Source organism: Aegilops tauschii, chromosome 5, assembly GCF_002575655.3.
Source record: "Aegilops tauschii subsp. strangulata cultivar AL8/78 chromosome 5, Aet v6.0, whole genome shotgun sequence".
Classification (NCBI taxonomy): Eukaryota; Viridiplantae; Streptophyta; class Magnoliopsida; order Poales; family Poaceae; genus Aegilops; species Aegilops tauschii.
This window is the reverse complement of record NC_053039.3, coordinates 545,898,030-545,970,118: the sequence shown is the minus strand read 5'-3', so window position 1 is coordinate 545,970,118 and position 72,089 is coordinate 545,898,030. Positions and strand designations below refer to the sequence as shown.

Here is a 72,089-nt window from a genome sequence, read left to right as displayed (position 1 = left end):
CGAGGTCGTGAACTGGGTAGTTCTCTTCGTGAGGGCGCAATTGCCGAGAGGCATAAGCAATCACTTTGCGGTCTTGCATTAGGACACAGCCTAATCCTTGACGGGAAGCGTCGCAGTAAATGACAAAGTCCTTCTTAGTATCAGGTGGAGCTAGAAATGGAGCAGAAGTCAACTTGTCTTTGAGTGCCTGGAAACTTTCCTGACATTTGTCTGTCCATTGGAACTTGACGCCCTTATGCAACAGGTTAGTCAGAGGCCTGGCGATCTTGGAGAAGTTCTCGACGAATCGACGGCAATAGCTGGCGAGGCCGAGAAAACTTCTGACTTGCTTAACGTTATTGGGAGGAGTCCAATCAAGAATAGCCTGAACTCGTTCAGGGTTGACGGCAATACCATCCTTAGAGATGACATGCCCGAGATAGGTTACTTCGGGTAGCCAGAATTCACATTTGGAGAACTTGGCATATAGTTGATGCTCTCGTAGCTTTTCCAGCACAAGTCGAAGATGTTCAGCATGTTCTTCTTCGTTCTTGGAAAATACCATGATATCATCCAGATAAACCACGACGAACTTGTCGAGGTAATCCATGAATATATAGTTCATCAGACGAGAGAAGGTGGCTGGAGCATTGGTTAAACCGAAAGACATGACGGTGTACTCGTAAGAACCATAGCGAGTCACGAAGGCGGTCTTTGGGATATCCTCTTCGCGAACACGGATCTGGTGGTAGCCCAACCTCAAGTCGAGCTTAGAGAACACTGACGAACCCGCCAGTTGATCATACAGATCATTGATCCGAGGAAGAGGGTATTTATTCTGGATGGTAGCTTGGTTTATAGGATGGTAGTCTTGAACTAACCGGTTTGTCCCATCCTTCTTCTTGACAAAGAGAGAAGGTGCTCCCCAAGGAGGGCAACTTGGGCGAATGAATCCTTTGCGAAGAGATTTGTCGATTTCCTCCTTAAGCTCAAGGAGTTCATGCGGCGGCATCTTGTAGGGTCGCTTGGCTATAGGAGTGGTGCCTGGTTTCAAGTCGATGATGAATTCGACAGCTCTAGCAGGGGGAATCCCTAGAAGTTCTTCAGGGAAGACGTCGAGGAATTCACGCACGACGGGAATGTTTTCAATGCCCTCGAGTGGTGCAGCATTCAATGCATTCAATGCATAGAGCCTTGCCTCGGCATTTTGCACCAGATGGGCTTGGTAAGCAACTATCTCATCTGAAGGGTGTAGCAGATGGACGGTCTTAGTGGCGCAAACTATAGAAGAAGTATGCGCTTTCAACCAATCCATACCCAAAATGAGGTCGATGTTAGACGACTTCAGGATAATGGGAGAGGCATAGAATTCCAGCCCTTCGATTTCCACGGGGACATCGATGCCAACCAAGGAGGTTTGACACTGTCCCACGGGGGTTTTGACCAATACAGAGGTGTTCATCTCCTCACATTTAACGTCGTGCTTGTATGCAAAATCTTCTGACATGAATGAATGCGATGCACCTGTATCAAATAAAACGGATGCTGGTACTGAATTTACGAGGAGGGTACCCATCACAGTAGCAGGCTGGTCTTGAGCTTCGTTGAGATCAACGTGGTTGGCATGAGCACGACCATAAGGCTTAGCATTGTTGTTGCGGGGCTGGTTGTTACCACGGCCCGTTGCTGGAAGGGCAAGTTGATTCTGATTCTGATTGCAGTCCCTGGCACGGTGACCTGGTTGTCCACACTTGTAGCACAGACCATTATTGGGAGTGGGAACAGGAGCTTGGGATGGTGGAGCTGGAAGTCTTGACTGCCTAGATGGTGGTGGAGGCAGACGAGGTGCAGCATAGGTCTGCCTTGGGGCAGATGCATTTGGACGGTACATGCTGTTCGGGATCCATATCTTACGCTTCTGTGCGGGCGAGCCCGAAGATGAGCCCGTGTCACGGTTGCGCCTGTGAGAGCTCTGGTATTCCTGCAGACCAGTTTCGACATTGATGGCCTTGTTCACCAAGGTGGCGAAATCAGCAAAGTCATGCACTAGAAGTGCGAGCTTGATGTCAGCTTGAAGGCCATCACGGAACTTCTCCTGTCTGCGTGCATCAGTTGCAATGTCCTCTTCAGCATAGCGAGACAAGTCCAGAAACTCCCGCTGATAAGCTTCAACAGTTTTGTTGCCTTGGGTGAGGTTGCGGAACTCACGCTTCTTCCGGTCCATGACTCCTTGAGGAATGAAGCGGGCACGGAAAGCAGCTTGGAAGTCTAGCCATGTGATGATTGTTCCAGCTGGCAGAGTACGCCTGTGGCTGTCCCACCATTGAGCCGCGGGTCCCTTCAAGAAGAAGGAAGCAAAGGTGACATAGCTGGCAGGGGCTACATCAGCAGACTCCATCTCATAGGTGATGTCATGGAGCCAGTCATCAGCATCCAGAGGCTGAGTTGAGCTGCGGTAGATGGTTGGGTTGAGGCGTATGAAATCTTGAAGAGTCACTTGGGTTGGCTGCTGGTTCATATTGGGGCGAGGAAACTGAGCCATCATATTTTCCATGAATTGGCGGTTCAGTTCGAACTGTTGGATCATACCAGCCATGTACTCAGGTGGTGGTGGGGCATCGCCACCACGACCACGACCACCTGGTCTAACCATCCTGCTAATATATAACAGGGGTAGTTCAGCATTGAGAAATTTTTGCAAAGACAAGAATCATTCATGATGAAACATGCATAATGAAAGGAGCACGATAGCTACTACATAGTAGTCGGCATATCTTACAAAAGGGGGCATGCATAGAGTTCAGTACACAGAGTTCAGTACATGGACTAAAACATCATAGGCGGCACACAGGCTCGCGGCGAATGCATCTAACACTACAAGCAAGCCTACATCAGTCCCAAGAGGTACTGTGGAGGTAATCGTAGCCCGACAGCTGGTAGTGAGGCAACGGATAGCCCTCCACGTCAGCAGACTGGGGGCCGCGGATACTCAGGTGTAGAGCCCGACGCTCAGGTGGCAGAAGAGGACCAAGTGCGGGAGAGTAGCCTCCCACCTCTGGCCAACCGACACCGTGGGGCATCACGGTCCTGGCTGGGTAGATCGCAGTACGCGGTACCTGTCCAGATCGGACAAAGGGGTGCAGCAGCGTCAGAGCACGGTAAAGGTGCTGACGGGTGGTGTACATCTCGTGGCGAAGAGCTCGGTTAGCTCGATCCAGCCCATCAGCATGCAGAACCAGGTTCTGATGGTAGAAGGGCTCTCGGGTGACAGTGGAGTAGGCAGCAGTATAGTATCCCTCCGCACCAACATCGGATGCGATAGCAATGTGCCTGAAAAGGGAGGTGTCCAACTCCCGATACTCTCCACGAAGACGTGTCAGAGCAGCATAGGCAGCATCGTGGACAGCCATATCGATGGTCACACCAACACCATGTGCGGTGTGCAGCACAGTAGTGGAGTCATACTCCCGAGAGTAGAGGTGGACGATGGCACGGTACTGCTCCTGGTGAAAGTCCTGGTACTCCTCGTAGACGGTGTACTCAGGGTGCCAGCGATAACCCAGATAGGTCATCATCTCAGCTAGCACCGCAGGTGATCCCGAGGCACCAATGGCCATCGTGTGGCGAACGACCTTCCTCGTGGGTTCCATCTGAAAGCAAAGACGTTTCAAAGGAGTCAAATGACAGTGTGTGAATTGTTCAAAATACTATTCTAAGAAACAACTATGGCTTATCCAACTTTGGGGTGAACGCGGTCACGGGATCCTAGTGTTAGAGTTAGTAAATTCGTTTAACCCGAGTAGAAGAGGGTTCAGAGTCCCAGAGTAAAGGTCGAGGAGTAAAAGATCCTAGTACCACCCAATGGCGACGTGGGCCCGTAAGACACACAGCCATGTTAGTAAAAGTTTTGTAATGCCTAGACTCGACTTCGGCCAAGGAGTGTGGAAAGGGGGATTCCTATAGGCAGTCGGCTCTGATACCAACTTGTGACGCCCCCGATTTGACCGTACACTAATCATGCACGCAAATGTGTACGATCAAGATCAGGGACTCACGGGAAGATATCACAACACAACTCTACAACATAAATAAGTCATACAAGCATCATAATACAAGCCAGGGGCCTCGAGGGCTCGAATACAAGTGCTCGATCATAGACGAGTCAGCGGAAGCAACAATATCTGAGTACAGACATAAGTTAAACAAGTTTGCCTTAAGAAGGCTAGCACAAACTGGGATACAGATCGAACGAGGCGCAGGCCTCCTGCCTGGGATCCTCCTAACTACTCCTGGTCGTCGTCAGCGGCCTGCACGTAGTAGTAGGCACCTCCAGCGTCGTAGGTGTCGTCGTCGAGGGTGGCGTCTGGCTCCTGGACTCCAACATCTGGTTGCGACAACCAGATAGAAAGGGAAGGGGGAAAAGAGGGAGAGAAGCAACCGTGAGTACTCATCCAAAGTACTCGCAAGCAAGGAGCTACACTACATATGCATGGGTATAAGTGTAAAGGGGCATATCAGTGGACTGAACTGCAGAATGCCAGAATAAAAGGGGGATAGCTAGTCCTATCGAAGACTATGCTTCTGGCCATCTCCATCTTGCAGCACGTAGAAGAGAGTAGATTGAAGTCCTCCAAGTAGCATCGCATAGCATAATCCTACCCGGCGATCCCCTCCTCGTCGCCCTGTTAGAGAGCGATCACCGGGTTGTATCTGGCACTTGGAAGGGTGTATTTTATTCAGTATCCATTTCTAGTTGTCATAAGGTCAAGGTACAACTCCGGGTCGTCCTTTTACCGAGGGACACGGCTATTCGAATAGATAAACTTCCCTGCAGGGGTGCACCACATAACCCAACACGCTCGATCCCATTTGGCCGGACACACTTTTCTGGGTCATGCCCGGCCTCGTAAGATCAACACGTCGCAGCCCCACCTAGGCTCAACAGAGAGGTCAGCACGCCGGTCTAAACCTATGCACGCAGGGGTCTGGGCCCATCGCCCTATGCACACCTGCACGTTGCGTACGCGGCCGGAAGCAGACCTAGCCCCCTTAATACAAGCGCGAGCTTACGGTCCAATGCGGTGCGCGCCACTCAGTTGCTGACGTCAAAAGAGCTTCGGCTGATACCACGACGTCGGGATACCCATAACTACTCCCACGTAGATGGTTAGTGCGTATAGACTAAATGGCCAGACTCAGATCAAATACCAAGATCTCGTTAAGCGTGTTAAGTAACCGCGAACGCCGACCAGGGCCAGGCCCACCTCTCACCTAGGCGGTCTCAACCTGCCCTGTCGCTCCGCCACAAAGATCCACTCGCGGGTACTCCTACGAGCCGACCCGACTTTAGTCATCACATGTGTCATGTATATAGTATGTAAGTATATACCCGTGATCACCGCCCAGGTGATCACGGCCCGTTAGTATAGCACAGCAGACGGACAAGGATGTAGGGCCACTGATGGAAAACTAGCATCCTAAACTAAGCATGTAGGATTGCAGGTACAGGTAACAACAGTAGTAGCAAGGATAGGCTATGCATCAGGATAGGATATCGAAAAGCAGTAACAAGCTACACTACTCTAATGCAAGCAGTATACAGAAGAATAGGCGATATCTGGTGATCAAGGGGGGGCTTGCCTGGTTGTTCTGGCAAGTAGGAGGGGTCGTCAACTCCGTAGTCGAACTGGGCAGCAGCAGTGTCGGTCTCGTAGTCTACCGGAGAGAAGAGGGGGAAGAAACAGTAAATACAATGCAAACATAAGCATGATGATGCGTGACATGACAATGAGCGGTGCTAGGTGTGTCCTAACGCGACAGTAGGTGGTACCGGCGAAGGGGGGGAACATCCGGGAAGTATTCCCGATGTTTCGCGTTTTCGGACAGACGGACCGGAGGGGGAAAGTTGCTAGTTCGACAGGTTAGGGAGGTGTGGTGGACGAACGGACTGCGTATTTGGATTCGTCTCGTCGTTCTGAGCAACTTTCATGTTGAAAATATTTTAATCCGAGTTACGGATTAAAAGATATGATTTTCTAAAGATTTTATTAATTTTTGGAATTTAATTAATTATTTAATTTAATTCGAAATTTGGATTTATGACATCAGCATGATGTCATGCTGGCGTCAGCAGTCAACAGGGGTTGACTAAGTCAAACTGACATGTGGGTCTAGTGGGACCCACCTGTCATTCACTATTTAGGTTAATTAATGTTTAGCTAAATAATTACTGTTTAATTAATTTAAACAGGATTAATTAACTTAATTAATTTAGTTAATTAATTAATTAATTAAAATTATTTTTATTTTTATTTTCTTTATTTATCTATTTATTAATTTTTATTAATTAATTTATTATTATTATTATTATTATTATTAATTTAATTTATTTTTATTTTTATTTTATTTATTAATTAATTTATTCTTATTATTATTATTATTAATTTATTTTATTTATATATTTTTTTATAAAAACCGTTCTGGGGCGCTGGGCCCCGTTTGTCATTGGGCCAGGGGGTCGGGCCCAGTGGGCAGTGGCTCAGGTGGGGCGAGGCCCACCTGGCAGTGGCCCAGAGGGGGGGCGCGGGTGCGGGTTATCGGGCACGGCCCGAACGGGAAACGGGGCGGGGCGCTGGGCGCGCACGCCGGCGCCGACGGCCAGGGCCAGGGGAGGCGGGGCTCCGACGAGCCACCGGAGCGGCGGCGGAGCAGCGCGGGCAGAGCAGAGGCGAACGGCGGAGGCAAGGCTGCGGGCGTGCGGGCGGGGTCGCCGAAGGAGGGAAGGGCGTCGGGGCCGGAGTGGCTGGAGCGGGACGGCGGCGGCACAGCCCGCGGCCAGAGCGGCACGGAGAGGAGCGCGGCGGACGCGAGCCCGTCCGGAGCTCGGGCACGGGGCGCGCGGGGGAAAGGGGGGCGCGCGGCGTGAGGTCGACGCGGGCGCGCGGGCGAGCGCGTCTGGGCGCGCCGGAGCGCGAGCGGGGCGGCGGTGACCGAGAGGAGAGGGGGCGGGCGACGGAGGCCGGTGGCCTCACCGTGGGTATGCAGGGTCACGGCAGTGGGGGTCGAGGGGGAGACGGGGACGACGGCGATGCGGTGACGAGGCGCAGTCCGGCGAGGAGGAGGACGCAGGCCGGCGAGGCAGCGCTCCGGCGAGGCGAGGGCGAGGCCGGCGGGGGCGGTCGGCGGCGGTGGCCTCCTCTCGATCCCGTTCTGGATCGGAGGGAGGGAGGAGGAGGAGATATTTCGGGGGGTGAGTGGGGGTGGCTGTCGGTGGGGGGGCGAGGGGATAAGGTGAGAGGGGAGCGCGGGGTGGGCCGGCCCACTCGGGCGGCTTGAGGTTGGCCCAGTTGGGCCAGGTCCAGTGGGGGGGCTTTTGTTTTTTTTGTTTTTGTTCTGTTTTCTTCTCTGTTGCATTTTCTTTTCTTTTTATTTATTTTCTTTTCTGTTTTATTTCATTTAAAAGTATTTAGGCATTTTATAAAAATGTGTTTTCTCCACAATAATTATTAGTGCAATTTCTGGCATGGCCCAAACATTTTTGTTTAAATTTCTGAAAACTTTTATTTTCCACTTTACATTTAATTGAAGTTTGAATTAGGAGTTTGAAAAGAAATGTGATTCAAATGTGATCAAGCCCTGTTTAGCAACATGATTAGCTTAATCACAGAGAGTTACTGTAGCATGATTCTCGGGGTGTTACACCCCAACAGTGGCATCATGAGCTAGGTCTATGCGTAGTTTCTATGCACGAGTAGAACACAAAGTAGTTGTGGGCGTCGATGTTGTCAATTTACTTGTCGTTACTAGTCTTATCTTGTTTCGGCGGCATTGTGGGATGAAGCGGCCCGGACCGACCTTACACGTACGCTTACGTGAGACAGGTTCCACCAACTGACATGCACTAGTTGCATAAGGTGGCTAGCGGGTGTCTGTCTCTCCCACTTTAGTCGGAACGGATTCGATGAAAAGGGTCCTTATGAAGGGTAAATAGAAATTGGCATATCACGTTGTGGTTTTACGTAGGTAAGAAACGTTCTTGCTAGAAACCTATACAAGCCACGTAAAAACTTGCAACAACAATTAGAGGACGTCTAACTTGTTTTTGCAGCATGTGCTATGTGATGTGATATGGCCAGAAGATGTGATGAATGATATATGTGATGTATGAGATTGATCATATTCTTGTAATAGGAATCACGACTTGCATGTCGATGAGTATGACAACTGGCAGGAGCCATAGGAGTTGTCTTTATTTTTTGTATGACCTGTGTGTCATTGAATAACGCCATGTAAATTACTTTACTTTATTGCTAAGCGCGTTAGCCATAGAAGTAGAAGTAATCGTTGGCGTGACAACTTCATGAAGACACAATGATGGAGATCATGATGATGGAGATCATGGTGTCATGCCGGTGACAAAGATGATCATGGTGCCCCGAAGATGGAGATCAAAGGAGCAAAATGATATTGGCCATATCATGTCACTATTTGATTGCATGTGATGTTTATCATGTTATGCATCTTATTTGCTTAGAACGACGGTAGCATAAATAAGATGATCCCTCACTAAAATTTCAAGAGACGTGTTCCCCCTAACTGTGCACCGTTGCGAAGGTTCGTTGTTTCGAAGCACCACGTGATGATCGGGTGTGATAGATTCTAACGTTCGAATACAACGGGTGTTGACGAGCCTAGCATGTACAGACATGGCCTCGGAACACATGCGAAACACTTAGGTTGACTTGACGAGCCTAGCATGTACAGACATGGCCTCGGAACACAAGAGACCGAAAGGTCGAACATGAGTCGTATAGCAGATACGATCAACATGGAGATGTTCACCGATGATGACTAGTCCGTCTCACGTGATGATCGGACACGGCCTAGTTTGACTCGGATCATGTATCACTTAGATGACTAGAGGGATGTCTATCTGAGTGGGAGTTCATTAAATAATCAGATGAACTTCATTATCATGAACATAGTCAAAAGGTCTTTGCAAATTATGTCATAGCTTGCACTTTAGTTCTACTGTTTAAGATACGTTCCTAGAGAAAATTTAGTTGAAAGTTGGTAGTAGCAATTATGCGGACTAGGTCCGTAAACTGAGGATTGTCCTCATTGCTGCACAGAAGGCTTATGTCCTTAATGCACCGCTCGGTGTGCTGAACCTCAGCGTCGTCTGTAGATGTTGCGAAAACATCTGACATACACGTTTTGATGACTACATGATAGTTTAGTGCGTATTGCTAACGGTTTAGAATTGTGGCACCAAAGACGGTTTTGAAACGTCACAGAACATATGAGATGTTCCGAAGACTGAAATTGGGATTTCAGACTAGTGCCCACGTCAAGAGGTATGAGACCTCTGACAAGTTTCTTAAGCCTGCAAACTAAGGGAGAAAAGCTCAATCGTTGAGCATGTGCTCAGATTGTCTGAGTACCACAATCGCTTGAATCGAGTGGGAGTTAATCTCCCAGATGAGATAGTGATGGTTCTCCATAGTCACTGCCACCAAGCTAGTAGAGCTTCGTGATGAACTATAACATATCAGGGATAGTTATGATGATCCTTGAGCTATTCGCGATGTTTGACACCGCGAAAGTAGAAATCAATAAGGAGCATCAATTGTTGATGGTTAGTAAAACCACTAGTTTAAGAAGGGCAAGGGCAAAAGGGATACTTCATGAAACAGCAAGTCATTTGCTCTAGTGAAGAATCCCAAGGTTGAACCCAAACCCGAGACTAAGTGCTTCTGTAATGAGGGGAACGGTCACTGAAGCGGAACTACCCTAGATACTTGGTAGATGAGAAGGCAGGCAAGGTCGACAAAAGTATATTGATTATACATTATATGAATGTGTACTTTACTAGTACTCCTAGCAGCACCAGGGTATTAGATACCGGTTCGGTTGCTAAGTATTAGTAACTCGAAATAAAAGCTGCGGAATAAATGGAGACTGGCTAAAGGTGAGATGACGATGTGTGTTGGAAGTGTTTCCAAGGTTGATGTGATCAAGCATCGCATGCTCCCTCTACCATCCGAGATTTGGTGTTTGCGTTAAGCATGATTGGATTATGTTTATCACAATACGGTTATTCATTTAAGGAGAATAATGGTTACTCTGTTTATTTGAATAATACCTTCAATGGTCTTGCACCTAGAATGAATCTCGATCGTAGTGATACACATGTTCATGCCAAAGGTAATGATAGTACCACATACTTGTGGCACTGCTATTTGAGTCATATTGGGATAAAACGCATGAAGAAGCTCCATGTAGATGGATCTTTGGACTCACTCGTTTTGAAAGGATTGAGACATGCGAACCATGTCTATTGGTATATGTGCATGAAGAAACTCCATGCAGATGGATCATTTGGACTCACTTGATTTTGAATCACTTGAGACATGCAAACTATACCACATGGGCAAGATGACTGAAAGGCCTCGTTTTCAGTAAGATGGAACAAGAGAGCAACTTATTGGAAGTAATACATTTTGATGTATGCAGTCCAATGAGTGCTGAGGCATGCAGTGGATATCGTTATGTTCTTACTTCACAGATGATTTGAGTAGATGCTGAGTGTATTTACTTGATGAAACACAAGTCTGAATTATTGAAAGGTTCAAGTAATTTCAGAGTGAAGTTGAAGATCGTCGTGACAAGAGGATAAAATGTCTGTGATATGATCATAGAGATGAGTATCTGAGTTACGAGTTTGGCACACAATTAAGACATTGTGGAAAGTATTTCACAACTAATACCGCCTGGAACACCATAGTGTGATGGTGTGTCCGAACATCATAACTACACCCTATTGGATATGGTGCATACCATGATGTCTCTTATCAAATTACCACTATCGTTTATGGGTTAGGCATTAGAGACAACCGCATTCACTTTAAAAGGGGCACCACGCAATTCCGTTGAGACGACACCGTTTAGAGAAACCTAAGTTGTCGTTTCTTAAAAGTTTGGGGCTGCGAAGCTTATGTGAAAAAGTTTCAGGCTGATAAGCTCGAACCCAAAGCGGATAAACGCGCCTTCATAGAATACTCAAAAACAGTTGGGTATACCTCCTATTTCAGATCTGGAAGCAAAAGTAATTGCTTCTAGGAACGAGTCCTTTCTCGAGGAAAAGTTTCTCTCGAAAGAATTGAGTGGGAGGATGGTGGAGACTTAATAAGGTTATTGAACCGTCACTTCAACTAGTGTGTAGCAGGGCACAAGAAGTTGTTCCTGTGGCACCTACACCAATTGAAGTGGAAGCTTATGATAGTGATCATGAAACTTCGGATCAAGTCACTACCAAACCTCGTAGGACGACAAGGATGCGTACTACTTCAGAGTGGTACGTGATCCTGTCTTGGAAGTCATGTTGCTAGAAAACAATGAACCTACGAGCTATGGAGAAGCGATGGTGGGCCCATATTCCGACGAATGGCTCGAGGCCATAAAATCCGAGAGAGGATCCATGTACTTGATGGTCGTAAGGCTGTTGGGTGCAGATGGATTTTAAAAGGAAGACAGACAATAATGGTAAGTGTCACCATTAAGAAAGCTCGGCTAGTCGTTAAGATGTTGTCCGACAAGTTCAAGGAGTTGACTACGATGAGACTTTCTCACTCGTAGCGATGCTAAGAGTCTGTTGGAATTGTATTAGCAGTCTTGCAGATAGGATGTCAAAACAATGTTTCCTCGAAGATTTTCTTGAGGAAAGGTTGTATGTGATACAACGAGAAGGTTTTTGTCGATCCTAAGGATGCTAAAAGGTATGCTAGCTCCAGCGATCCTTCTAAGGACTGGAATAAGCATCTCGGAGTTGGAATGTACGCTTTGATGAGATGATCAAAGATTTTGGGTTTATACAAAGTTTATGAGAAACTTGTATTTCCAATAAAGTGAGTGGGAGCGCTACAACATTTCTGATAAGTATATGTGAATGACATATTGTTGATCCGAAATGATGTAAAATTTCTGGAAAGCATAAAGGGTTGTTTGAAAGGAGTTTTTCAAAGGAAGACCTGGATAAAGCTGCTTATGTATTGGGCATCAAGATCTATAGAGATAGATCAAGACGCCTGATGATACTTTCAAAGAACGCACACCTTGACATGATTTTGAAAGAGTTCAAAATAGATCAGCAAAGAAGGAGTTCTTGGCTGTGTTACAAGTTGTGAGTATTGAGTAAGACTCAAGACCTGACCACAGCAGAAGAGAGAGAAAGGACGAAGGTCGTCCCCTATGCTTCAGACGTAGGCTCTACAGTATGCTATGCTGTGTACCGCACATGAAGTGTGCCTTGCCATGATTTGGTCAAGGGGTACAATAGTGATCCGGGAATGGATCACATGATAGAGGTCGAACTTATCCTTAGTATCTAGTGGACTAAGGAATTTTCTCGATTATGGAGGTGAATAGAAGTTCGTCGTAAAGGGTTACGTCGATGCGAACTTTGACACTAATCCGGATGACTCTGAGTAGTAAACCGGATTCGTATAGTAGAGCAATTACTTGAAATGGCTCCAAGTAGCGCGTGGTAGCATCCACAAGATGACATAGATATTCGTAAAGCACACGGATCTGAAAGGTTCAGACCCGTTGACTAATAACCTCTCTCACAAGCATAACATGATCAAACCAGAACTCATTGAGTGTTAATCACATAGTGATGTGAACTAGATTGTTGACTCTAGTAAACTCTTTAGATGTTGGTCACATGGTGATGTGACCTGTGAATGTTAATCACATGGTGATGTGAACTAGATTATTGACTCTAGTGCAAGTGGGAGACTGTTGGAAATATGCCCTAGAGGCAATAATAAATAGGTTATTATTATATTTCCTTGTTCATGATAATCGTTTATTATCCATGCTAGAATTGTATTGATAGGAAACTCAGATACATGTGTGGATACATAGACAACACCATGTCCCTAGTAAGCCTCTAGTTGACTAGCTCGTTGATCAATAGATGGTTACGGTTTCCTGACCATGGACATTGGATGTCGTTGATAACGGGATCACATCATTAGGAGAATGATGTGATGGACAAGACCCAATCCTAAGCCTAGCACAAGATCGTGTAGCTCGTTTGCTCAGAGCTTTTCTAATGTCAAGTATCATTTCCTTAGACCATGAGATTGTGCAACTCCCGGATACCATAGGAATGCCTTGGGTGTACCAAACGTCATAACGTAACTGGGTGGCTATAAAGGTGCACTACAGGTATCTCCGAAAGTGTCTGTTGGGTTGGCACGAATCGAGACTGGGATTTGTCACTCCGTGTAAACGGAGAGGTATCTCTGGGCCCACTCGGTAGGACATCATCATAATGTGCACAATGTGACCAAGGAGTTGATCACCGGATGATGTGAGTTACGGAACGAGTAAAGAGACTTGCCGGTAACGAGATTGAACAAGGTATCGGGATACCGACGATCGAATCTCGGGCAAGTAACATACCGGTAGACAAAGGGAATTGAATACGGGATTGATTGAATCCCCGACATCGTGGTTCATCCGATGAGATCATCGTGGAACATGTGGGAGCCAACATGGGTATCCAGATCCCGCTGTTGGTTATTGACCGGAGAACGTCTCGGTCATGTCTGCATGGTTCCCGAACCCGTAGGGTCTACACACTTAAGGTTCGATGACGCTAGGGTTATAGGGAAAGTATGTACATGGTTACTGAATGTTGTTCGGAGTCCCGGATGAGATCCCGGACGTCACGAGGAGTTCCGGAATGGTCCGGAGGTAAAGATTTATATATGGGAAGTCCTGTTTTGGTCACCGGAAAAGTTTCGGGTGATATCAGTAATGTACCGGGACCACCGGGAGGGTCCCGGGGGTCCACCAAGTGGGGCCACCAGCCCCAGATGGCTGCGTGGGCCAAGTGTGGGAGGGGACCAGCCCCAGGTGGGCTGGTGCGCCCCCCCACCAAGGCCCAAGCGCATGGGAGAGTGGGAGGGGGCAAACCCTAGGTCCAGATGGGCCTTAAGGCCCACCCTAGTGGCGCCCCCCCCCTCTCCTCCCCTTGGCCGCCCCCCTTAGATGGGATCTAGGGCTGGCCGCCTCCCCTTGGGGTGGGAACCCTAGAGGGGGCGCAGCCCCCTCCCCCCCTATATATAGTTGAGGTTTGGGGCTGCCCAAGACATGAGAACGTCTCCTTTTCGGCGCAGCCCTACCCCTCTCCCTCCTCCTCCTCTCTCGCGGTGCTTGGCGAAGCCCTGCGGGATTGCCACGCTCCTCCACCACCACCATGCCGTCGTGCTGCTTCTGGACGGAGTCTTACCCAACCTCTCCCTCTCTCCTTGCTGGATCAAGGCGTGGGAGACGTCACCGGGCTGCACGTGTGTTGAACGCGGAGGCACCGTTCTTCGGTGCTTAGATCGGAATCAACCGCGATCTGAATCGCTACGAGTACGACTCCTTCATCCGCGTTCTTGCAACGCTTCCGCATCGCGATCTACAATGGTATGTAGATGCACTCCCCTTCCCCTCGTTGCTAGATTACTCCATAGATTGATCTTGGTGATGCGTAGAAAATTTTGAATTTCTGCTACGTTCCCCAACAATTGCTACGCTAGATCATTGCACATCCCGGTACACCGCCGGAGGCATTCATATAGAGTCATATCTTTGTTCTAGTATCGAGTTGTAATATTGAGTTGTAAGTAAATAAAAGTGTGATGATCATCATTATTAGAGCATTGCCCCAGTGAGGAAAGGATGATGGAGACTATGATTCCCCCACAAGTCGGGATGAGACTCCGGACGAAAAAAATAAAAATAAAAAAAAAGGAGAAAGGACAAAAAAAGAGAAGGCCCAAAAAAAATAAAAAAAAATGAGAGAAGAAGAGAGAAGGGGCAATGTTACTATCCTTTTACCACACTTGTGCTTCAAAGTAGCACCATGTTCTTCATATAGAGAGTCTCTTGAGTTATCACTTTCATATACTAGTGGGAATTTTCATTATAGAACTTGGCTTGTATATTCCAACGATGGGCTTCCTCAAATGCCCTAGGTCTTCATGAGCAAGCAAGTTGGATGCACACCCACTTAGTTTCAGTCTGAGCTTTCATACACTTATAGCTCTAGTGCATCCGTTGCATGGCAATCCCTACTCCTCACATTTACATCAATTGATGGGCATCTCCATAGCCCGTTGATTAGCCGCGTCAATGTGAGACTTTCTATTTTTTTGTCTTCTCCACATAACCCCCATCATCATATTCTATTCCACCTATAGTGCTATGTCCATGGCTCACGCTCATGTATTGCGTGAAAGTTGAAAAGGTTTGAGAAACGTCAAAAGTATGAAACAATTGCTTGGCTTGTCATCGAGGTTGTGCATGATGTGAATATTTTGTGTGGTGAAGATGGAGCATAGCCAGACTATATGATTTTGTAGGGATGAGCTTTCTTTGGCTATGTTATTTCAATAAGACATAATTGCTTGGTTGGTATGCTTGAAGTATTATTGTTTTTATGTCAAAGGATAGACTATTGCTTTGAATCACTCGTGTCTTAATATTCATGCCATGATTAGACATATGATCAAGATTATGCTAGGTAGCATTCCACATAAAAAATTATCTTTTTTATCATTTACCTACTCGAGGACGAGCAGGAATTAAGCTTGGGGATGCTGATACGTCTCGGTCGTATCTATAATTTTTGATTGTTCCATGCCAATATTATTCAACTTTCATATACTTCCTGGCAACTTTTTATACTATTTTTGGGACTAACACATTGATCCAGTGCCCAGTGCCAGTTCCTGTTTGTTGCATGTTTTATGTTTCGCAGAATATCCATATCAAACGGAATCCAAACGGGATAAAAACGAACGGAGCTTATTTTTGGAATATTTGGAAAATTCCGGAAGAAACATCCACGCGAGACAGTGCACGGGGTGGCCACGAGGCAGGGGGGCGCCCCTGCCCCCCTGGGCGCGCCCCTGACCCTCGTGGGCCACCCGTAAGGCGGTTGATGCCCTTCTTCGGCCACAAGACAGCTAATTTTTGGTAAAAAAAAATCAGGCGAAGGTTTCAGTCCAATCGGAGTTACGGATCTCCATATATATACGAAACGGTGAAAGGGCAGCAGAACGGAACGCAGAAACAGAGAGAGACAGAGAGACAGATCCAATCTCGGAGGGGCTCTCGCCCCTCCCACGCCATGGAGGCCAAGGACCAGAGGGGAAACCCTTCTCCCATCTAAGGAGGAGGTCAAGGAAGAAGAAGACGAAGGGGACCCCTCTCCCCTTCTCTTCCGGTGGCGCCGGAACGCCGCCATGGCCATCATCATCACCGCAATCTTCACCAACAACTTCACCGCCATCATCACCAACTCTTCCCCCCTCTATGCAGCGGTGTAACCTCTCTCTTACCCGCTGTAATCTCTACTTAAACATGGTGCTCAACGCTATATATTATTTCCCAATGATGTATGGCTATCCCATGATGTTTGACTAGATTCGTTTTGTCCTATGGGCTATTTGATGATCAAGATTGGTTTGAGTTGCATGTTTTATTATTGGTGCTGTCCTATGGTGCTCTCCGTGTCGTGCAAGCGTGAGGGATCCCCGTTGTAGGGTTTGCAATATGTTCATGATTTGCTTATGGTGGGTGGCGTGAGTGACAGAAGCACAGACCCGAGTAAGTAGGTTGTTTGCGTACGGGATAAAGGGGGCTTGATGCTTTAATGCTATGGTTGGGTTTTACCTTAATGATCTTTAGTAGTTGCGGATGCTTGCTAGAGTTCCAATCATAAGTGCATATGATCCAAGTAGAGAAAGTATGTTAGCTTATGCCTCTCCCTCAAATAAAATTGCAATAATGATTACCGGTCTAGTTATCGATTGCCTAGGGACAAATAATTTTCTCGTAACAAAAAGCTCTTTACTAAAACTAATTTAGTTGTGTCTTTATCTAAACAGCCCCTGGCTTTTATTTACGCTCTCTTTACTTTCTTGCAAACCTATCCAAAAACATCTACAAAGTACTTTTAGTTTCATACTTGTTTCCGGTAAAGCGAACGTCAAGTGTGTGTAGAGTTGTATCGGTGGTCGATTGAACTTGAGGGAATATTTGTTCTACCTTTAGCTCCTCGTTGGGTTCGACACTCTTACTTATCGAAAGAGGCTACAATTGATCCCCTATACTTGTGGGTTATCTAGCAACATGGGGCCCACGAGGGTGGAGGGCGCGCCCAGGGGGGTAGGCGCGCCCCCTACCTCGTGGCTTCCTTGTAGCTTTCTTGACGTAGGGTCCAAGTCCTCTGGATCACGTTCGTTCCGAAAATCACGTTCCTGAAGGTTTCATTCCGTTTAGACTCCGTTTGATATTCTTTTTCTGCGAAACTCTGAAATAGGCAAAAACAACAATTCTGGGCTGGGCCTCCGGTTAATAGGTTAGTCCCAAAAATAATATATAAGTGTATAATAAAGCCCAATAATGTCCAAAACAGAAGATAATATAGCATGGAGCAATCAAAAATTATAGATACGTTGGAGACGTATCAGTACTGCGTTAAAACGAGCGAAGGCCGTTCTTCCGAGTAGTGCTTGATAGCCGCTTCGGAATGGAGCGATGTCGAAGGTTAACCTTTCACTTCGGAAGTTGTCGGGAGAACCGAATACAACCTCTAGTACTAGAGAGCCCGTGCAGCGGGCCTCTGGGCGTGGTATTACTCCTTTAAAGGTAGTATTGCTTTGGTTAATTCTTGTCGGGTCTATCCCCATTTTGCGGACTGTGTCCTGATATATCAGATTGAGACTACTGTCGCCGTCCATAAGGACTCGGGTGAGATGGTATCCATTAATTATTGGGTCTAGCACCAAGGCAGCAGATCCTCCGTGTCGGATACTAGTCGGGTAATCCCTGCGATCGAAAGTGATCGGGCAGGCCGACCAAGGGTTGAACTTGGGGGTGACGGGCTCCACGGCGCATACGTCTCGGAGTGCGCGTTTGCTCCTCCTCTTCGTTACGTGAATCATGTTCACTGTTTTGACCTCTGGTGGGAATTTTTTCTGTCCCTAGTGTTTTGCCGGCGAGGCTCATCCTCGTCTTCACTTGGTGCCTCCCTCCCCTTGTGCTCGGCGTTTAGCTTGCCGGCTTGCTTGAAGACCCAGCATTCTCTGTTGGTGTGATTTGCAGGTTTGTCGGAGGTGCCATGAATCTGACATAATCTGTCTAGAATCTTGTTTAGGCTGGACGGTCCATCTCGGCTGCCTTTAAATGGCTTTTTCCGTTGACTGGGTTGAGAGCCCCTGAATCCGGCGTTTACCGCCGTGTTGTCTGGGCTGTCTTCATTGCTTCGATGCTTGCTTTTATGGCGTCACGGTTTCCCATTACCATCCCTGACTTCGGATGTGCCTGGGTCGCTGGTGCCGCTACGGGCCAGCTTACTATCTTCGCCCGCGCAAAAGCGGGTCATAAGGCTTGTTAAGGCTGCCATTGTCCTCGGTTTTTCCTGGTCGAGGTGTCTGGCGAGCCATTCGTCCCGGACACTGTGTTTGAAAGCCGCTAAGGCTTCGGCGTCCGGGCAGTCGACAATTTGATTCTTCTTAGTGAGGAATCTGTTCCAAAGCTTTCGGGCTGACTCTCCGGGCTATTGAATTATATGACTTAAATGGTCTGCATCCGGAGGTCGGACATAGGTCCCTTGAAAATTAGCCCTAAAAGCATCCTCAAGCTCTTCCCAACTTCCAATTGAGTTTTCGGGGAGGCTCTTCAGCCAATGTCGAGCTCGTCCTTTCAACTTGAGGGGCAAGTATTTGATGGCGTGGAGATCATCTCCCCGAGCCATATGGATATGAAGGATAAAGTCCTCGATCCGGACCCCAGGGTCTGTCGTTCCGTCGTACGCCTCTATGTTCACGGGTTTGAATCCCTCTGGAAAATCATGATCCAGCATCTCATCGGTGAAGCATAGGGGGTGCGCGGCACCCCTGTACTTGGATGTGTCATGACGTTCTGACGGTTGTAGTGTTCGGTTTTGATTCTGTGCCGGAGCGTGCTTCCTAGATCCGTAGATGGACCTGGTCATACCGACATCATTAGCCGCCCTATCGCGGCCACGGGGTGGTCGATCCGGCTGATCGGCCGTTTTATTTTTCAGCTGTATAGGCTCTAAAGCCTCGTCATCGAATTCAGGCAGCAGCTTGCGCTTTGGATAGCTCTTTGTGTGGCGACTGCCACCGTACTTTTCTGCAGTGTCGAGCACTTTGTTCCATCTACTGTTGAGTGTATTTTGCGCGGCCTTGAGCCTTTGCTTCTGCTTCATTAGACTCCTCGTGGTGGCAAGAAGCCTTCTATGGAGGTTCTCTTGCTCCAAGTGCCTTTCTGGGATGATGTGTGCATCGTCGTCCGGACTGTTCTCCTCTCCGGAGACAGGTTGATTAGCTTTACCCTCGGCGTCACCGTTGTCGGACAGCGGCTCCGTACTATGTTCACCGTCCGCTGGCTCATCCTGCTCTGTCGCTGGGTCCATGTGGTCGTCGTTTCCCTTGGAGTCGACCGGGGTATTATTCTTTCTTTCGCTGTTATCGCTGTTTTTGCCGAGGCGGGGTTTGGAGCGGCGCCTACGTCGTCGCTTTGGTTGCTTCTCTGCATCCTTCTGTTCCTCATCATTGTTTTCTTTGGGTGTATCCACCATGTATATATCGTGTGATGAAGTGGCTGTCCAGCGCCCTGTGGGCGGTAGTTCCTGTTCCTCTCCTGCATCGTCGTTCATACCGTCGATGTCTTCGGAGTCGAAATCGAGCATGTCGGTTAGATCGTCGACAGTGGCTATTAAGTGGGTGGTGGGTGGGGACCGAATTTCTTCGTCGTCCGCCTCCCACTCGAGCCGGACATAGTTCGGCCGAGGGTCTCCTGACAAGGAGAGAGACTTTAAAGAATCTAGCATGTCGCCCAAGGGTGAGTGCTGGAAAATATCCGCGGAGGTAAACTCCATGATCGGTGCCCAATCAGATTTGATACGCACGGACGCAGGCGGTTCAGAGCCCGCGGCCGGGGACGAATCCAAGGATCCGGCAACACAAGTCTCGTAGGAGGTGAAGTCAGTATTCGGCTCTATCGCCGCTGAGTGTGTGGCCTCCGCGGCGGGGTCCATCCACCCGTCCTCGGACGGTGCAATCTGCTCCGGATTGGAGGCCGGAGTAGCCGCAGGTGTGATCTCCCGAACACCGTCCGACAACAGAGCTAAGTCATGCCCATCGTGACTGTGCGGCGCACCTGACATAGGCTCGAATCCGTCAAAGATCAAGTCTCCGCGGATGTTGGCAGTATAGTTTAAATTTCCAAACCTGACCTGACGGCCAGGGGCGTAGCTCTCGATCTGCTCTAGATGGCCAAGCGAGTTGGCCCGCAGTACGAAGCCGCCGAATACGAAGATTTGTCCGGGGAGAAAAACCTCACCCTGGATCACATCGTTGTCGATGATCGAAGGAGCCATCAAGCCTTATGGTGACGACACGATGGAACTCTCAATGAAAGCACCAATGTCGGTGTCAAAACCGGCGGATCTCGGGTAGGGGGTCCCGAACTGTGCGTCTAAGGCGGATGGTAACAGGAGGCGGGGGACACAATGTTTACCCAGGTTCGGGCCCTCTCGATGGAGGTAATACCCTACCTCCTACTTGATTGATCTTGATGATATGAGTATTACAAGAGTTGATCTACCACGAGATCGTAGAGGCTAAACCCTAGAAGCTAGCCTATGATTATGATTGTTGTTGTCCTACGGACTAAACCCTCCGGTTTATATAGACACCGGAGGGGGCTAGGGTTACACAGAGTCGGTTACAAGGGAGGAGATCTACATGTCCGTATTGCCAAGCTTGCCTTCCACGCAAAGGAGAGTCCCACCCGGACACGGGACAAAGTCTTGAATCTTGTATCTTCATAGTCCAACAGTCCGGCTGAAGTATATAGTCCGGCTGTCCGAGGACCCCTTAATCCAGGACTCCCTCAATGACTATTATGTGTTGTTGATTTGGTTTAAAACTGCCCGCACTATGTTAAACTTGTTCTTATGTTGGTTATGTGTGTCTCTGGTTTGTTCTGTCTACTCTAGTTTCTTCTTATGCTATCTATGTGTGTCTCTGATAACCTCACCGACTCGTCGATGAGGTTACCAGACAATTGTGTTGCATGTAACCAAACAACCGGACTTATGTTTCCCCCCAAAGCAAGCATGTAACCAAACAACTTCCCTTCCATTCCGTCACATGCAGGCTAGAGGGGATGCAGGCAACCAATCAACATGTAGATGTTGGTTATTTGCCTGCATTAGCTCAACCAGGCAGACCTGAAGACAAATATGCAAAGGGGCAAAAATGGTGCAGACAACCAAATGTGTCATATATGTACATGGTCCCAAAATGCATTAGCTATGAAAAAAATGCACCAACGTGCACACCTAAACTGCCAAGAACCACCACTGACAGCTAAAAAGGTAAAAGAAATCTTCCTCGCAAAGAAGGGAGGGCAATTTTTTTCAAAAAGATGGGGGAATAGGGAAATTGTTTTAGGTTGTATGTCGGAGCGGCGGCTTCGCGTCGTGTTATGGGGTGTCATCTCTGGCTGCTTGGGCGGCAGAGTTGTCGACTCGTTCGGTATGCGGCCTCGAGGCCGGTGTGCGTGCGCCGAAGCAGCGGCTCCAGATCGTGTGGTGGAGTGCTGACTCTGGTTGCTTGGGCGACAGAGTCCCGGTCTCACATGGATTGCAGGCTCGGGGCCGGCGCAATTGGCTATGTATCGGTTTTTGGCTAATTTTCTGGATAAACTGGTCAATTCTCTTATTCTATATGAAAAGGTAGAGCTCATGCCATTTTCTCGGAAAAAAAATTGGCATGAGTTCGACAGACCATCATAGCTAGTTTTACTGGCATCAAACCATAATTATATGGTCCATGAGAGTTTGCAGCATAAGGACATCTTCAACACGGACTCCTAAATAGGACAATGTATTCGTCCATGGACAGTGATATGGGAGTCGGCCATCCAACCATGTCTGGATATATTTCAAACGGAATCTGAACAAATTAATCGGCTGATTTTCATTTAAACCAAAACACATTCATTACATTTTCGACACAATCCATTAAACAAAAGTGCCCGAAAGTTAACCTAGTCTAAATCTTCAGTGACCGACTGTCCAAGTCCTTGTTGTTTCCATGTCTGGCATCCTCGACGGCCGTGACCACCGAGAAGTGAAGTTGTGGGTCGCCGGCGAGGAAGAGTAAGACATGGGACACGGTGGGACACATGTATTTCATGGCTCAAGTTATTCTTTTTTCTAGGTGGTTAAAATTAGGCCCAAGAAGATACTTTCTAAGTAAATAGAAATTTCTTAACCCTTTTTAGGGCAACATTTTGTTCATTGTCGACTGAGAAACCAAATATAGCATCGAGTCTTCTTATGGAAGGGCATGTAACATGAAAATCATACTCTAGCAAGCGCCAAACAACCTCATTTGGTGTAATATAGTGACATTCTAGATCATTATCTATTTGACTAATTATTTCACTTTATTATCATATGTTCCGGCATTAGACTACATTCAAGATCTGACACAATTATTGGGAATCGTTGCATGGAAAACAAAAAAAATTCTACGCACACGCAATGATCTATCCATGGAGATGCATAGCAATGAGGGGGAGAGTGTGTCTACGTATCCTCGTAGACCGTAAGCGGAAGCGTTTCACAACGCGGTTGATGTAGTCGAACTTCTTCGTGCTTCAACCGATCAAGTACCGAACGCACGGCACCTCCGCGTTCTTCACACGTTCAGCTCGGTGACGTACCTCGCCTTCTTGATCCAGCAAGACGTAGAGGTAGTAGATGAGTTTCGTCAGCACAATGGCGTGGTGACGGTGATGGTGAAGTGATCCTCGCAGGGCTTCGCCTAAGCACTATGAAAATATGACCGGGGCGTAAACGGTGGAGGGGGGCGCCGCACACGGCTGAGACAATGTTGTGTCATTGTGTGGCGCCCCCTCCCCATGTATATATAGGTGGGAGGAGAGGAGGCATCCCCTAGGGCGCCCCAAGAGACCTGGTGGCAGCCCTAGGGCTGCTGCCTTGCCTTGCCCCCCCCCCTTTCCTTATATGAAGAAGGGGAAGGAAAGAGGGGGAGGAAGGGGAAGACCTACTCCACACTTTCCGTTCCCTCCCCTCTTTCCTTCTCCTCCTCATAGGGTCGGCCTCTATAGGGGCGCACCAGCCCCTTGTGGGCTGGTGTGTTCCTTCTCTTTGCCGGGGGTGCCCAAAACTCCTTTCCGGTGACCCGATAAGTACCCGGTACCCTCCGAAACAGTTCCGGTGCCCGAATACCATCGTTCTATATATCAATCTTTACCTCTCGACCATTTCGAGACTCCTCGTCATGTCCGTGATCTCATCCGGGACTCTGAACAACATTCGGTCACCAAATCACATAACTCATATAACACTATATCGTCAACGAACGTTAAGCGTGCGGACCCTACGGGTTCGAGAACTATGTAGACATGACCAAGACACCTCTCCGGTCAATAACCAATAGCAGAACCTGGATGCCCATATTGGCTCCTACATATTCTACGAAGATCTTTTATCGGTCGAACCGTTATGACAACATACGTAATTCCCTTTGTCCATCGGAATGTTGCTTGCCCGAGATTCGATCGTCGGTATCTCTATACCTAGTTCAATCTCGTTACCGGCAAGTCTCTTTACTCGTTCCGTAATACATCACCTCATGAATAACTCCTTAGTCACTTGCTTGCAAGCTTATGATGTGTATTACCGAGAGGGCCCAGAGATACCTCTCTGATACTCGGAGTGTCAAATCCTAATCTCGATCTATGCCAACTCAACAAACACCTTCAAAGATACCTGTAGAGCATCTTCATGATCACCCAGTTACATTGTGACGTTTGATAGCACACAAGGTATTCCTCCGGTATCCGGGATTTGCATAATCTCATAGTCGAAGGAATATATATTTGACATGAAGAAAGCAATAGCAATAAAACTGAACGATCATTATGCTAAGCTAACGGATGGGTCTTGTTCATCACATCATTCTCCTAATGATGTGATCTTGTTATCAAATGACAACACATGTCTATGGTTAGGAAACCTTAACCATCTTTGATCAACGAGCTAGTCTAGTAGAGGCTCACTAGCGACACGGTATTTGTTTATGTATCCACACATGTATTTAAGTTTCCGGTCAATACAATTCTAGCATGAATAATAAACCTTTATCATGATTTAGTAAATATAATAATAACCATTTTATTATTGCCTCTAGGGCATATTTCAATCAGCAATCACATCTTTTTTCTTTTCTTTTTGTGCGAATAGAAACTTGTATTACTCAAACTCCAACAGTGTTACAATCTGAAGCAGCGAGTTCCAAAAATCTGGGAGGTCTAGAACCTAACCAAGTCATGGTTCTACCTTCCTCTCTAGAAAGATAGCTAAACAATCACTAACTTTATTTTGGGGTTGATGACCCACAAGTATAGGGGATATATCGTAGTCCTTTCGATAAGTAAGAGTGTCGAACCCAACGAGGAGCAGAAGGAAATGACAAGCGGTTTTCAGTAAGGTATTCTCTGCAAGCACTGAAATTATCGGTAACAGATAGTTTTGTGATAAGGTAATTTGTAACGGGTGACAAGTAATGAAAGTAAATAAGGTGTAGCAAGATGGCCCAATCCTTTTTGTAGCAAAGGACAAGCCTGGACAAACTCTTATATGAAGGAAAACGATCCCGAGGACAAATGGGAATTATCGTCAAGCTAGTTTTCATCGCGCTCATATGATTCGAGTTCGTTACTTTGATAATTTGATATGTGGGTGGACCGGTGCTTGGGTACTGCCCTTCCTTGGACAAGCATCCCACTTATGATTAACCCCTATTGCAAGCATCCGCAACTACAAAAGAAGTATTAAGGTAAACCTAACCATAACATGAAACATATGGATCCAAATCAGCCCCTTACGAAGCAACGCATAAACTAGGGTTTAAGCTTCTGTCACTCTAGCAACCCATCATCTACTTATTATTTCCCAATGCCTTCCTCTAGGCCAAATAATGGTGAAGTGTCATGTAGTCGACGTTCACATAACACCACTAGAGGAGAGACAACATACATCTCATCAAAATATCGAACGAATACCAAATTCACATGACTACTTATAGCAAGACTTCTCCCATGTCCTTAGGAACAAACATAACCACTCACAAATCATATTCATGTTCATAATCAGAGGGGTATTAATATGCATAAAGGATCTGAACATATGATCTTCCACCAAATAAACCAACTAGCATCAACTACAAGGAGTAATCAACACTACTAGCAACCCACAGGTACCAATCTGAGGTTTTGAGACAAAGATTGGATACAAGAGATGAACTAGGGTTTGGGAGGAGATGGTGCTGGTGAAGATGTTGATGGAGATTGACCCCCTCCCGATGAGAGGATCGATGGTGATGATTTCCCCCTCTCGGAGGGGTGTTTCCCCGACAGAACAGCTCCGCCGGAGCCCTAGATTGGTTCCGCCTCGTGGCGGCGGTGTTTCGTCCCGAAAGCTTCCTTCTGATTTTTTCTCGGACGAAAGACTTCATATAGCAGAAGATGGGCACCGAAGGCCTGCCAGGGGGCCCACGAGACAGGGGGCGTGCCCAGGGGGTAGGGCGCGCCCCCACCCTCGTGGCCAGGGTGTGGGCCCCCTCTGGTTAATTCTTTCTCCAGTATTTTTTATTAATTCCAAAACGTGCCTCTGTGAAGTTTCAGGACTTTTGGAGTTGTGCAGAATAGGTCTCTAATATTTGCTCCTTTTCCAGCCCAGAATTCCAGCTGCCGGCATTCTCCCTCTTCATGTAAACCTTGTAAAACAAGAGAGAATAGGCATAAGTATTGTGACATAATGTGTAATAACAACCCATAATGCAATAAATATCGATATAAAAGCATGATGCAAAATGGACGTATAGACCTCGCTTGTCCTCAAGCGGAAACCGATAACGAAAAAATATGTCCACATGTTTAGAGATAGAGGTGTCGATAAAATAAAATACGGACATGAGGGCATCATGATCATTCTTATAACAGCAACATATTTATATATTGTCATATGATTTCTTATGCTAAAGTAACAATCTATTCACAATGTCAAGTATGAATCAGAAACTTCATTGAAAACTAACAAACTGTGATCTCGGTCATTGAAGCAATTGCAATTTATCATAACATCGGAAAGAGTCAATATAAGAGCTTTTCAGCAAGTCCACATACTCAACTATCATTTAGTCTTTCACAATTGCTAATACTCACGCAATACTTATGGTTATGGAGTTTTAATCGGACACAGATAATGATAGGGGCTTATAGTGTTGCCTCCCAACCTTTTACCTCAAGGGTAATGTCAACAATAATAGTTTATGATAACTTACATCCAATTGGATATATATATATCAGGATCTTTCCAACACAATGTGCTTGCCAAAGGATAAAATGTAAAAAGGAAAGGTGAAGATCACCATGACTCTTGCATAATGTATAAGGCAAGAATAAAAGATAGGCCCTTCGCAGAGGGAAGCAGAGGTTGTCATGTGCTTTTATGGTTGGATGCACGAAATCTTAATGCAAAAGAACGTCGCTTTATATTGCCACTTGTGATATGGACCTTTATTATGCAGTCCGTCGCTTTTATTTCTTCCACATCACAAGATTGTATAAAGCTTATTTTCTCCACATTAATAAATCATACATATTTAGAGACCAATTTTTATTGCATGCAACAATGAAAACTTACTTGAAGGATCTTACTCAATCCATAGGTAGATATGGTGGACTCTCATGGCAAAACTGGGTTTACGGATATTCGGAAGCACAAGTAGTATCTCTACTTGGTGCAAAGAATTTGGCTAGCATGAGGGGGAAAGGCAAGCTCAACATGTTGGATGATCCATGACAATATACTTTATTTCAGATATAAGAAAACATAACCCATTACGTTGTCTTCCTTGTCCAACATCAACTTTTTAGCATGTCATATTTTAATGAGTGCTCACAATCATAAAAGATGTCCAAGATAGTATATTTATATGTGAAAACCTCTCTTTCTTTATTACTTCCTATTAATTGCAACGATGACCAAAGCTATGTTTGTCAACTCTCAACAACTTTTATTCATCATATACTCTTTTATATGTGAAGTCATTACTCCCCATAAGATCAATATGATCTCTTTAATTCTTTTTATTCTTTCTCTTCTCTTTTATTTTTATTCCCTCAAGATCATAGTAAGATAACCAAGCCCTTGACTCAAAACTAATCTTTATTATATATAGCTCATGGACTCGATTACATAGAAGGATCATAAAGCAAAATGCAAAACTAAATCATACTAAAACTTTATTCTACTAGATCAAGATATTACCAAAAGGATCAAACTAAGAAAAAGGTAAAGATAGAGGTGTGATGGTGATACGATACCGGGGCACCTCCCCCAAGCTTGGCAGTTGCCAAGGGGAGTGCCCATACCCATGTATTTATGTCTCCTTTGCTGGTGAAGAAGATGGTGGTGATGATGGATAGTCGCACATCGAGCGTAGGAGGTCCTCCAATTTGCGGGTAATGCCCTTGAGTGCGGTGATATGCTCCTTCAACAAAATATTTTCACGTGTGAGATACTTATTTTGTATGCAAGCTAACTCAATCATCTTGAAAGCTTCAATCTCTGTTGGGGTAAGGAGATTGTAATGAGGCTGGAGGATGTCTTCGTCTTCTGATGCCGGAGCTTGATCCTCCATGGCCTTCTTGATCCCATCATCCTTGTTGATCTCCCCGGGTTCTTCTCTCTTCAGCTCTATCTTCATTAGCCAAGCATCGTTGCCCTCATTGTTGGAGGAGGGGGACGACATAATGCCTGGCCTTTGACAAACTCTGGCAGAAAACAGCTCGAAACAAAAACAGAGGATATTTGCGTGGTACGGTGGTCAAAACCTTCGGGAGATTATATAATGAATTTTTACCGACCAAAAGAAGTATCGTGCAAGAAAACGGAGTCGGGAGGGCACACGAGGTGCCCACGAGGCAGGGGGCGCGCCCAGGGGGTAGGGCGCGCCCTCCACCCTCGTGGACGCCTCGTGTCCTTCCCGGACTGCTTCTTATTTTCCTATTTTCTTAAATATTCCAAAACGGAGAAAAATTGCTATTAGAACTGCTTTGGAGTCGGTTTACTTACCGTACCACATACCTATTCCTTTTCGGAGTCTGAAACATTCTGGAAAGTGTCCCTTATATATTCCTCCGGAGTTACGGTTTCAATAACATTGGTTTCAACATTTATTGGATTACCTGAGATATAATGTTTGATTCTTTGACCGTTCACCACCTTCGGATTTGTGCCTTCGAAGTTGTTGATTTTTATGGCACCGGAACGATAGACCTCCTCATAACATAAGGACCTTCCCATTTAGAGAGGAGTTTTCCTGCAAAAAATCTTAAATGAGAGTCGTATAGCAAAACATAATCACCTACGTTAAACTCACGCTTTTGTATCCTTTTATCATGCCATCTTTTAACCTTTTCTTTAAACAGTTTGGCATTCTCATAGGCCTGGGTTCTCCATTCATCAAGTGAGCTAATGTCAAATAGCCTCTTCTCACCGGCAAGTTTGAAATCATAATTCAGCTCTTTAATGGCCCAATATGCCTTATGTTCTAGCTCGAGAGGTAAGTGACATGCTTTTCCATAAACCATTTTATATGGAGACATACCCATAGGATTTTTATATGCAGTTCTATAGGCCCATAATGCATCATCAAGTTTCTTGGACCAATTCTTTCTGGATCTATTAACAGTCTTTTACAAAAATAATTTAATCTCTCTATTACTTAGTTCTACTTGACCACTAGACTGTGGATGATATGGAGATGCAATTCTATGATTAACATCATACTTAGCAAGAATTTTACGAAAAGCACCATGAATAAAATGTGAACCACCATTAGTCATTAAGTATCTAGGGACTCCAAATCTTGGAAAAATAACTTCTTTAAGCATATTAATAGAGGTGTTATGATCAGCACTACTAGTTGGAATAGCTTCTACCCACTTAGTAACGTAATCAACAGCAACTAAAATATGTGTATACCCATTAGAGGAAGGAAACGGTCCCATATAATCCAAGCCCCAAACATCAAATGGTTCAATAACGAGTGAATAATTCATAGGCATTTCTTGACGTTTATTAATATTACCAATTCTTTGACATTCATCACAAGACAAAACGAACTTACGGGCATCTTTGAAGAGAGTAGGCCAATAAAAACCGGATTGCAATGCCTTATGTGCAGTTCTATCTCCAGCGTGGTGTCCTCCATAAGCCTCAGAGTGACACTTGCGTAGGATCTGTTCCTATTCATGCTCAGGTACACAACGTCTAATAACACCATCTACTCCTTCTTTATAAAGGTGTGGGTCATCCCAGAAGTAATGTCTTAAATCATAGAAAAACTTTTTCTTTTGCTGGTATGTGAAACTAGGTGGTATAAATTTAGCAACAATGTAATTAGCATAATAAGCATACCATGGAGCAGTACGAGAAGCATTTATGACAGCTAATTGTTCATCAGGAAAGCTATCATCAATAGGTAGTGGGTCATCAAGAACATTCTCTAACCTAAACAAGTTGTCTGCAATGGGGTTCTCAGCTCCCTTTCTATCAATAATATGCAAATCAAATTCTTGTAGCAAGAGAACCCATCTAATAAGTCTAGGTTTAGCATCTTTCTTTTCCATGAGGTATTTAATAGCAGCATGATCAGTGTGAACAGTTACTTTAGAATCAACAATATAAGGTCTGAACTTATCACAAGCAAATACAACTGCTAAAAATTCCTTTTCAGTAGTGGCATAATTTCTCTGGGCACTGTCTAGAGTTTTACTAGCATATTGGATAACATTCAATTTCTTATCAACTCTTTGTCCTAGAACAGCACCTACAGCATAATCACTAGCATCACACATAATTTCAAAGGGTCAATTCCAATCAGGTGGCTGAACAATAGGTGCAGAAATCAAGGCTTTCTTAAGTATTTCAAATGCTTCTACACAATCATCATCAAAGACAAAAGGAACATCTTTTTGTAAGAGATTAGTCAGAGGCCTAGAGATTTCTGAGAAGTCTTTAATGAACCTCCTATAAAAACCGGCATGACCAAGGAAACTTCTTATACCTTTGATGTCCTTAGGACACGGCATCTTTTCAATAGCATCAACTTTAGCTTTATCAACTTCAATACCTCTTTCAGAAATTTTATGCCCCAAGACAATACCTTCATTGACCATAAAGTGGCACTTCTCCCAATTCAAGACAAGATTAGTTTCTTCACATCTCTGCAAAACTCGGTTAAGATTGCTTAAGCAATCATCAAAAGAAGTTCCATATACGGAAAAATCATCCATGAAAACCTCAACAATATTTTCACAAAAGTCAGAGAATATAGCAGTCATACATCTTTGAAAGGTAGCAGGTGCATTACATAAACCAAAAGGCATACGTCTATAAGCAAAGGTACCGAAAGGGCAAGTAAAAGTGGTCTTTTCCTGATCCTCTTTTGACGCTGGTATTTGAGAGAAACCAGAATAACCATCTAGAAAGCAAAAATGTGTATGTTCGGATAGTCTTTCTAGCATTTGATCAATAAAAGGTAAAGGGTAATGATCCTTTTTAGTAGCTTTATTTAGTTTGCGGAAATCAATTACCATTCTATAACCTGTAACAATTCTATGTGGGACTAATTCATCTTTATCATTAGGAACAACAGTAATACCTCCCTTCTTAGGGACGCAATAGACAGGACTTACCCACTGACTATCAGCAACGGGATAAATTATACCTGCCTCCAGAAGCTTTAGTATTTCTTTTCTTACCACTTCTTTCATCTTAGGATTTAACCGTCGTTGGTGATCAACAACTGGTTTAGCGTCTTTCTCCAATTTTATTTTGTGCTGGCATAGAGTGGGACTAATGCCCTTAAGATCATCAAGAGTATATCCAATAGCAGCACAGTGCTTCTTCAGAGTTTTTAATAATTTCTCTTCTTCCTTTTCTGAAAGGTTAGCACTAATAATAACAGGATATATCTTTTTTTCATCAAGATAAGCATATTTAAGAGTATCAGGTAATGGTTTAAGCTCAAACACGGGATCACCCTTGGGTGGAGGAGGATCCCCTATAATTTCAACAGGCAAGTTGTGTTTCAAAATAGGTCCCTGTTTAAATAATACTTCATCTATTTCCCTTCTTTCATTCATAAACATATCATTTTCATGGTCTAGCAAATATTGTTCTAAAGGATCATTAGGAGGCACGACAATAGAAGCAAGACCAATAATTTCATCTTTACTAGGCAATTCTTTATCATGGGGTTGTCTACGAAATTTAGCAAAATTAAACTCATGAGACATATCCCCTAAACCAATAGTAACAACATCCTTTTTGCAATCTATCTTAGCATTAACAGTATTCAAGAAGGGTCTACCAAATATAATGGGACAAAAGTCATCTTGTGGGGAACCAAGAATAAGAAAATCAGTACGATATTTAACTTTCCCACACAGACTTCAACATCTCTAACAATCCCAACTGGTGAAATAGTATCTCTATTGGCAAGCTTAATTGTAACATCAATCTCTTCTATCTCAGCAGGTGCAATATCATGCATAATTTCTTTGTATAAGGAATGAGGTATTGCACTTGCACTCGCACCCATATCACATAAGCCATGATAGCAATGATCTCCTATTTTAACAGAAATAACAAGCATGCCAACAACAGGTCTATGTTTACCCTTAGTATCGGGTCTAGCAATTCTAGCAGCTTCATTACAGAAATAAATAACATGCCCATCAATATTATCGGCTAAGAGATCTTTAACCATAGCAATACTAGGTTCAACTTTAATTTGCTCAGGAGGTGTAGGTGTTCTAGTATTACTCTTAGGAACCACAGTTGAAGCTTTAGCATGATCCTTTATTCTAACAGGAAAAGGTGGTTTCTCAATATAAGCGGTAGGAACAATAGGATCAACATTATAAGTGATAGTCTTTTCTTCAACTTTAATAGGTTCAACTACTTTTACTTCAATGGGAGGATTATATTTAAACCACTTCTCCTTAGGGAGATCAACATGAGTAGCAAAGGATTCACAGAAAGAAGCTACTATCTCAGAGTCAAGTCTATATTTAGTGCTAAATTCACGGACAACATCGGCATCCATAAAAGATTTAACACAATCAAACTTAGGCGTTATACCTGACTCCTTACCTTCGTCGTGGTCCCAATATTCAGAGTTGTGTTTAATTCTTTCCAATAAATCCCATTTGAATTCAATAGTCTTCATCATAAAAGAACCAGTACAAGAAGTATCGAGCATGGAGCGATTATTGAGAGAAAGCCGAGCATAAATTTTTTGAATAATAATTTCTCTTGAGAGCTCATGATTGGGGCATGAATATAACATTGACTTAAGCCTCCCCCAATCTTGAGCGATGCTTTCTCCTTCGCGAGGCCAAAAATTATATATATAATTACGACCACGATGAACAAGATGCATAGGATAAAACTTCTGATGAAATTCCAATTTCAATCGGTTGTAGTTCCATGATCCCATATCATCACATAGCCTAAACCATGTCAATGCCTTTCCCTTCAAAGATAAAGGGAAGACCTTCTTCTTGATAACATCCTCGGGCATACCTGCAAGCTTAAATAATCCACAAGCTTCGTCCACATAGATTAGGTGCAAATCAGGATGCAATGTTCCATCTCCTGTAAAAGGATTAGCTAGCAGTTTCTCTATCATACCCGAATGAACACTACTTGGAAAACCCTTACCAGTAGCGTTGGTTTTTTGGCTATTAGTAGCGCGGGCAGGTGCGCTACTGCTACGGCGCTACAGCTAAATTTTAGCAGTAGCGCGTTTTTTACCTCGCGCTACAGCTACTCCTAACTACTAGTAGTGTGTTATTCTTCCCCCACGCTACTACTATTCTAAGTACTAGTAGCGTGTCATTCTTTCCCCACGCTACTACTATTCTAAATACTAGTAGCATGCCATTCTTCCCCCACGCTACTGCTAAGTAATTAGAATTTTTTTTAAAAAAATTACATGCAATATTCACGGATGGAAAACAAGACACATCGAAGGCAAAATAAAAGAAGGTCACAGAACCATCTTAGCACTTGCAGCATTCATGGATACAACATTGACCATCTCAACTCAAAGAGATCACGAGATACCATTTATACATCAGACGCACACAACCGTCACCAAAAGGTGGGTACCTTCCCTAGCGTTCCACCACCAACCTAACATGACCACTTCTCTAGATGTATCTACCAAGGCGTCGAGGTCCTTCACCTCGGCAACCTCGAGATGGTGGCATCGAGGTCCTCCACCTCGGCAACCTCGAGACGGTGGCGTCGAGGTCCTCCACCTCGACGACCTCCAGACGGTGATGTCAAGGTCCTCCACCTCGGCGACCTCCGGCATCGCAATCACCTGGACAATCATCTATGTGACGCGGTTGCCGGGCTTCACAACAAAGTCCGCCTCCGAGTTGTTGAAGAGCACGACGCCCACCGGTCGTGGTAGTCTGCGTCGATGACCTCTGCGCTCACGTCGGGAAAGTGAAAACATGTTAGTTCGCATTCTTGTGAGTAGGGTATTTTCTTCATTTATCAGTCTCTTTTAGTCTATTATGAATCTTCAAAAGGGAAAGACACCTACTAAATGCATACCCTAGCTATACGTGTTCATGATATCTTGTCATTTTGGTGCATACAAGAAATTTATACTTGTGTATTTGAACTATATATGCTTGCAATATTTGACAGTTAACATTCTGTTCAACATTTATTGTTGCATGGATAGGGAAATAGACAACCAAGGACTTCAGAAAATCAATTCCCACTGCTTTTCAAAACAGGGAATAGGCTAGGTTTATTTTGAATTTTGATATTCCATGCCAACTTCAAGTATATATGCTACCATGTAATCTTTGAACGTGGATCAAAATGAGATTTCAGGCTTTGTCAACCTTACCATGATGAGTAATAAATTCTCTAGGCTGCTCAACCTTTCCTTGTAAGGAGCATTTCTTTCACCTAGTATCTCGTTGTTAAGTTTGGGAAGAAACCTGCATCCCTTCAGATAGTCATCCATATCCTGAAGAAAAAAACAGTATACATTTTCAGTGACTCACAATATATCATCAATACTGCTCTGCTTTACTCTTAAGAATAATTGTTAAAGATCAGCCAATGCTTTCTTACGATCTTCCACTCTGTGAAGTAGAAGTAAAAACTGAAAGCTAAACACACATTAAGACTACCTACATAAAATTCTTCAGATAGCGACAAAAAATATATACTTTAGATAGCAAGGAACATGCAGAATCCAGGGCAGCAAGAGAACGCACGGTACATGTCGAACGACCCCCCCATCCCTCCTCCCCTGACCCCTGGCCCTGATCCACAAGTAAGCAGCAGAATCCAGGGCAGCAAGAGAATGCACACGACGGCGGCCTGGGCAGCACCCCCGCAGCAGCGTCGTCGGCCCCCTGTCCCTGGCCTACACGACCATCCCGCTCGGCCGAACCTCCCACCCGGCCCTCTCCTCCTCCCCTACCGCCGGCGCCGCAGCCGCCTCCGACCACCCGCTGCTAGAACCATCAACTATTCTTATAAATGAATCAACAACTATTACTAGATATAAAGCTTGACACAGAACCATCAACTATTCTTATAAATGAATCCGGAAAATGGAATTTGATTTACTATTTTTAATGCTGAGTGTGTGTTTATCTTAGCTCAAGAGGAGTAGCAGCTAAATTGAGAACCATGATAGTAACAACATTGCAACGAGCTCCTAACATCGCCACATCAAGTCCACCAATAATAATAGTGGTCCCTGCAATCATGAAGGGTTAGGTTACATCAAGTTGCTTTGAGAAATATTATGAAAAAGACCAGCAACATAATTAAAACGTGTACAATAATTGCAGTCACACGGTAAACCAGCGCCATCAGCCTAACGCTGAACCTCAACAACTTTCAAGAGGACTTTCCTAAGCTACTACATGTAATTGACAGGTGCTTTTTGGTGACAATTCAGGTCTGTTAAATCTTGAACCTAACTATGTTGATGACAACAGGGCAGGTAGACAGGACGCACGATTCAGATATGAAACCACAATAGCCAAACCACTGAATACATCTGAAATGGATAGCCATCACTTGAAGTCTTGGAGATGGAAATGAACGGCTTATAGCATGGTGTCGTGCAGCCATGTGTTTGGTTAATCAGAATGTGGAGTAAATCATACTTACTAGAGTGATCTTGTTACACACAAGAACAAGAGAAATAAAATAGCTGTAGCACGTGCAAGCTAACCTAATTAAAGATTCAGTCTTATCCTCTCTGAAGATAAAAAAGTTCCAGTTTGGTTGTGACACCTAACGTCATTAATTCAGGTAGAGCATGAGAGGGAGAGAGGGACCTTGAAGAGTAGGAAGAAGCAGACCCGGAGGAGCGGTGGTCTTCTCTTCACTTGTAGGTGGTGCCCTGTACGTGATCCCCGTGGCGAAGAGAACTGCTACCCTGTGCATGAGGAATAAAGGAATTCAGGGAAGGTAATCCAAGATGGTCAAGGAAATCAAGGAAGGCTACCTTGGCTTAACGATTTGCAGGTCCGCTCCATCCACTGGGCCATCTCCATTGAGGTCATGGTGGTTGGATCTGACCTACATGGTCGATCTCCCTCCTGCTTGCCTTGTCTTCCCTAGTGATGAGATGGGGGGAGGAGGAGACGGTGTGGGAGGCAGCCAAGGGAGAGAAAGTGTGGGGATGGTGGCCGGCGGCGATGGGGAAGAGGGCGCACCATGGCTCCGAGGTCGGAGTGGGAAGAAGCCCTCCGTCGGGGCCCTGGATCTGGATCAGAGTCGAGGGAGGAAGGGAAGAGAGAGAACGTGACCAGAGAGAGAGGGAGATAAGGGAGAGAGGGAGGTGTGGTGCGCTTAGTTGTAGCCCGTGCCGGTGAACCGCGCTACCACTAAGTTCGTAGTGGTAGCGCGGTCTTTGGATCCCACGCTAGTGCTAAGTGGGCCGACCAGCTGATCCTATCTATTCATAGTAGCAGCGCAGCGTTGCACACCCACGCTACTACTATCATCTTAGTAGTAGCGCGGGTTTTATACCCCACGCTACTACTATGGCCTGTCTCGGGGGCACGAAGAGAACAACTTAGTAGTAGCGCGGGAATGTTAGACCCACGCTACTACTATTATCTAGTAGCAGCACACTGTTTTTACCAATGCTACTACTAAGTAGTAGTAGCGCCGGCCCATTATCCCACGCTACTGGTAAATATCTACCTATAAGGTATTTCCTAGTAGTGGAACTTCAAAGTAAACATTTTCAGTAGGTTCAGTAGGTTGAGGAGCAACTCTTTGCTCTACTGGTCAGGGTGAAGATACCCCGAACAAGCCCCTCAAAGGATTATGTTCCATAGTAACAAGTGACAGTAAATTTCAGCACACTATATAAATTTTTCCTTACCAAATTCCACCTACCAAAGGCGCTTCACTCCCCCGACAACGGCGCCAGAAAAGAGTCTTGATGACCCACAAGTATAGGGGATCTATCGTAGTCCTTTCGATAAGTAAGAGTGTCGAACCCAACGAGGAGCAGAAGGAAATGACAAGCGGTTTTCAATAAGGTATTCTCTGCAAGCACTGAAATTATCGGTAAGAGATAGTTTTGTGATAAGGTAATTTGTAACGGGTGACAAGTAATGAAAGTAAATAAGGTGTAGCAAGATGGCCCAATCCTTTTTGTAGCAAAGGACAAGCCTGGACAAACTCTTATATGAAGGAAAACGATCCCGAGGACACATGGGAATTATCGTCAAGCTAGTTTTCATCACGCTCATATGATTCGCGTTCGTTACTTTGATAATTTGATATGTGGGTGGACCGGTGCTTGGGTACTGCCCTTCCTTGGACAAGCATCCCACTTATGATTAACCCCTATTGCAAGCATCCGCAACTACAAAAGAAGTATTAAGGTAAACCTAACCATAGCATGAAACATATGGATCCAAATCAGCCCCTTACGAAGCAACACATAAACTAGGGTTTAAGCTTCTGTCACTCTAGCAACCCATCATCTACTTATTACTTCCCAATGCCTTCCTCTAGGCCCAAATAATGGTGAAGTGTAATGTAGTCGACGTTCACATAACACCACTAGAGGAGAGACAACATACATCTCATCAAAATATCGAAACGAATACCAAATTCACATGACTACTTATAGCAAGACTTCTCCCATGTCCTCAGGAACAAACGTAGCTACTCACAAATCATATTCATGTTCATAATCAGAGGGGTATTAATATGCATAAAGGATCTGAACATATGATCTTCCACCAAATAAACCAACTAGCATCAACTACAAGGAGTAATCAACACTACTAGCAACCCACACGTACCAATCTGAGGTTTTGAGACAAAGATTGGATACAAGAGATGAACTAGGGTTTGAGAGGAGATGGTGCTGGTGAAGATGTTGATGGAGATTGACCCCCTCCTGATGAGAGGATCGATGGTGATGATTTCCCCCTCCCGGAGGGATGTTTCCCCGGCAGAACAGCTCCGCCGGAGCCCTAGATTGGTTCCGCCTCGTGGCGGCGGTGTTTCGTCCCGAAAGCTTCCTTCTGATTTTTTTCTTAGACGAAAGACTTCATATAGCAGAAGATGGGCACCGGAGGCCTGCCAGGGGGCCCACAAGACAGGGGGCGTGCCCAGGGGGTAGGGCGCGCCCCCACCCTCGTGGCCAGGGTGTGAGCCCCCTCTGGTTAATTCTTTCTCCAGTATTTTTTATTAATTCCAAAACGTGCCTCCGTGAAGTTTCAGGACTTTTGGAGTTGTGCAGAATATGTCTCTAATATTTGCTCCTTTTCCAGCCCAGAATTCCAGCTGCCGGCATTCTCCCTCTTCATGTAAACCTTGTAAAATAAGAGAGAATAGGCATAAGTATTGTGACATAATGTGTAATAACAGCCCATAATGCAATAAATATCGATATAAAAGCATGATGCAAAATGGACGTATCAGGGGTCTACGAATATGAGTAATACTAGTCTCCTGAAGACTCATCATCAGCTTGATCTCTTCAATAAGATAAGCATAAATTGATCCGTCGATGTCATTTGTCTACACCAGCTTGACTACTTCCAAGGAATCAACCTCCAATTTGATAGGTAGCTCAATTCTCATAATGGTAGAAGATAAACCCTCCATACAAGCGCACAATTATGCTTCCAAGGCATCGTGACATCTATACAATGTACGGCATGCAGAAAAGATGATTGCACCATTAGAATCTCTCAAAACCATATCATCACCTGCTCTTCCATCCACGGTGAAGGAACCATCAGAGTTCAACTTAACTTTCCCAGCACTCGGTAGGCACCAAGATGGAACTACTTCTGTGGACAAAACTGGAGATTTTGGTATAGGAACAACATAAACTGGGGTTTTACCTTTGCAAGGATCAAGGACAATTGTCTTTTATGTTCACCAAGGTCTCCAAATAACTGCACAGGAAATGCTTTGACACTTCTACAGGTGGCGGATTCTTATCATGAACAACCTCATTCGGGACAAACTAGCTATGCCAAAGTGTCATCAAGATCATGTTTCTCGTCTCAGCGGGCACCCAGTCAAGCAAATGTAACAACCACTCCCTTCCAGAATTTTGAATCTCGTCCAACTTTGGAAGCGCCCAAACGGAGGACATGCAGCACCACAAATCTCTTGCTAGCGGACACTAGCAAAATGGGTGAAAGTTGTCTTCCTCTTCAACACCACACACTAGGCATATAGTTGTAACTTCAAGGCTACACGTGCAAATGAATCCAAGAGGGTCCCATTAAATTTTACTAAATATTTCACCAATGTGACACAAACCATGATCCAGTCAACCCATCGATGTGAGAACCCCAACTTTTGCATCACTTGCTTCAAGAAATCCCAGTCCACCCTATCATATGCCTTTGACAAGTTCAGTTTATAAGCACAAAAACTTTTAGTAGGATCTTTCTCTTGTTTAATATGATGGATGCACTCAAACGCAATCAATGCGTTATCCGTGATCATTCTCCCAGGAACGAATGCACTTTGCTCTGGAGAGATAAAAGCATCCAAAATTGGCCTCAACCTATTAACCAAGCACTTTGATATTATCTTGTAAATAACATTACACAGGCTTATAGGCCTATGCTCAGTTAACTTTGTAGGATTTGTAACTTTTGGAATTAACACAATGGATGTAGAGTTGACACAATCCGGCATCACGCCACAAGCAAACAATTCCTTGACCGCGGCAATAACGCTCACCTTCAAGGTGTCCCAATTACACTGAAAAAATCGGGCCGGGAAACCATCCGGTCCGGGGGCCTTCAAGGGGCCAATTTGAAACATTGCATCCGCTATCTCATCATCTGTAAAGGGCTTGGTAAGTTTCTCATTATCTGTTGCGGTAACTCTTGGAGCAATTAGGTCAAGTATCGCCGAAGCATCAAGACTAGAATTAGTCGAGAACACTGCCTGGAAATACTCATTGATCATCGAGCTCATGGTTTGCATGCTGAGTGAACGACCCCATTATGGTCCTTGAGCTCACGAATTTTATTTTTCCTTGCTCTCCACACGGCTATATTCTGAAAATACTTTGTGTTGTGGTCACCCTCTTTAAGCCACAAAACCCTTGATCTCTGGAGCCACGTCATCTCCTCTCTGTAAAGTAACTCATTCATTCTATCTGTTACTTTACGTATTTCCTGTCGGTCCGCATTCATGTTCATGAGCTGTTCCAACAGAGCTCGAGACTTCTCGGATTCCTTTGTTATATTTCCATGATTCTTTTTACAGCATGTACGCAAGGTAGACATGGTACGGTCCAAGGCAACATGCAGCTCTGCCAAGTTATTCACAGACCCAAACGATTTGCATGCTTCTCTAATGATATCCGGTAGGGCTGCATCTCTCTCGCAGTGGATTTCATATTGCCTGCAATTTGGCCTCGCGAAGGAAGTTTCCGGCTCCCCGCGTAAAAATAACGACACATGGTCTGAACATGGAGTAATTAAGTGTTGCATCGAGTGAAAAGCATACAGGTTGCGTTAATCATTTGAAGCCACAACCCGGTCCAATCTTACTCTGGCGTTTGCATTGCCTCCTCTCAAATTATCATACGTATATGGCACACCAGAAAATCCAAGGTCTATTAGTCCACATATTTCCAAAGCATCCCGGAAAGCGACCATCTGCCCTTCCGATCTAGGAGTTACTGAAAAATGTTCGAAGTCCCACGTGGCTTCGTTAAAATCGCCTATTACCAACCACGGCAAATCTGAAACCGTGCTTAATTTCTGAAGTTTTGTCCACATTAGGTGTCTATTTTCAACTCTCGGCTCCCCATACACACGTGTCAATCTCCATTGGTCACTACAATCTGTGATTTTCACCACCATATCAATATACCTGTCATCTTTGTCCAATGTGTCCACCGTGCACGACTCATGCCAGTAAAGTGCCAGGCCACTGCTCAGACCTCCACTGTCCACTCCTTCATAACCTCTGAGCCCAAACCGGCCTCTATGCCGTCTCATCCTTTCAGATTTTTGTCTGGTCTCACATAAGAACACAAATTTTGGGGAATGCAACCTTATCATAGTCGCTAGCTCTCAAACTGTCCTGGTATTCCTCCCTCCCCAACAGTTCCAATTAATGATATTCACTGGGCTCGGCGGTCCTCCACCCAATCACAATCTCGATGAAACAGAAAACCTCGCTGCCAGCAAGCCGTGGGGGGAAGGAAAAACCAGCCGTCGCCGAAGCCGACGGAGGGACAAAAGAGGACGTCCACGATCAGTTCGTCAGGACGGAGGGAGTACCACACCAACGAACGACCAAATCAACGGCAAATTGGACATAGACTGGATCGCGATTCCCTCACACATGACATCAAAACTTCATGCAAGACATGTTCCTTCGGCCGTGGATGATGGAACAGACAAAACCAATCTACTCCTGAAGACCTTGGTGTAAGCCACCAGGGACAACGATGCAGAGATAGGGAGACCAGCCACGGCACCACGATGCCGTCCTGGGATTGAAAACGCTGGCACCCACGCCGCCGACTGTGGCGACGGCGTACCAGCCAAACCCTAGTTCGCCATGGAAATCGCCTTCCGCGAGACAAAATGGTTCAATTGAAGAAAAAACTTGGCCAATCAACTTTAATTTTACATCCTTTTCTCATATACTTGAAAAAAAATATTTGTACAAACCATATGATTGACCTTTGCTCTACTTGAGCTTGCTATTTAACCACCAAGTAGAGATTGTGATGAACAATATATCTTTTATCAATGATGCTGCATATTGTATGAAACCATTCTCCAAGACAATGGTGTAAATAATTAAAATTTAAAGATGACAACTTCCGTACCAATGCGAGTAGAAAGAGACATATGAGGCAGCGAAGCCAATCCGAGCAAGAGACCTATGGAGCATAATGTCGAGCACCATACGATTCGTAGCACAATCTGAGCAATTAAAAGCATAAGTTCAAGAATAGAAAAAAAATCGGAGATGCTCGAACAGGGAGTGTGCAATATAGTACCCCGCAAAAAAAAGGGAGTGTGCAATATAGTATATTGGAGAAACATAATGACATATTTTCTACCATGTCTATCCTGAACGAGAAGAATCAGATCAGTTTTGAACAGAGTAAGAGTGATTTGCTAACCTATATTGCAACAGCTTGAGGAAAGTCGGTATCCAATTCATGATACTCTTCCAAACTGGGATTATGGATACATGTACATGTACGTTGCTATGATTCCGTCTCTTCTTTCAGGGAAGGAAATTTTTTGCCATGGTTTCGAGTAGGACCTTTTGTTTTCGAGCGCAGTTTGAGCAGTACCCCATTTTTTCTGGAGAAGTAGTGGACTTTTTTTTTCGAAGAACGGAATTTGAGTGAACAACTAGCACAAGGCTTGCTGTTACGGCTCTCAAAGCCCAAGTCTGTCTATCCTTTGCTGAGGCCCAGATACAGCAAACGCTAGCCCACTGATCCAACGTACGACGACAGCGCTCCTCACGCCCCCGCGGCTGCGACTGCTGCTGCGTTCTCGGTTTTTAGTCCCACCTCGCCTAAGGAAGGGCATCGAGCGGGAGCGCTCGCTATAAGAGGAGGACCAGGTGCACCCTTGCTCCATACTTACCTGGACGGGGTCGACGAGCGATCAAGAAGGCTCGTGGCCTAGGTTAGTGGCCCACATTGCACTCGGTGGGTGCGCTGGCCTATCATCTCCCCAAGTGGGAGAGTGAACGTCATAATTTGTGGTAGAGGGGGTACGCGTTCGCGCGGCCCCTGCCAAACTTCCAAAATTAAATTTTGGTCCCTAGCCTGCTCTAAAGCAGAGCAACGAGTCGTTGTTCAATTTTCATTCTAGTCCCTGTCCAGTGATGCGCTGCAATTTGTAACATGGGCCATATTGCATATTTCATCGGATACCTATATATGAACTCGTAAGAAAATATCAACATATAATGTAAAATCTGGCATTTTTTTGGTACCGTAATATAATATGCGTTAGGCTCAACGTGCTAAGCTAAGCCTAGAAGCACGGCCATGGCGACGAGTGTCTGCCTCCCCCGGCCACCAGCAACCGGCGCGCGCGCCTCCATCTCTCTCCCCGCCCGCTCCCGCCGCCTACCTCGCCCACACCGCAGACCCCACCGTCTCGGCGGCGCCGCCGTGGGGATGGACGCCCTCCACGTGTCCCCGCGGGACGCGGAGCCGCTTCTCCACCCCGTGGCGGCCGCCACTGCCCACCGTCGGCTCCGCGTACGGCGCACGACCCCAGTCCTCGCCGCCCCAAATATAGCGAATCCCCGTGCCTTCTATTCTGGGGCGGAATCCCGGCGCGGCGGTCTTTTGACGACATGGGCGGTGATGTGCAGGTGCGGACGCACGCGCAGGGCGCTGACGAGTCGGCGACGGGCGCCGGCGATGGCGCGGCGGCCGGTGCGGACTACTCGCTGGCGGCCGTCATCCTCCCGTGAGCTTATATCCCTCGCCCCCCATCCTTTAGTGGCATTTGGGGATAAATGCATTTCTAGCTCTAATCAAGCGTTCCAGATCGCGCAAAACAGCCATTTGGGGGAAGAATCGAACCTACTGCTTCTGTGCATCATGGATACATTGCTTAGTAGTTTTGCTTTGTCCGCCGTGTTGAATTAGGGCTGCAGCTTAACGTGGAATTAGCAACGATGTAGTGCATTGTAAGAAATGTGCAACCTGATTTAACATTGTCTTATGCTATGTTATGCTGCCTAGATACTAGACTGTCAGGAATTTTGTTCATGCCAAACCGTGATCCTTGTGCAGTTGCGTTTAAAGTGGTCATACAAATGCGTCGTATAGTTAGGGATATGTTAGATTTGCATACCGGTTCGACTACAGACAATTGTTGCATCTGGGTTTGGTCCAGTGTTACTTGTCGTTGCAATTCTGTTTGGTTTATCAATTGGAAGATACAATATATATAGGGTTAGCATGAAAGTATGTCGAGCTTTTAGTACTAATGAGCCAATGTTTGGAACCTAGGTTTGTGTTCCCTGCATTGGGTGGCCTCCTTTTCGGTTACGACATCGGCGCAACTTCTGGAGCGACCATATCTGTGCACGTGAGTCCCAATTTGATTGTTCCACTATTTCCTATAGTTGATGTTCGCCCTCACATGGTTTCTTCCTCATTCTTCAGTCTGCTGAGCTCAGTGGCACCACCTGGTTCAACCTCTCTTCTCTGCAGCTAGGGCTTGTGGTAAGCCTTTTGGGAGATCCCTGTGTTTTATAAGCTTACGCCCCACATTCCTGATCATTAATCAAGAACATTGTTTTTACCATGTAGTCAGGAAAACTGTTGTGCTTTAATGAGCTTTATTGTCATGTTATTTAGGCCAGTGGTTCACTTTATGGTGCTCTTGGTGGGTCCATTCTTGCATACCGCATTGCAGATTTTCTAGGTGATTTGAAACGACAGTGTGCTTCAGTATTCCTTATTATGTATTCTTTGAAGATGAAGCGAAATAACTGCTACTACCCATCTTGTTGCAGGAAGAAGAATAGAGTTGATGACAGCAGCTGCATTATATATTTCTGGTGCTTTGACCACTGGACTAGCTCCTAATTTTGTAGTCCTGATCATAGGTCGTCTCCTTTATGGTGTTGGCATTGGTTTGGTGAGTAGCTGCAAGTACAAGTATTTCTATCAAACACCCTTTTTACCACCCCAAAACTCCCAAAAAGGGGAAACTGGGAGGAACACGAGTCAAAGGAACATATTTATGATCAACTAAAGGCTTGAATGGATAGAAGTGTCTGTTTGTGTTCTCTAACTTCCAGTCATGCCACTGAACTACCATGATGCTCTGTTCCAGGCAATGCATGGTGCTCCCCTTTATATTGCAGAGACTTGTCCTTCACAAATACGTGGAACATTGATATCTTTTAAGGAGCTGTTTATTGTAGGAGGAATACTGGTAACTATCTTGTCATATAGTATTTGCCTAAACACACTATATTCTCATACAATAAAATGCATGATCTGATGCCGGCTGACCATTTATTATTTTAACAATTTACAGTTTGGATACCTCGTAGGGAGCTACGAAATCGATGTTGTAGGAGGATGGCGGTACATGTTTGGTTTTAGTGCTCCACTGGCTGCTATAATGGCTGTTGGTATGTGGAGTCTACCACCTTCACCTAGATGGCTACTTCTCAGGGCAGTGCAGGGAAAAGGCCCTATGGAAGACAACAAAAAGAAGGCAATGAATGCCCTGAGAAGACTGAAGGGTCCTTCAGCAAGTGACAAGGTTTTGACAGATGAGATTGAAAATAATCTTTCCTCAATTAAGGCTGCTTACGCAGATCAAGCTGAAGGAAGCATTTTTCAAGTATTCGAGGGAGCAAGCTTGAAAGCCTTCACTATTGGAGGAGGACTGGTTCTCTTCCAACAGGTTTTTATCCTCTTCAGTCCCACTAATACGCAGCTTAACTGAATTTAAAATCTTACCGCCCTTTCCACCACCCTTTTAGATTTGAAATTCTCTGCCCAGTTAAGTTAAAATTCAAATGTCCTTTGCATGTACTCCCTCTGTAAAGAAATATAAGAGCGTTTAGATCACTATACTATAGTGATCTAAACGCTCTTATATTTCTTTACGGAGGGAGTACTTTCTATTCTAAACTATTTATATCATATAGTATTATTTTTGGCTTGGGAAGTTGAATCCATATTGAAAAATTTCCAGCATTATTTATTAATTCATTTCATCCTAATTTGGACCATTTTTTAGTAGTTTTCAAGTCAGCTAAAGTGCTAAACTTTTTTATTTGTCAGATAACAGGCCAGCCAAGTGTTCTATACTATGCAACCTCCATTCTGCAGGTACCTCAGTTTTGCTTTGAGCTGTTCAATTGGTTCGTTTGATTTAGAAATTAGAACAGACGGAAGTCAATACATCTTTTCATATTGCTGCATACAATATAATTTGTTTATGTCCGTCTTCTGTAGACTGCTGGGTTTACAACTGCATCTGATGCTGCAAAAGTGTCAATTCTGATTGGGCTGTTCAAGGTAATACCACGGAGCTAGATCACTACTGTACTCTGCTGGGCGTAAAGTGTAATAGTTGAATCTTTTTGCAGTTTGTGATGACAGGTGTCGCGGTGCTTAAAGTCGACAATCTTGGAAGACGGCCGTTAATGATAGGAGGTGTTAGTGGAATTGTGAGTAACTTTACCCTTTCCTACAACTTATTTAAGTTATATGTTTGCTACAGAAAGTGTGACCCTCATTCCTCGCCACCTATTTGAATTGATAGTCGTACCAGGCAACTAGGCATATATGCTAATTATATAAGCGATAGTATTATAAAGGGAAATCTCTAATTATGATTAGAGGCTTAAAAAACCTTTGCAACTTCAGTAATTTTCATCAGGCATCTAAACAGTTGTACATGTTGTATTATATTGATATAATTAGGTTCTGAAAGAGTAATCCTTTTGTTTTCTTCTTAACCTGGAAATGCAGACCGTTGCACTCTTCCTGCTAGCAGCTTACTACAAGGTTCTCAGTGGCTTCCCTTATGTTGCTGTCGGTGCTTTACTTCTTTATGTTGGATGTTACCAGGTTGGTGCTTTACTTGTGTATATGGGGTATTTAATGAGTACCGAGTGGTTCGAGCAATTAACATGCCTTGTGTTTCAGCTTTCGTTTGGTCCGATAAGCTGGCTAATGGTCTCTGAGATCTTCCCACTCCGAACAAGGGGACGGGGAATCAGCCTCGCAGTACTCACAAATTTTGGATCAAATGCGCTAGTGACACTCGCATTCTCGCCCTTGCAGGTAATGGTACTAGAATTGTTATCTCCTTGCTTATGTATCCCTTGAAGTTCCAGCCTATTCGCCTGGACAACACGTCAGAACAACCGTTTGACAGATGTATGAACAAGCTGAACAGTGGCGCCAACCAATTTAACCGTATTGCTTTCTTCATGTCTACAGGGGTACCTCGGACCGGCCAACGTCTTCCTTCTTTTCGCAGCCATATCGCTGCTCGCCCTCTTGTTTGTCATCCTCAACGTCCCAGAGACCAAAGGGCTGAGCCTGGAGGAAATCGAATCCAAGATCCTGAAGAAGTGAATGGAAATGCCTGATGATATTCATCCTCTGGCCTCTTCCCTGTCCGCTCCGCGGATCGGATCGGAGCGCGCCACGACACCGTTAGCGCGTCTCCCTGTAAAGCTCTTGCTGCCGATTTTGCCTGTGTAGTTGATATAGCTGTACATGCATCGATCTGTAGTTGTACTGACACTCGTGACCACGCTTTCACGGCCTCTTTTCTGAATCAGCTGTCATTTTCTGTCGATGCCTGCAATTCTGATGTTACTGTTAACAGTTTATGTGTGTATATCTATGGGAAACCGCAGTTGCAAACTAGCTCCCACATTGAAGAGAACTTTCAGCTGAAGAGGAGCTGCCGTTTCTCGTCAGGGGAGTTTGACGTCGACGTCCGCATCGTGGCGGTGGTGAACCCTGACGTCGACGGGAACGACACTCCGACGAACCTGTCGAATGCCTCGCTGTGCTCGAACAGCGTCATGCTGTCTCCAAGATCCTCTGGCGATGTCTCCGGCGCCGGTGCCGCGCCTTCCAGGATCTGCACCACCTGCCTCATGCCCGGCCGTCGTAACGGGTCCGGGTGCGAGCAGAGCAGCCCGAGCTTGAGGACCAGCTCGAGATCGTCCTCGTCGCACTTGCCCATCCTCGGGTCCCTCGCCTCCGTGATCTTCCCGGCCTTCCAGTGCCCCAGGACGAGCTCCACGAGCCCCGGCGACGGCGGCGAGTCTTCGGAATCATTGTTGCTGAATACCACAGGCCTCCGACCGCACGCCACCTCGAGCAGGAAGGCGCCGAAGGCGAAGACGTCGGAGCTCGTGGTGGCCTTGCCGGTCTTGCTCATCTCCGGCGCGATGTACCCGAGCGTGCCCACCACGCGCGTCGTCTGCGGGTCGCCGCCGTGGTCGTAGAGCCGCGCGAGGCCGAAGTCGCTGAGCTTGCCGTTCATGTCGGCGTCGAGGAGCACGTTGCCGGACTTGATGTCCCGGTGTACCACCACCTGCTCCCACCCCTCGTGCAGGTACAGCAGCCCGGCCGCGACGCCCCGGACGATCTTGGCCCGGTGCTCCCAGCTCAGCTCCGACGATGGATGGCCGAACAGGTGTTGGTCCAGGCTGCCGTTCGGCATGTAGTCGTAGACGAGCAACAGCTCCCCGCGCCGCCGGCAGTAGTGGAGGAGTTGCACCAGGTTACGGTGGCGCAGCCGGCTCATGCTCACGATCTCCGACACGAACTCCTGCAGCCCCTGCCGCGACCCGTGCGAGATCACCTTGACGGCAACCTCGGCGCCGGACCTCGGGAGCACGCCGTGGTACACGCGGCCGAAGCCTCCGGCGCCGATAAGGTCGCGGAAACCATTTGTGGCGCCATGCAGGTCCTTGTATCTGATCCTATGAGGGCCGTACTCTACTTCCCAGTCTTCTTCCTCCTCGGCGAACTGCCGGCGCCGCCGCACCACGAGTGCCGCGACGGCCGCGGAGGCCAGGAGCAGGATCACGACCACCAGGACGAGCAGCGTCATCGGCAGTAGCAGCGGCGGCATCGTTCTCTTTGATGATGATGATCCCGACGACGGGAGCCGCGGGAGCTTGGAGAGGTCGAGGTCCTGCGCGCGGCCGCCGCCGAGGCGAAAGCTCCAGCCGAGGACGTAGTGCGAGCTCGCAGCGGCGCCGTTGGCCGCCGAGAAGCCGACATAGGTGTCGTCGGCCACGGCCCTGGAGAGGTTGACGTGGCATGACACGAGCGGAACGGCCGGTCTGGGCGCGCCCGCCGGGGACACCGTCACCTCGAGGCGCGCGCTGGCGCCGTCGTACTCGATCCACACCTGCAGAGGCGCGTCGCCACCGCCAGTCAGGCTGATGTTGTCGAACTTCGTTCCACCGAAGCCGTCGTCTTGCCAGTACCCGGCCGGGGTCGAGTTAACAGAGCGGAGGCCGTTGACGTCGATGCCGACGTGGTTTTCGTCGGCGTCGTCGAACTCCGCGTCCATGGCGGTATCCAGCTCGACGGCGACGATCAGGCTCGTGCCGTTGCCCAGGCTGTCCGACGTGTTGAACAGGCCGAGGTACTTGCCGGCGACGGCGCCAGGGACAGCAATCGACGGCGCGAGCGCGAAGGCGATGCCGTGGCCGTGCGCGTCCGGGTACCGCGGCGCGATGGCGACCACGAAGGTGGTGGAGAAGGAGATGGGCGCGCCGGTGGCGACGTCCCGGAAACGGAGGGGCGCCGGGTGGAAGCCGTGGCCGAACGCCTCCTTGGTGTCGTTGGTGAGCCGCAGGAGGCCGGAGGGAGCGAGCACGGCGGCCGCGCCGGTGGTCGCCACGCTGCCTACGGCGAAGCCGGCGTACACGAACTCGTCGGCGCAGGCGGCGTCCCGAGTGAGGAGGAGGAGGACCGAAATTAACGCGGCCAGCGCGATCGGCATGGCGACGACCGGCGCGAGCAATGGGAGCGATCGAGCGTGCGCGCTCCGTCGAGGTGGGGCAGGGTGGAGAAGTAGTCGTCGGCGGAAGTGGACGGCATTGGAGAGGAGCACGAGGTCAAGGCTGCCTCCGCCGAGCTGACAAGGACGGGGAAGATGGAGATGGAGGCCCGCCGGAGGTGTTGGCAACGAAAGAACCAACGATCGAATTTTTTAAATGAATGAAGTGTAGAGTAGAGAAACGTTGAAATCAATCCAAGAGGGTTGTGTCAAAATACCTTGTAACTAACAAAAGTTACTCCTATATATTCCCTCCATTCCCTCCGTTCCATATTGTAGTGCATATAGATTTAAAAAAAATAAACTTTGCAACTTTGGTCAAGTTTGTATAGAAAATTGTTTATATCTAAAATACCAAATATAATAAATATGGAACTATATCTTATGACGAATCAAGTGATTTATGTTTGACATTTTAGATGTAAATATTTTTCTCTATAAACTTGGTCAATTTGTGATGTTGGACTTTTCAAAAAAGTTATACACACTACATTATTGAACGGCGAGAGTATTTTTTTCCCATTCGGTTCAAATTGGATTGGGTTCCTCCATAAAATTAAATCTCCCGTTTTTAAGGGGATACCAGCTGTTTGGTTTATGGACGAGGAGGGATATCAGCAACCAGATTCTTGGAATATTCCATGAAACTTAGGCTCCGCTCGTCCGCCAAAAACTCGCGGATATGGGCATCCCGTTCGGTCTGTGCGAGATAGCCTCTCACCGAATCGTTTTCTTCTCGCTCGTTACCTCCCCTCACTTTTCCTCTCGTTGAGTGCGGCAGCGGCGGGGGATCTAGGAGCGGCGGCCGGAACTAGGCCGGCCGCGACCAGGTACGACAGGTTAGCTTGGCGTGTCATCTTGGCCACCGGCCACGAGGAAGACGACGCCTGGGACGAAGCAGTGCCATGGCGGAGACACCATGGCCGGTCTCGGAGAGTCGGGGAAGTCAACGCTGGCATCGGGGTCAGGGAAGGAGCAGTGCCATCGCGCCGTTTTCCTCTCCGCAAAGCAGGGTCGCACCGTCTGTCGTGAGGATGGCAGCGTGTGGAGTTGCCTCCGGGAAGACTCCGTCCGCCGATTTTCTGACCGAGCCATCCGTGTGTGTACATGGTGATTACAATATTTCGTAGCGTGTCCCCACGAGATTGATGCTACTTCTGTAAAGAGTTCCTGGTCACAGTTTGATGCAATGTGTGTGTTCGTCACAATTTCTACCCACTACTCATCCCATAAACCAAACACATATATGATTATCTTCAACCACTCTTCATCCTGCCCAACCAAACAGAAAAAGAGGCTATCCCTAACTAGGTGGTTGGGGATACCCATATCCCTCAAATCTACCCCGCCAACCAAACACATCCTATAGTGCTTGGGAGCCTCGCCGCTACGCTATGGCTGCCACCACGAAATCCTCCACAAGTCCTTCTAAACAGCTCCAAAATCAGTAAAAACCTCTAGAAATCATCTCTACCACGTGAAAAGTTGCTGCTATTTGCCGTGATTGCCCACTACGACGGCCGCTATAGATGTTGGGAGAGGCGGCCGCGAATTGTTTCTCCCATGATTTTAATCTTTGCGTCCACTATCAGAAGATAACATGCACAATGAAAAAAGAACCTTAAAAAGAAAAGGTTCAAAAATGTCGAAAGACAACGCCCAGCAAGTTGCCGCATGTTGATCATGTGGGTCGAACAACCAACTTATAAAAATTAGTTAGCATTACTATCCTCAAATTTCCTATGATAATGCTTTGAATTGGTGTCACTCACACAGAGTTGGATCTAAAAGACAATAATGACCAAAGAGAGCTGTTAGAAGCGGATTCCAAATCTATAAAAATGGGAAGTATTAGAAAGCCAGGAGAGAAAGGCAGAAGATTGCTTGAAATGACCTATGCCCTATCCCATAAAAGCAAAGACACAAATCGCATGCTATCCCCGAGAAGTATCCATCAGACACACCTTTTTCGCTTTCAAATTGGGTTGTATTTCCAAGAGCAGCGAACTCTTGGAGGCACACTCTCTTTCTCTCTCGGGATGAACATTAAATTCAGAAACTATGTCAAAATGTTTTTCTATAAAAAAATTAAACATAAAAATGTGACGAGTCATCTGGCTGCTATTACATCTCCAAACATGAAAAGTTCGGAAATATTCGCCAAGGGAAGTGGACAACATTAGAGGTGAGGTTGCTCCGCAAGCTGACAAAGACGAGGGAGATGGAGATCAAGGTTGGAGGCGCTGCTAACGAACGAATCAACAATCTATTTTCTTCTGTGGAAGAATCTATTTTTGTTTTGACCGAGAAGAAAAGCATTTCAAGAGATCAATTCAAGAGGTTTCAATCAATGGGATTTTTCTTCGAGATAGCGAAAACCCTTGTAACTAAGAAAAGCCATGCTGAATTTATGTAATGACCTATGCACCAAACGACCAACATATGGACATTCTTTAAGATTACAATTCTCAAATTAAATTCTCATAAGTTACACATTCAATACTACATATAGGAGCACTAAAACTAAGTGCCCAGTCTATTGCAAATGCAGATCTTTTTAGGATATCTCTTAATCATGTATTCTTGAATTTTTCCCTACATTGATCATCATGTATTTCAGGACATTATTCGATGTAGTATGTGAGGGGGGGGGGGGGTACATTTTTATGCTGTGACTATTTTTATTGGAGGAATATATTTCCATCAAAATTAGTTACTAACGATTTATCGTCCAAACTATTCTTTTACAGTCTCTAGATCATGGGAAGAGAGCGGAGAATCAGCAACTAACTATACGTGGTGGACACCCTACACAAACTACTATCTCTCCTCTGTCATCAATTTGGCCAACAAAATTTGAGTTATATGCTAATAAATTTATACCATTGAATTTTATCCGATTCTAGTTCTAATGCAGTAGTAGTACTCCCTCCGTTCCTAAATATAAGTCTTTGGAGAGATTCCATTATGGACCACATACGGAACAAAATGAGTGAATCTATATACTCTAAAATGCATCTAGATACATCCGTATATGGTCCATAATGAAATCTCCACAAAGACTATATTTAGGAACGGAGGGAGTATATTCTTACGATATTTTTTCCGGAAACTTATGATATATAATTGGCATTTCGTTGGTCAAATCAATGACCTAGAGATATACTCATGCATTGCCATTTTTTTTTGAAATGTTCAAACTAGTGTACTAGTTAGTGCACACCACTGTGTGGCCAAAAAAGTCTTTTTCTTCTTCTCTGGCAGTTAGCATTGTGGAATTACCCGCAAAAAAAAAGCATTGTGGAATCGTCGTGGATCTCCTAGGCCAGGTGTAATCAGCCCTGATACACCACACGTACGCGGACGAAATACAGGCTAGGTACATCGGAGGGGTCGTCTCGACGGGAACAGGTACAAGCGCCAAATACTGCAACGACACACGTGCTTATTTTAAACGTTGATTGACGGCAATAATTGTGGTGCCTATGTATATGCATGTCTCGTTTTCACTTAGACGACTTCGTTGACTTGTAATACTCTTCCGTTCTTAAATATAATTTTTTAGAGATTCCAATAAAAAACTACATATGAAGCAAAATGAGTGAATCTACACTCTAAACTACTACCACTGTTTTCATTTACTCTGCATATTAGATTTGAGTGAAGTCAAACTTCATAAATTTTGACCAAATTTATAGAAAAATATATAAACATTTATCATAACAAAATCTATATGATATGAAAGTACATTAAATAAAAAATCTAATGGTATTGATTTGTTATTATATATGTTATTATTTTTGTTTGTAAACTTCGTCAAATGTTTATAAAGCTTGACTTTGATCAAAGCTAATATGCGGACTAAATAAAAATGAAGGGAATATGTCTATATATATCCGTATGTAGTTCATAGTAAAATCTCTACAAATACTTGTACTTATTTAGGAACGGAGGGAGTAGTATTATATATACTGTATGGAGTCATTTCCGTATACGTGTCATTGTCTAGGTCAAGTTAACAAGTCTAGGGCCAAATGCGTCCTGCTCCAGTTAGATCTTTATCCATGGCTTCATTTTGACTGACAGATAGCAGCAAAACGGTTTTCTAAATGGATGATGCTAGGATTTTTCTAGACCTTTAGATCTTTATCCAAGGGCCTGGATTCATATCGCTTCAATACATATATGAATCGACCCCTCCCTGCTGGCGCCGCTACCTTCTTCTTCTCGGGTCTTACAGTATGTGTGAAGTATATACTACTTCTTAGATGATCTTTTTTTTTTCTTCAAATTAGTGGCAACAAAGTGCTAAATGATTTTTAGAAAAAGAATGTCGTCACATTGCAGTTTTCCTACGTAGTGGTGCTGAAACGTCACATTAGAGCATCTACAGCCGGACTTTGCAAATCCGGCTCCTCACGACCGGATGCGTCCGCGGACAGTGACCGGTCACGCCTCAAATTAGCCGCTTTGCATTCGTCTCTCTCATATTTCATCCTCTAGATCCATACAAAGCATGCAAAAGAAATCCTACATACTACATACTACGTACTATCCTAGCTACTCTTCGTCGTCAGAGATGTCCACGAGGACGGTGCCGGGCGCTGGCTGGACGGGTGGGTAGGAGGGCTCTGGCTCATCCTTCTCCTGCTCGACCTCATCCATGTAGGCGAGCATCTCCGTCTCCTCCCCGGCCTGTTGCGCCTCCACCTCCTGCATGCAACGAAGTCTGGCCTCCGCAACCGACTCCGACCAGAGGGAATTGAGAGGATGGCCTGCTGCTCCGCCTGCAGATCCGCATCACCATCGTCCCCCATATCATCCTCCTCCGGCTCATCCTCCTCGTCCTCATCCACCACCTCCTCCAATTCCTCCTCCGGATCCACTGCATCCGGATGTAGCCCCGCGGCGATCCGGGCTTCGCGCCTAGCCCGGATCTGCTCAAGGAGCTCGAGCCAACGCTCCGTCGTTAGAAAGGGCTCGCTCCTCACCCGGCGGCGTGGGGGCATGGCTAATAGGCGGATGGGTGGAGTGGAAAGTGGCGGCGGCGGCGGACAGGAGGAGGAAAATGTGGATGGATGATAGGGTTTCGGTGCTACCGGTCGACTTAAATAGCCGGGCTAGGCACTACATGGCCGGCCGGCGCTGCGCCACGCCGCGCCACCGGTCCGACGGAGGAGACGAGCTTCGGACCATCGGATTTCGGGGCGTTTCCGACTGGGACCCCTTGTTGGGGAACGTAGTAATTTCAAAAATTTCCTACGCACACGCAAGATCATGGTGATGCATAGCAACGAGAGGGGAGAGTGTTGTCTACGTACCCTCGTAGACCGTAAGCGGAAGCGTTTATCAACGCGGTTGATGTAGTCGTACGTCTTCACGATCCGACCGATCCAAGTACCGAACGCACGGCACCTCCAAGTTCTGCACACGTTCAGCTCGATGACGTCCTCGCCTTCTTGATCCAGCAAGACGGGCGAAGTAGTAGATGAGTTCCGACAGCACGACGGCGTGGTGACGGTGTTGGTGAAGAATAATCTCCGCAGGGCTTCGCCTAAGCACTACGAAAACTATGACGGAGGATAAACTAGAGGGGACGGGGTTGCCGGCACACGGCTTGGTGTTTCTTGATGTGTCTTGGGTGCTAGCCCTACCCCTCTATTTATATGTTGAGCCTTGGGGTCGAAACTTGGAGTAAAAGCCTCCACAAAGTCAGTTTCACCCGAAAGGCAAGAGTCCTTGTCGGACTCCAGGGCGAGACGCCAGGGACCCTGGCGTCTGGCCCCTGGACTCCACAAAACTTCATTTTGCGCTTTCCAAAAACCTCGTGGGCTTTCCCCTTTGGCCCAGATAAAGTGTTCTCGTGCCCAAACATTTCGGGAAACATCCGAAACCCCTTCCGATGGATTCCGGAACCTTTCCCGAGATCAAACACTACTATCCACATATCAATTTTTACTTCCGGACCATTCCGGAGTTCCTCGTCATATCCGTGATCTCATCCAAAACTCCGAACAACATTCGGTCACCAACATACATAACTCATAGTACTATATCGTCAACGAACCTTAAGCGTGCGGACCCTACGGGTTCGAGAACTATGTAGACATGACCGAGACACCTCTCTGGTCAATAACCAATAGCGGGACCTGGATGCCCATATTGGCTCCTATATATTCTACGAAGATCTTTAGCATCGCGAAGAGCTTGGGAATTGTTTTCGTCATCCCTTGCATATTATAGTTCATCACGAAGTTCTAGTAACTTGGTGATAGTGACTAGAGAACTTTGTCAATTACTATCTTATCTGGAAGATTAACTCCCACTTGATTCAAGCAATTGTAGTACCCAGACATATTATAGTACATGCTCACTAGCTGAGCAATTCTCCTCCATCTTGTAGGCAAAGTACTATCAGAGGTCTCATACCTCTCGACACGGGCATGAGTATGAAATACCAATTTCAACTCTTGGAACATCTTATATGCTCCGTGGCGTTCAAAACATTGTTGAAGTCCCGGTTCTAAGCCGTAAAGCATGATGCACTTAACTATCAAGTAGTCATCATACCGAGCTTTTGTCAAAACGTTCATAACGTCTGCATCTGCTCCTGCAATAGGTCTGTCACCTAGCGGTGCATCAAGGACATAATTTTTCTGTGCAGCAATGAGGATAAACCTCAGATCACGGATCCAATCCGCATCATTGCTACTAACATCTTTCAACTTAGTTTTCTCTAGGAACATATAAAAATTAAACGGGGAGCAACAACGCGAGCTATTGATCTACAACATAGATATGCTAATACTACTAGGACTAAGTTCATGATAAATTAAAGTTCAGTTAATCAAATTACTTAAGAACTCCCACTTAGATAGACATCCCTCTAATCCTCTAAGTGATCACGTGATCCATATCAACTAAACCATGTCCGATCATCACGTGAGATGGAGTAGTTTCAATGGTGAACATCACTATGTTGATCATATCTACTATATGATTCACGCTCGACCTTTCGATCTCAGTGTTCCGAGGCCATATCTGCATATGCTAGGCTTGTCAAGTTTAACCTGAGTATTCCGCGTGTGCAACTGTTCTGCACCCGTAGAGCCTATCACACCCGATCATCACGTGGTGTCTCAGCACGAATAACTTTCGCAACGGTGCATACTCAGGGAGAACACTTATACCTTGAAATTTAGTGAGAGATCATCTTATAATGATATCGTCGATCTAAGCAAAATAAGATGCATAAAAGATAAACATCACATGCAATCAATATAAGTGATATGATATGGCCATCATCATCTTGTGCTTGTGATCTCCATCTCCGAAGCACCGTCATGATCACCATCGTCACCGGCGCGACACCTTGATCTCCATCGTAGCATCGTTGTCGTCTTGCCAACTATTGCTTCTACGACTATCGCTACCGCTTAGTGATAAAGTAAAACATTACAGGATGATTGCATTGCATACAATAAAGCGACAACCATACGGCTCCTGCCAGTTGCCGATAACTCGGTTACAAAACATGATCATCTCATACAATAAAATATAGCATCATGTCTTGACCATATCACATCACAACATGCCCTGCAAAAACAAGTTAGACTCCTCTACTTTGTTGTTGCAAGTTTTACGTGGCTGCTACGGGCTTAGAAAGAACCGTTCTTACCTACGCATCAAAACCACAACGATAGTTCGTCAAGTTAGTGCTGTTTTAACCTTCTCAAGGACCGGGCGTAACCACACTCGGTTCAACTAAAGTTGGAGAAACAGCCACCCGCCAGCCACCTGTGTGCAAAGCACGTCGGTAGGACCAGTCTCGCGTAAGCGTACGCGTAATGTCGGTCCGGGCCACTTCATCCAACAATACCGCCGAACCAAAGTATGACATGCTGGTAAGCAGTATGACTTGTATCGCCCATAACTCACTTGTGTTCTACTCATGCATATAACATCTAGCATAAAACCAGGCTCGGATGCCACTGTTGGGGAACGTAGTAATTTCAAAATTTTCCTACGCACACGCAAGATCATGGTGATGCATAGCAACGAGAGGGGAGAGTGTTGTCTACGTACCCTCGTAGACCGTAAGCGGAAGCGTTTATCAACGCGGTTGATGTAGTCGTACGTCTTCACGATCCGACCGATCCAAGTACCGAACGCACGGCACCTCCGAGTTCTGCACACGTTCAGCTCGATGACGTCCTCGCCTTCTTGATCCAGCAAGACGGGCGAAGTAGTAGATGAGTTCCGACAACATGACGGCGTGGTGACGGTGTTGGTGAAGAACAATCTCCGCAGGGCTTCGCCTAAGCACTACGAAAACTATGACGAAGGATAAACTAGAGGGGACGGGGTTGCCGGCACACACCTTGGTGTTTCTTGATGTGTCTTGGGTGCTAGCCCTACCCCTCTATTTATATGTTGAGCCTTGGGGTCGAAACTTGGAGTAAAAGCCTCCACAAAGTCGGTTTCACCCGAAAGGCAAGAGTCCTTCTCGGACTCCAGGGCGAGACGCCAGGGTTCCCGGCGTCTGGATTCAGACGCCAGGGACCCTGGCGTCTGGCCCTTGGACTCCGCAAAACTTCCTTTTGCGCTTTCCAAAAGCCTCGTGGGCTTTCTCCTTTGGCCCAGATAAAGTGTTCTCGTGCCCAAACATTTCGGGAAACATCCGGAACCCCTTCCGATGGATTCCGGAACCTTTCCGGAGATCAAACACTACTATCCACATATCAATTTTTACTTCCAGACCATTCCGGAGTTCCTCGTCACATCCGTGATCTCATCCAAAACTCCGAACAACATTCGGTCACCAACATACATAACTCATAGTACTATATCGTCAACGAACGTTAAGCGTGCGGACCCTACGGGTTCGAGAACTATGTAGACATGACCGAGACACCTCTCTGGTCAGTAACCAATAGCGGGACCTGGATGCCCATATTGGCTCCTAGATATTCTACGAATATCTTTATCGGTCAGACCGCATAACAACATACATTGTTCCCTTTGTCATCGGTATGTTACTTACCCGAGATTCGATCGTCGGTATCTCAATACCTAGTTCAATCTCGTTACCGGCAAGTCTCTTTACTTGTTCTGTAATACATCATCCCGCAACTAACTCATTAGTTGCAATGCTTGCAAGGCTTATAGTGATTTGCATTACCGAGTGGGCCCAGAGATACCTCTCCGACAATCGGAGTGACAAATCCTAATCTCGAAATACGCCAACCCAACAAGTACCTTTGGAGACACCTGGAGAGCACATTTATAATCACCCAGTTACGTTGTGACGTTTGGTAGCACACAAAGTGTTCCTCCGGTAAACGGGAGTTGCATAATCTCATTGTCATAGGAACATGTATAAGTCATGAAGAAAGCAATAGCAGAATACTAAACGATCAAGTGCTAAGCTAACGGAATGGGTCAAGTCAATCACATCATTCTCCTAGTGATGTGATCTCGTTAATCAAATGACAACTCATGTCTATGGCTAGGAAACATAACCATCTTTGATCAACGAACTAGTCAAGTAGAGGCATACTAGTGACACTCTGTTTGTCTATGTATTCACACATGTATCATGTTTTCGGTTAATACAATTCTAGCATGAATAATAAACATTTATCATGATATAAGGAAATAAATAATAACTTTATTATTGCCTCTAGGGCATATTTTCTTCAGTCTCCCACTTGCACTAGAGTCAATAATCTAGTTCACATCGCCATGTGATTTAACATCAATGGTTCACATCTTTATGTGGTTAACACCCATAGTTCACATCGACATGTGACCAACACCCAAAGGGTTTACTAGAGTCAGTAATCTAGTTCACATCGCTATGTGATTAACACCCAAAGAGTACTAAGGTGTGATCATGTTTTGCTTGTGAGATAATTTTAGTCAACGGGTCTGTCACATTCAGATCCGTAAGTATTTTGCAAATTTCTATGTTTACGATGCTCTGCACGGAGCTACTCTTGCTAATAGCTCCCACTTTCAATATGTATCTACTCCCTCCGTTCCTAACTATTTGTCTTTTAAGAGGTTTCAAATGGACTACCACATACGGATGTATATAGACATATTTTAGAGTATAGATTCACTCATTTTGCTCTGTATGTAGTCACTTGTTGAAATCTCTAGAAAGACAAATATTTAGGAATGGAGGGAGTAGATCGAGACTTAGAGTCATCCAGATCGGTGTCAAAGCTTGCATCGACGTAACCGTTTACGACGAACCTTTTGTCACTTCCATCATCGAGAAACATATCCTTATTCCACTAAGGATAATTTTGACTGCTGTCCAGTGATCTACTCCTAAATCACTATTGTACTCCCTTGCTAAACTCAGTGTAGGGTATACAATAGATCTGGTACACAGCATGGCATACTTTATAGAACCTATGGCTGAGGCATAGGGAATGACTTTCATTCTCTTTCTATCTTCTGCCGTGGTCGGGCTTTCTACGACGACATGGCAAGGTAGAGTTTACGTCTTGTTCTTTTTTCCTTTCGTTTGAGCTGGTACACTTCTCTTTTCTGGTCAAACGGGAACTCCACTTCATGTTTAGCTCATTACTGAAAGGGCATGGGCTTCCTCTTCATGTTCAGCTCTGGTTAAACGGGCACTCTTTACTTTACTGATTTTCAGGTGTTTCTTTGGTAGCTCGGTTGCTTTGACCAGATTCCTGCTGCAGGATGACCTCAACATGGCGCCCGGTTCAAGCAAAAACTAGGATGAGAGAGTCCTGATTTTTTTTGAAGTGCTGGTGAGAATGATGTGAACTTAAAATATTGTGTTGCATGCTACCATTATTTTTCTACTGCATGTTCATCCCTGAATCCCCACAACAAGAAGCACATATTGACGATCATGGATTTCACAATCATATGCAAAAGAGATTCTATAAGATTTACGTTTTTTCCATGGTGTATTAAAACATTATTTGTAATATAAATTACATTTTCGGCGTTTGTCTTTACAGTTACTTTGACATGCAATATATATCGGTATAAGTACTTCTTTGAGACTTCAACTCTAGTTAGCTCCATGTACGTAGTTCACACTAGGGCCTACACCTACAAAATGCCAAGGTTGGCCTTGGGCTCGGCACCTTGTGAATGAAGAAGTCCTGGCCAATATCGGCAAACGTGTCACCCATGCCCTGCAACACAAGCTATGGAACTAGAAAACACATAATTGACTTGAAGTCGGCATCCTCGTTCATGCGACACTTTTTCTCTATGAGCGCGGCGACATCCATTGAGAGGATGTTGAGGACGAGTCCAATGCCCCTGCGTTGAGCGAGGAGAGGCCACACGAGTTCTTCCCGATAGGTCTGACCAGCGACACCACAAGATACTCTTACATGAAACTGACGTGAACTATCGAGACGTGGCAAAACTAGGTATGTAAAAAGAGTGCATCTCAAAGATGGAGTTGACATCCAAGTTCGAGTAGACGATCGGCAGGATGGCGAAAGCTGTTTTCTGGCCATATGTCCAAAAAGCAGCGAGAAGGGCAAGAGCCTCACCAGAAGTTTCGCTTCTTCCACCTCCATGACAGTCGATGCAAATGCAGGGGTGTCAACCACAATGGTGGCTTTGTCGAGCCACTGGCACACATTAGTAACATGATTACATGTTAGACTGAAACAACAAACACCTAACTCTGCGCTGGTTGGGGGGGGGGGGGGGCACTGGCCCCCTCCCCCCACGTGTCACCGCACTATATTTATTAATTATTATTTTTTATGTTGGAGTGCATGCATGTTATAATCATCATTTGTATCACTTAATCACATATAAATAATGTATTATGACATAATTTTTTAATTAAATTACATTTGGGATGTTTATGCCTTTATAGTGACTTTTGTGATGTGCAATATATACCAGTGTACGTACTTCTTTGACTCTAATTAGGTCCACCCAATTAGCACCAGGGCCTCCAAATGGCAAGTCCGGTCTTGCGTTTGACACCTTGTGAATGAAGAACTTCAACTTGCCTGTATAGGCAAACATGTCGTCTGCGCCCTGCAATACAAGCTGCGGAACTAGCAAAAACACAGTTGGCTTGAGTTCCATATCCTCGTTCACGGGAGTCCCACGATCATGGTGACAACCATTGAGAATATGTTGAGGACGAGCCCAATTCCCATGCGTTGGAGCGAGGAGAGGCCATCATCTCATGCTCACGTTGAAGGTCTGTGAATTCTTTAGCACATCCACACAATTCATTTTTGACCCAAACCATCACGCATGGCCCTTTCGTATGTAATTTGTCAAAGGCTAAAATAAGTTGGTGTACCCGGCACAACGCATGAGTCATGACACACCTGGACCCGAAACACTATCGTCCAAACCCCCTTACCACATTGTCCTGTGCCTAGGATAACCTTTGAACCTGCCACCTTCTTCTTCTTTTTTTGAACCGCACGCATTTTATTAGTCAATGAAACAGAGTACAACTACACACATACAAATATAGACACATGAAGTTGCTTACAAACATTGCATAAATGGTGGTTGTCAGGATTGTAACACTTTTTATAAGCGATCGATATATTCTTTAAAGACTATGCTCATCGATAAATAAAAAACTCTATTTCCTTCTTGGGGGTGGGGGGCGGGGGGGGGGGGGGATACCGTTGTGCACATGGCCCCATGCACACCATAATGAATTGTAAAATATAAAAATAGCAAAAAAAATCAAGCAATTCCAATTTCTTGGTTTATCAAACTTAGTAGACTATTGTACTCATATGTAAAGTTTCGTGAAGAAATGACACATGTGGTATTCTTAGAAAAGAAAATAAGATCGACCTCCAAATTACTTTCTAACACGGTCTTTTTATACCATTGAATTTGTTTTTTGCTTTTTGTCGAGAATACCATGGATGTCATTTCTCTGTGAAACTTCACACGTGAGTAGAACACTCAACCATGTATGTTACATAAAATATTCACCACTGATTGATTTTCTATCAATTTTTTTATTTTACTATTCAAAGTAGTTGCATGGGGAACATGTTTCAAAAGTCCGTGTCCGAAGAAAAACAAGAATAATAAGGAAGCCTAGACATATATGGCCCATGGCCCTGACACGGATAGATGCATATCTAAACATGGGTCTATATGAAGGGAGCTTCTATATGGGGACCTGTGCGCCCGATGAAGCGGAAACACGCACCCCCGTAGCCCCACTCACCCTGTTGGGCCGGCCCATCCGCAGGGTGGGACGCCCCCTATTTTTTGTTCTTTTTTAATTTTCTGTTTTTCTTTTTAAAATAATTCTGGATATCAAATAACTGCGGATTTCGAAAAAGAATGTTCAAGAAATCATAAAGTGATCAAGAATTCAGAAAAAAATGTTCGTGATTTTGAAAAATTGTTCGAGAAATCAAAAAATGTTCACATATTTAAGTAATATTACATTTATAAAAATGTTTGTATATTCAGAAAATGTTCATCAATTAGATTTTTTCTGGAATTCATATAATGTTCATGATTTTTTTAGAAAAGTTGACAAAACCGAAAAAATGTTTGTGAATTTATTGTTTCCGAAAAATAAAAAACTTCATTAGTTCAAAATATGTTGGCTGAATCAAAAAATGCTCGTGCATTTCAAAAAACTCCTCACAAATACAAATGTTAGTGACATTGAAAAATTGTTGCCAAAAATTCGAAAACTGTTTGCTGATACAAAAATGTTCGCAGTTTAGAAAAATGTTCACGAACTTTAGAATTTTTTTTCGTGATTTAGAAAAAATGTTCATGAGTTCAAAAAAAAGTTCAGGATTTGTAAAAATGACACGATTTCAAAAGCATTCACAATTTGTTAGATGCTTGCAAAAAAAAGAAATATAGAAAAAAGAGAAATGAAAAGGAAACTAAAAAGTAAAGAAGAAAAACTAGAAAGTAAACGAAAAAGAAAAAAGAAAAAACCAGAAGAAAAAACGGAAAACCGGTGGGGACTAAACCGTAAATGGGCTGGTGCAAAAACTCGAGTGGGCGTTGGAGGCGTTGCACGCTAGGTCGCTCGGTGGCGAGCTATGCGCCAAATAGGATCGCCCTATATGAACCCAATAACCGAACTTTATGAAAAATCATACCTCTAGGCTAAAAAAGAATGGAAAAAGACTGGTGCATATAGAAGACAAGTAGAAATCCCTCAGAAGAAAGAAAAAGACAAGTAGATATGTAATCATACATTTTTCTATAATCGTATGTGCGTACAATAAGTCATACACTGTTTTAAGCCAAGTTACATTACTTATGTTGGAGGTGATTGTACAAGAACTTATTTTGTGATTAACACTGGCTCGTGGATTATTACAATTTTACACCAAAATGCACATGTATGTGTGACCGTCTGTCCTCGAAATATATGATATTTTTTGTATCTTTTGAAACGAACAACTTTTCTTGTTAAGTTTACAGTATTATGTTCGGGGGAATGCACAAGCTAAGATGACAAAGATACATCTATAAAAATCATCGCTCGGTTATCGCCGGGAAATGTCCGAAGATTACTGTTTTGCTTGCCCTGCTACAGGGAGAGAGAGAGAGCGAGATCAAAGATGTTTTTTTTCGTATCGTTGTCTTTCATAGACCTCTAGGCTCTGCTAGTATGTGATTTCTTCATCGTGCATAGCCCACCAACAACACGCAGACGTGCTTCCATTACGTGATGGTTGTTGCACTAGCCAGAGGAAAATTGGTATTACGTATGGCAAAAACAAAGTCGACATAATATACACCCAAATCCTCTCTTTCATAGCACTACCCCGCCCCCCCTTCTCCCCTTGCTCTGTATCCGCACTCTCTCGATCCGTGCCACCGCTCTACCACTCCAGCCGCCGACTAGGCCTTTCTAGACATCCACTGACCAGCCTTGCCGGATGCCTGTCTTGGAAAACACTGCAGTCACCCTAGATCCATCCGCAACCAGGTATTCCTGCCCCCTTCCGATGGCATCCATGGCAGACACCACACTCGACAATTATTTGGGCAAATACCAATGAGAATTTACCGTTGTTTACTTTGAAGGAAGCATGATGGCGGCATACTCGATGATGAAGGATGAGTTGTTGTACAATGCCTAGTTGTCCAGAAGTGCGGACTTTGTAGGCATGAAGCGAGGGGGCACAATATTTTGGCAAAATGTGCATTGTTGGTTTCACAAGCAAAAGTACTTTGCATCCTACAACTTGCACACGATCCGTGAATGCAATGTGAAGTCGCTAGCCCATACCTATAGTACACCATCTCAAACTCCGCATGAAGTACTGCAGTGCGGTCGCATGGGTGGAAAGAGGGTGGTCCGACGCGTCAATCATGGAGATCGTAAGTTTTTTCTTTTGTTGCTCTACGTGTTGGTCAATTTATTGATTCACTCACCTTATTGTATATCCGGATGCGCTGCCGCCTTGTATCAAACAACGGAGGTGAGGTCATTCATGTTGATGCATTGTTGGATGAAGGTCAATGGGCACAGTGTGCGGATGAACTTCGTGCCCTACAACTTGTTGAACATCCAGTTATTTTGAATGTAATATTTATAATTAAACTTGTTGAACATCCAGTTATTTTGAACGGCTGAATTATGTTTTTTTCTATAATTCTTTTGAGTGCTCTGAACATGGGGAAAGAATTAAAGGGCGGACATTTGGTGCACAAATCGAGTTGGATGACCGGCTTCTGTATCCCTCTTCGGATGCGTCCGTAGACGTTTAGTGTGTCCGGTTTAAAGTACGCAGTTGGGGATGCCCTTATTGCAAGCTCTCGGGCTAAAGAAAATACTCCTATTAAAAGATGGAAAAGTCAAGCAGCTGTGAATCCGTGAGAAGGAGAAACCAAAATGCAGACCAATAAGGACAAGAACAAGAGCAAGGACAAGAACAACGTTCCGTTCACGAGTCGCAGTGCCGTACGTGTCCGACACCGGGTCAACCACGTACGATCAGCCGGCCGAGTCGGTATGGCCCTTGCCTCGTTGGAACTACGGAGTATATATGTATGCCAATGCATCGCACTGCAGCACCTGCCACGCACGCTTGACTACGTACCTAGCTAGGGTGGAGTTGAGTTGATCCCTGTCCGTTTTTGATCGTGTTGATCTCCTGAGCGATCAATGGCAGCCGTGGAAACTGGGGAAGTCGTCAAGGCGACAGCTCTCGCAATCACATCACCAGCCGGCGACATGAAGAGCGACGGCACCCAAGAGCTACAACCGTCGCCGGCAAACGTCTCCCTGGACTTGGAGGAGGAGGAGGACGACGAGGAGCCCTTGATCCGCAGCTTGCAGTACGACCTGTGGATGCGGCTCATCGTGGCGCACCATATCCAGAAGCTCAAGCTGGACATGAAGAAGGACATCGACATCCACAGGTCCCTCCTCCGCGACAACGCCGGCGAGAGCGACAGGCTGCGGCGCAGTGTGCTGGCCAGTCTGAGGGCCAGAGAGTCGGAGCCCGACGACGACGACGGCACCGCAGAGGCCGACGTCGGCGGGTCCGAGGACGAGGAGGAGCACCAGTCCGTCGCCCTTAGGGAGTTTAGGGACCTGTACGCCAGAGCCAGCGACGTGGACCGTCGCTTCGAGGAGTTCGACGCGATCATGTGGGCGCACTACGACCCCGACCTGGAGGACAACGAGACGCGCAAGGCCACCGTGGCGCGGCTGTGGCGCCGCCTGGAGAAGGAGCTCGACGACCGAGCCGACGCCGTCGTCTCCGGCGCGTTCAACTACTCGTTTGCACCGCTCACGCCGAGGCACCAATCGCTTGGCTAATCAACTTCCTCGTACAGTCAACAAATTGGCATGTCATAGAGGATTGGCTATCATCTTATCTTATACGCACTAAAGATTGGTCACAAGAGACTTGTAATGATCTGTTTATATTTCCAGTAAATGAAAAAAATATAGCAGCAGTGTAATTCGGGATGCACACAACACATATAGGCAGTGAAATATGACCAGAACTATACTGCCATTCCTACTACTACGTGAGTTCACTTCATGTTCTGCCGGACCTTTTTTTTTGAAAAGGGGTTAATCCCCGGTCTCTGCATCAGAACGATGCATATGGCCATATAATTAATAAACAAAAGGTTCAACATAAGTCTTCAGCTCTCAAAATAGAACGGAAAAAAGGCTCACTAAGAGCTAACAAAATACAGGAAAGCCACAACCGGCCGGCATAAAAAAAATAGAAACACTAAATGCCTATCCTATTACGTGATCTGCCGGACCTTTGTGATCAGCTCCATCTTATTTTGTTTTATTTTTTGAAAACAGGCAAAAGATTTGCCATGTATATTAATTGAGATAGAATAGAGTTTGTGTTATAAACACCCCTTAAAATTACAAGGAAGAATCACTTTCCCGGCATGACGGACCCTAGTTTCTTAGCTACGGCGGCGACCCAAAACGATGCCTCCCTTTTGATGTTGTCGAGAATAACCGTCGGCGGGGCGGCTTTGTTGCGGAAGACGCGGGCGTTTCTCTCGTTCCAGATCGTCCACGTGCACTAGTGCAGAATCGGGCTCTAGCACCGGTTCGTAAGGGCCTTTAGTGCCGGTTCCATAACCGGCACTAAAGGGTGGGGACTAAAGGCTCCCCCTTTAGTACCGGTTCGGCACGAACCGGCGCTAAAGTGCCACCACGTGGCACGAGACAGGCCCGGGTGCGGGTAAACCATTAGTACTGGTTGGTATCACCAACCGGTACTAAATGTTTGGGGGGTTTTGGTTTTATTTTTTATTTTTCCTTTAATTTTGTGTTTTCAATTTAATTTAGTGATTGTTTTACATTATAATGAGTTGTTAAATCATTAGGTGAAAGTACCACAGATTAGTTTCGACTGGATGCATGTGAATTCTAGCTAGCTAAGTGATCAAGTATATGCCATATATCCATATTACTTGATCACTTAATTAGGTGATCAAGGTAATATGGATATGGCATATACTTGATCACTTAGCTAGGATCCATCCAGTTGAAACTAATCTGCTGTTTCTTTCATAAATGATATAATAACTCATCATCATCATCATCATCATCATCATATTAATATAAAAACTCTTGCATCATATCATCACCAACAACAGTATACTAGCTAGCTAAAAATCATCATATATAGTCATCATTACCACTATTTAATCATCATAGTCATTACCGCTATCTAATCACCACCAACACTAGCTTAAAGAAGAAACATTCACTTGTACCAGAAGCAAAGATATCATCCAGTTCAACATGGTCATGATATTATAAGCGTTCATAACACCACAAAAGCAAATCACTCTTTGAGATTAAGTTCAGGACGAAGAACACAGACATGAGAGGACAAGTACTAAGAGCATGAACTAGCTAATCACTCCTGCTGCTCTCTCTCAGGTAAAATAGCATAGAACATGTATAGCTCTCCTGATTCATCATATTGGAGCATGCAGATGAACCTGTCTCCTAATCGTGGGCTGCGCTTCTACTTGCTGCCCCTAGTACTTCTCTGCGATTGTTAACAATTTTGCTCCACTCTTTCACTATTAAGCATTAGCTAACCATTGACATGCGACCTTTAGTCTCGATCCACTGAGGCACAACTATCATCGGGAGTCCCTGTTGAAGAACATCGTATAGTAATATACTTAGCAATGAAAGTTTAGCTTGAAAAATAATGTATGCAAAAGATGCACTGAGGACAAATAGTAAAAATCTTACCATCTTTCCTAAATAGATGTGACCGTAGTTCAATACGATCACTATTGGTCGCACGTTTTGAGTACTAAGATTCTCAAATTCAGAAAAATAATTTCTCTTCACAGCATCAAGATCCTCAAGCCATGAAACATACTGACTTATCTCCTCGCAGTTTAGTTCAGCACCGGAACAGTGGACGGTCCTGTCTACCAAGCGCCGGACATGTTTGCTTGAATGGAAATAAGCTATCCATAGAAATTAGTTGTCAACTATTTTTGAATAAACAATATCGAAGACATAAATATGGTTGAGAAACTCACATAATGGTAGAACTGGAGGCGTCTGCACATTGACCCAAATGTCTCTATTACCTTCAATATCATCTTCCGGACGAATATCAAAGGTGATAACCATATCAGGCTCAAATGCATAAGCCTTGCATAGTGCTTGCCAAGTTTTGCATTCAGAATAGGTGTATGTGTTTGCATTATATAATTTGACGTTGAAAGTATAACCATGCACGGTCTTCAAGTAAACTCTCTTTACCTCCATAGTTTCCATAGCACTGAAATCTATCTTATCCCAGACAAAAATTCTTGCATGGCAGTGATGCGATAGTAGAATAGTGAAAATTAAAAATTATAAGTTCAAGCAAATGAAGCATAAGTCATGCTTAATTACGAAAAAAGACTTGTCGTTGTGACTTACTGTATCCACTTCGAAGGTCTCATCCAGCTTGATGCTGAAGCGCCTATCATCAACAAGGAAATTTCTGTTGCACAGGCCGCGCTGGTCTTCACAGTATTCGCACATAATGAAATCTTTTTCGTCGTCAGATGACATTTCCTATGTTCATATGCATGGGTGAAACATTAAACACTTACTAGTTCTATTAATTCAACTAAATAAACTAGTTCTATTAATTCAACTAATTCAACTAAGCATTTACTAAAAATAAACTAGTTCTATTAATTTTCTTACAAAAATAAGTAGCTAGTTCTATATAGTAATATTTTAATTAGATCATCAAATCTCAAATACCTAAATTTTCTTACTAAAAATAAACTAGTTCTATTAATTCAACTAATTCAACTAAGCATTTACTAAAATATATAAATGAGCTAGTTCTATATAGTAATATTTTAATTAGATCATCAAATCTCATATACCTAAATTTTCTTACTAAAAATAAACTAGTTCTATTAATTTTCTTACTAATTGAACTAAACACTTACTAATTCAACTAAGCACTTATTAATTTTCTTACTAATTCAATTAAGCACTTACTAATTCATCTAAGATTAATATATCTAATTCATCTTTAAGTAAAAGTATAAAAAACTAACTCATCTAATTAACACTAATTAATATCTATCTAATTCATCTAACAATTGACATTACTATTTAAATTTTCTATCTAATTCATCTAACATTCGACATTAATCTAACATTCTTATCTAGGTAATTCATCTAATTCGATCATCTAATTAACAATTTGACATGCATTAATCTAAAAAACAGAAAACAGAAAATAAGTAAAAAAATGTGTGCGTGTGCGCGCGCGTGTACATGTTTGTGTGTGTGTGTGTGTGTACGAGTGGGGGCGGCGGCGTACGGGCGGCGGGGGCGAGACGGCGACGTATGGTGCGGCGGTGTACGGGGCGACGACGTACGGGGCGGCGGCGGCGTATGGGGCGGCGGCGCGAGACGGCGACGACGGGCGGCGGGGGCGATGGCGAGCGGCAGGGGCGATGGCGAGCGGTGGGGGCGGCGAGGGCGAGACAGATAAGGGTGACGGCGCGGGACGGGAGCGGCGGCAATGTCGCGAAGAGGTTGGAGATGGGGAGATGAAACTGAATTTTTCGTAAGTGCTATATATATAGGAAGTGCATTTAGTACCGGTTGGAGCCAATTTTGGCCAGGCCAAGCGGCGGGAAGCAACCACCTTTAGTACCGGTTGGTGGCTTCAACCGGTACTAAAGTCCACCCTTAAATACCGGTTAGAGCCACGGACCGGTACTAAAGGGCGCGCTGTGATGTCAAAAAGTAAATGACTGAAAAATAGCAAATGACTGAAAAATAGCAAATGATGTCAGAAAGTGTTGAAAATTGATGACGTCGCTTTGAATGGTGCATACGGAACACAAAAAAAGTCTGGAGTTCAAATAAGTTTAGAAAAATGAAGTGCCCGTGTAACACATGAGTTCTCGTCCGAAACCCTGATACTCCGAAAGAGATTGTCCAGTTTGTACACGAAGTGCATCCAGTTTTTGCCGTAATTCTCTCTACTTTTTTGCACATGCTATGTGGGTGAAATGATGGTACCATGCCAAGTTTCAACATTTTCAGAGTTCATTTTGTAGTGATTTTCAATTTCACGGTCATTTAGCTCTCTAAACAAATCGGTAAATACTGAAAAATAGCAAATGATGTCAGAAAGTGTTGAAAATTGATGACTTCGCTTTGAATGGTGCATACGGAACGCAAAAAAGTCTGGAGTTCAAATAAGTTTAAAAAATGAAGTGCCCGTGTACAGATGAGTTCTCGTCCGAAACCCTGATACTCCGAAAGAGATTGTTCAGTTTGTACACGAAATGCATCCAGTTTTTGCCGTAACCCTCTCTACTTTTTTACACATGCTATGTGGGTGAAATGATGATACCATGCCAAGTTTCAACATTTTCAGAGTTCATTTTGTAGTGATTTTCAATTTCACGGTCATTTAGCTCTCTAAACAAATCAGTAAATGACTGAAAAATAGCAAATGATGTCAGAAAGTGTTGAAAATTGATGACGTCGCTTTGAATGGTGCATACGGAACGCAAAAAAAGTCTGGAGTTCAAATAAGTTTAGAAAAATGAAGTGCCCGTGTAACAGATGAGTTCTCGTCCGAAACCCTGATACTCCGAAAGAGATTGTCCAGTTTGTACATGAAGTGCATCCAGTTTTTGCCGTAACCCTCTCTACTTTTTTGCACATGCTATGTGGGTGAAATGATGATACCATGCCAAGTTTCAACATTTTCAGAGTTCATTTTGTAGTGATTTTCAATTTCACGGTCATTTAGCTCTCTAAACAAATCAGTAAATGACTGAAAAGTAGCAAATGATGTCAGAAAGTGTTGAAAATTGATGACGTCGTTTTGAATGGTGCATACGGAACGCAAAAAAAGTCTGGAGTTCAAATAAGTTTAGAAAAATGAAGTGTCCGTGTAACAGATGAGTTCTCATCCGAAACCCTGATACTCCGAAAGAGATTGTCCAGTTTGTACATGAAGTGCATCCAGTTTTTGCCGTAATACTCTTTACTTTTTTGCACATGCTATGTGGGTGAAACGATGATACCATGCCTTTGTCTGTAACAGATGCGTTTTCGTTCGAAACCCTAATACTTCGAAACAGATTGTGTAAACATGTAAAAATATACATCAAAAATACATTGATCTAAATGCTATGTGTAAACATGTAAAAATATACCCCTCTATAAAGAAACTATAAGAGCATTTAGAACATGATCTTATATTTTTTTTACAGAGAAATACATCAAAAATACTTTGATCATCAATGATCTTTTTGTGTACAATCTGAATTGTCAATATGAGTCCTCAATGGTTAATAAACCGGTGAAGACTCATATTGCGGCCACAAATTCTACACATAGAATTCAATGAAGACCAAGTGCTTGTGATAGTTTGAGAAGTAACATATTTAAGGTGATAAAAACCTTGTTAGGAGAGCGAGGTAGGACTAAAAACAGCCTGGCACAACCTCTTCAGTACCGGTTCGTAGCACGAACCGGCACTAAAGGGGGACGGTGGGGCCACAGCCTCTTTAGTACCGGTTCGTGGGATGAACTGGTACTATAGGTTCGCCACGAACCGGTACTATAGATCTCCGCCCGCCTAGCCGTTTGAACCGGCACTAATGGTCACATTAGTGCCGGTTCTGTTACAAACCGGGACTAATGTGCTTCGCATTTGACCCTTTTTCTACTAGTGGTGGTGAGCATGATGAGCTTGGCCATGGCCTTCCGGTTGGGGACG

The 72,089-nt window shown here is 45.1% G+C and overlaps 2 protein-coding genes and 1 non-coding gene across 3 annotated transcripts; 2 read left to right on the top strand and 1 right to left on the bottom strand.

Moving 5' to 3' along the window:
- Positions 1–42,364: 42,364 nt before the first annotated feature.
- On the top strand, positions 42,365–42,524 carry LOC120965490 (U1 spliceosomal RNA). Its single transcript, XR_005758543.2, has one exon. It is a non-coding gene; the product is annotated as a U1 spliceosomal RNA (small nuclear RNA).
- On the top strand, positions 42,365–47,086 carry LOC109732405 (D-xylose-proton symporter-like 3, chloroplastic). Its single transcript, XM_020291579.4, has 14 exons — positions 42,365–42,998; positions 43,115–43,212; positions 43,761–43,839; positions 43,917–43,976; positions 44,112–44,178; positions 44,270–44,394; positions 44,593–44,694; positions 44,800–45,174; positions 45,558–45,605; positions 45,732–45,794; positions 45,866–45,946; positions 46,251–46,349; positions 46,428–46,565; positions 46,725–47,086. The coding sequence occupies exons 1-14, from the start codon at positions 42,783–42,785 to the stop codon at positions 46,860–46,862; spliced, it is 1,689 nt and encodes a 562-aa protein (XP_020147168.1). The 5' UTR covers positions 42,365–42,782; the 3' UTR covers positions 46,863–47,086.
- LOC109732404 (L-type lectin-domain containing receptor kinase SIT2-like) lies at positions 46,568–49,327 on the bottom strand. The gene has a single exon (XM_020291578.4). It carries the CDS (start codon positions 49,261–49,263, stop codon positions 47,182–47,184), a length of 2,082 nt encoding a protein of 693 aa, XP_020147167.1. The 5' UTR covers positions 49,264–49,327; the 3' UTR covers positions 46,568–47,181.
- Between the last annotated feature and the right edge of the window lie 22,762 nt (positions 49,328–72,089).

What these genes read in the sequence shown, in the direction of transcription:
- LOC109732405 (XM_020291579.4), top strand. Translation starts at nt 42,783, where the DNA reads ATGGCGACGAGTGTCTGCCTCCCCCGGCCACCAGCAACCGGCGCGCGC. An exon ending in ATGCAACCTCCATTCTGCAG is followed by an intron (nt 45,606 to 45,731) that starts GTACCTCAGTTT and finishes CGTCTTCTGTAG; the next exon opens with ACTGCTGGGTTTACAACTGC. An exon ending in TTTATGTTGGATGTTACCAG is followed by an intron (nt 46,350 to 46,427) that starts GTTGGTGCTTTA and finishes CTTGTGTTTCAG; the next exon opens with CTTTCGTTTGGTCCGATAAG.
- LOC109732404 (XM_020291578.4), bottom strand. Translation starts at nt 49,263, where the DNA reads ATGCCGATCGCGCTGGCCGCGTTAATTTCGGTCCTCCTCCTCCTCACT.